General features: G+C 40.9%; 1 protein-coding gene across 10 annotated transcripts; it reads right to left on the minus strand.

Moving 5' to 3' along the window:
• Positions 1-10,509: 10,509 nt before the first annotated feature.
• Positions 10,510-44,926, minus strand: LOC148021551 (poly(A)-specific ribonuclease PARN-like). Of its 10 annotated transcripts, none has more exons than XM_087696969.1 (9): positions 44,166-44,926; positions 16,305-16,435; positions 15,213-15,586; positions 14,093-14,212; positions 12,374-12,497; positions 11,993-12,278; positions 11,811-11,849; positions 11,635-11,679; positions 10,510-11,404 (listed from the first exon to the last, which is right to left on the minus strand). In XM_087696969.1, exons 1-8 carry the CDS (start codon positions 44,552-44,554, stop codon positions 11,637-11,639), a joined length of 1,506 nt encoding a protein of 501 aa, XP_087553095.1. In that variant the 5' UTR covers positions 44,555-44,926; the 3' UTR covers positions 10,510-11,404; positions 11,635-11,636. The 10 variants fall into 10 exon arrangements, 6 of the variants coding, with proteins under 6 accessions (XP_087553095.1, XP_087553094.1, XP_087553092.1 ...); XM_087696968.1 differs by having other exon boundaries at positions 10,510-11,498; XR_015694340.1 differs by having other exon boundaries at positions 11,360-11,404; positions 11,811-11,899.
• Positions 44,927-72,089: the final 27,163 nt, after the last annotated feature.

Genomic DNA, 72,089 nt, shown 5'->3' on the forward strand with positions numbered 1-72,089 from the left:
AAAGTTTCTTTTTTGAGCCTATCCATCAATGGAGCCAGCACATGAGCATAATTCTTGATGAACCTTCTATAGAAGGATGACAACCCAATGAATCCTCTAAAAGAGGTTGCATTTGTAGGAGTAGACCATTCTTTGACACATTTTACCTTATTGGGGTCCACTCTAATCCCTTGTTCTCCCACAACATGACCTAAGTATTTAACTTCATCTCCCATGAAAGAACACTTCGTCATCTTGGCAAAGAGTGTGTGTCTTCATAAAGTGTCAAAGACCTCTCTCATATGCTTCAAATGCTCATCCTTGGATTTACTACAGATTAGGATTCATCAAAGAAAACAATAACTCTTTTGAACAAGAAGGGCTGTAATATTTTATTCATAAGGACTTGGAAAGTAGCAGATGCATTGGAAAGTCCAAATGGCATAACCAAGAAGTGATATAACCCTCTTTCAATTCTAAAGGCTATTTTGAACTCGTCTCCTTCCTTCATTCAGATTTGATGATAACCCGATCGAAGATCTATTTTGGTGAAGATATTTGCATCGTTAAGCTCATCCAGAAGATCATCAATTCGGGGAATAGGATACCTTTTCTTGACCATTGACTCGTTCAAATCCCAATTATCAATACACATACGAAATGATCCATCCTTCTTTTTGACTAAGAGTACAAGAGAGGCAAACGGTGATTGACTTTGTTGAATTAAACCCATTTGCAGCAATTCCTTGACTTGATGCTCTACTTCTTCCCTTTCAAACTTGGACAAACGATAGGGAGGTTTGTTGATGGGTTTTGTATTGGGCAACAAGTCAATAGGATGGTCAACCTCTCGCTTTGAAGGTAAGGATGATAGTGGCTGAAATAAATCCTTGTATTCTTCCAATAGCTCTTCTAATCTTGGATCCCTTTCCCTTGAAGGAGAAGATGGCTGATTTGTTGATTGATCTTCATCTACTTTCGCAAGCAAAAGAGTGAAGATGCATGATTTTGCATTGATTTATTTTCGCAACTTCTTCATGGAAATGAGTTCTATTTGTTTGTAGCCTATGCATTTCAACTCTATGTGATGTCCTTGCCAATTAAATTCCATTAGCATTTGTTCCAAGTCCAAGGTAAATTTGCCAAGTGTTTTCAGTCAATTACAACCAATGACAATGTCAATATGCCCCATATCCAAAGTGATCAAATCCACTTTTATTGTGCAAGAGGTCGATAACTCAATTGAGGTACATGGACACACTTCTTTACTAGACTCATATGCACCGTTGGCAACTTGTATCCACAAGGAAGAATCCATATCAATGGGTAGCAACTTCAGCCCATTCAAACCTTTGGTGTTGATGAAGCTATGAGTGTTGCCCGTATCCACTAGAATATGTGCAACCTTGCCATTAATGAAACCTTTAAGTCTAAGTGTATTTTCCCCTTTGCAACTGGTCCATGCATCATGTGAGATGGTACACAAGGAAACATGAGAATCATGATTACCACCTGGATCAAAAGGAAATCCATCCATGGAATCATAGAATGCTTTGTTGGTGGCATGCTCCTCTTCATGAATCTCTTCAACCATTGGATATGCATCAACATGCTATAAATTTCCCTCTTGAGCTTCTTCTTCTTCAACTTCCACTTCCTGAGTGATCACCATGTTGATTTTTGAGTTCTTAGCTTTGCACTTCAGCTTATGATCTTGTGACCACTTCTCCCCCACTTGAAGCATAATCCTTTTGCATGCATTTCCCAAAGCTTTTCGTGAGGAAGGAAGTTGTTGTTAGAACTTCTTTGGGGCACTTTAGGAGCATTTTCAGTTCTTGAAAAAGTACTTCTTGGCTCAGCCACATTTCTGAAAGTTTGCCCCTGTTTTGGTACAAATTTTCCACTCTAGTTAGAGGCATAAACAGTGGGAAATGTTGGCACTTTGCTGTTATAACTAGTTGGACTATTATAACCTCTGTTTTCTTATCTAAAAGAGTCTCTTGATTGGCTGAAAACTTGCCCTTACTTTGTAGGTTGATTGGAAACATTATTACCCATACTTCTTTGCTGAAAATTTCATGCATCCCTTTTGTACTTCAAAGAGTATCTTTCAGCCAATTTTATGGCCTCATGTAATGTTTTTGGTTGTTGAGCTCCTACCTCCGATGATAGGGCAGGGTCAGGACCAAAAATGTATTTATTCAGCTTAGCAAAATCTCAAATACCTTCAACATACATGGAAAGATTCAAGTAGGCATTGGAATAGTCTCTAACGGACATTCCCCTTTGAGCGCATGCATACCATCTTCTTTGAGGTCTTTCTTTTTCCAAAGGAGACACAAAGACATCAATCATTGCTTGCTTGAACTCCTCCCAAGAGTCAAAACTTTGCCCAATCTTTTGCATGTAATGCCACCAAGTATGGGCATAACCTTCAAGATGAAGAGCCACGAAATAAATTTTGGCCTCTTCACTTCTAGGGTAAAGGGTGAAGTACAATTCAAGCTTATTGATCCACTCCTCCCATTCTGAAGGTGATGCATTATCTCCTTTGAAATTAGTAATATTGATCTTCTCTTTATATTCTTTTTCATTGTAAGATGGCTGCCCATGAGATTGTTGTCTCCATGAATCTTTATTCCATGAATTTTGTCTAAAAGTAGGTGGCCCAAAACCATGAGATGATGGTTATCCATTTGAAACACGCTCTTGGTTTGGTATGTCATGGGCTGATCTTCGCTCATCATGCCTTCCACCTTCATGAACTTAATTGTTGACTGCATTTCCTTTTTGTGTATTTGAGGATTGATAATAAAAATTATTGTAGAAGGGGTCACATCCATGATAATCACTGTCTCATCGAGTGTTGTCATATTCCCCTTCATGTCTATGATTATCCTTTGGACTACTAAACTGAGGCCTCGGGGTATGAATACCATGAATTTGTGAAGGATGATGGTTGCCCTTGACTCTAGATGGCTCTCCCTTTTCAAAGGTGTGCATTACTGGCTAAGACTTTTCTTTGTTTGGATGTGAAGGATTACCAACAAAGGGAATCTCATGGAAGTCTTCAATATTTTGAGGATCTCTTTGTGGTTTGCTTCCGATTTCCTTTATGGTTGAGATGAGCTCTTGAAATAAGAATTTATTGCTTTGCTGCAATTTAGAAGTTCCTTGGTGTACCTGAGTCATCCCTTGCAAAAAACCTTGATTCATATGGGTTAAACCTTCATTCAAAACCTTCAAATCCTTAGAAAGGCCTTTATTGACATGTCCCAGCTCTTTTGACAGTATGAGATAATCATTCCATGCATGCTCTTCATGTATGTCCTGTTGTCCTTGATGTGTGCTATGAGAAATCCCAATACTAGTTCTTCATCTACTTGATCAACATTATGGGCTTCAGTTGTGTAATTTTGATCCTCTTGGAAGTCTCTGACACCATCATTCAATGCCTCAGTAAAAAGGTCTTTCTTCTTATTCCTGGCCATTAGGAAGAAGTGTTGTAATAGTAGACAGTTTATCACTAAACCTCTTGTTTCTCTCTGAATATGGCACCAATACCAATACTTAATAGCTCTATGGAAAGCTTATTATATGGGGATATACTAGATTTAATAATATCTCAACTTGCAAGAGTGTATATAGGTCGATTGAACTCAAACAGTATATTCCAGACACCCGGTTTAAATCCCTTGTCAGTAAATTGACCATAACTTTTGCTCCCCATGTCGGATCAACAAAATTTTTTATTCAAACCGGAGCTTAGGATCCCCTATTAAAATGGAGCTATCAAGTTCTTAGTTTGGATCACGATAAAATTTTTTGTAATAAGAACTCTATATATGTCCAGAGAATTCTTGCAGCCTATTAACACCCTGTGGGTACCCTGTTTGACCCTGAAATGAATCCTGTAGTACTTGTAGAACCTCAAAGCAATTACGAGACTTTTGATAGGTTGTAAGGCATCTATAAGTATCAGTAAACCCCTGCAACTGATAGTTACCTGTGTGAAAAGAGCTGTAAATCTGTCCAAGGATGTCACAAACTGCCCTGTTCGGTACCCCAAGTCTTCAAATCTTCATCCACTCTTTCCCAAGTGGTCTTCCATGGTCCACCACCTGTGGTGAGAGATAAAACAGTAGGACGGGCACCTACATGGGCTCTGAAACTTCGAAAGGTGTGCAAAGTTTCTTCCAAGCCAGGTTGTGCACCCCTACGGAGTCTTAACTAGCAAGGGAGGGTCACTTTTCTTTTGTCTTGCTATCTCGTCCGGCTTCAACCTTTTTCCTCAGTCGAAATATACATGGCAGAGCTAGTCTTCTAACAATCAAGGAATGCAATGCATGGCTAAATCACGATTTTGTCATTTCATGGTATGCAAGAATTTAAAGGTAAAATGTATAAAGACTAAGGATGAGAAAGGCTTACCGATAGTAATCAATGACTCACTGATTTACTATGCTCACCTTTTACAATTTATTGGATATTCTCAATGGATTGAATCACAAAAACCCCAAAGTTAGAGGTTAAGAATTCTTAAGCATCAATGAAAGGAAAGTGCATGAATTTGTAATATGGATTGATCAAGCAACAAAGCAAGGAGTAATGAATCAATCTATGCAATCATTTGGGCATCAATTTATGAATGGGCAAAGCCGAAAATCAGTAAACAACATCAATCAATCCCTAGGTAAGGTACTATATAATCATGACATCAATGATTTACTCTTAATTTCATCCCTTTTAGCAATTGGAAAGCTTGAACAAGTGGATTAATAGGGAAATTAAGAGTAGCAAACAAGAATTACCTCTTGATTGATGTTGAAGAATGGTAGATGAATCACAATCGGTCAATACTCTATAAAATCCACCATCAAATTAATCCAAGTTGAAGGGTGTAAGCTCAACTTCAAGAGAAGATTAACCCCATAATGCTTGCTCCAAATCAAAGAAATCAAGAAGCTCCAATTGATCATAGGAATGCCATCATTGATTAAATGTCTTCAAGAAAGGGCTGTAGATAATCCAAGAATCTTGAAGAAGCCTCAATTCTTGATTAGAATCAAGAATTTATGAGAATTCATGACCTTCTTGCCTTCATGAAGAGAACATGCCTTCAATTCTTGAAAGATTGCTCCAATGTTGGCCCTCCTTTGATGTAATAGATTCAATGAGACTTTCTTGAAGTTGAAGAATACAAAAGCCCCATGATTTGAGCCTTGTAAGACCAAAAATTTTGAAGAATTGAGTGGCTGCCCTGTTTTTCCCCAAATTTGAGAAGAAGAGTTGCTCTAATCTTGACAAAATCCTTCAATGTCAGGTCCTTGAAGTGTAGGGAAGCTTCAAGAAGCAAGAAATATCAAAAGCCCCATGAATCAAGCTTCATTTGACCAAAAATTTCATGAGATACATGGCTGCCCTATTTTCCCCTTCATAAAGAGAAGAAGAATGCTTCAGATCTCTTCAAAATGCTTCAATGTCGGTTGTAGATGCTTGCCTTTGACCTTTGGAAGCTAAAAGGCATCAACAAGAAACCAATTCTTTAAGAAATTGAAAGTCTTCATGTTGTCCAAGATCCTCCATAGCTAGGGTTTCATGTAAGCTTCAAGAACTCAAAGGGAGATGAAAGAAAGCTTGTATGGGCCTGATGTAGAGTGCTTTTAAGGTAGGATAAGCATCACATAAGCTGTAGAAGAGCTACAACCTCAAAATCTTCACAATTTCATAAGGGAGTGTGCTGGAAATTGGCGCAAATTGCTAAGAAACACACTCCTATACTACCTGACCAAAATGGTTGTGAAGTGTACCATATAGGTACTCTCTGCACAAAGCTTATGATCCATAGAAAATGCCTACCATACCATTTGATGGATGGAGTCCTTGGGAGGAAGATATGAGCAAAGATCTCCATGGCGGTTTGTAGGAAAGCTTGAGAGAAAGAGGAAAGAGAAGAAGAAACCCTTGCTTAACAAAAAGTAACCATGTTTAGTCTTCCATAATCCCTGTTTAACTCCAGTTAGTCCAATCTCCCTCCAAAATGACCTATGAATTGGCCACCAGCTGCTATTTTCACCATAGAACCTCCAAAATAGTGATGACTTGATGCAGATAGCCATGGCTAGTCACGATTTGAACTGTAACTAGTCCTGTGACCAACTCTGTCCTCCCAGTTACCTGTACCAATCCTGTGACTAAATCCACCATGAAAATGACCCTTCCCATGGATCAAAGTCCATGCTCTGATACCAATATAATAAAGCTAAATTCCGCATCAAGCTTTAAAACTGAAAATGCAAGAAATAGACATAAAATGCCAAGAAGCCATAGCCAAGGTAGCTTGGCATTAAATGGTATTACCATTATTGGTTGAGAATCAAATGATGAGAGGTTGCAACAACGTATGCACCCCAAGCTATGGTGGCCAAGAGTATTCACCCTCTTAGATGGTGGGAGGTTGAGACCTCAAACAATATATGTTTGTAAAATGGCAAAAAGATACTACACATGTTACACCTCCACCTTTTATACTTACCCTAGACTAAGGCATTTATGCTTTATTACATAGCCCCTCTATTCTAGCTAGTTAATTGCACTTGGCAAATTGTTTGACTAAATTTTGGGCATTGTCTTTTGAAATATCCAAGTTCATTACAATGGTAGCACCATTGAGTATCATTGTTTCTCACTAAGGGAACAAAACTATCTATTGCACTTGCCTCGACCCTTTTCCTTAGGTTGATGACCCAAAGTTCTCTTAATGAAGACATGTGGTCCTTTTTTTCAGAACCTTGTCCCCAATATCTTCCAACCTTTGTTCTGGTATAGAGATTTGGATAAAGCAACACATCTTGAAGGTATGTAGGTTGTATTGCTTCAAGTCAGATTCAACCCATGATAAAGCCTGGCCACTTGCTGTGAGCATTGTCCATGGATGGCGCATATTTTTAAAGTATAATAAATTTTAAGTAATAAGAGTCTAAGCTCAATCCATGCTAACACAAGGTAAAGAACTCATTCATCTTCATGGTACAGTATGCTGGCAAAAGTTATCTCCCATGAACTACTTCTCTTAGTTATTCCTAAGTGGTAGCTAGATCAGATATCTCTTTATCCTTGCACTACTATTTCCACCACAATTGAGCTTCACCTAGTAGCTTGGCAATCATGGATTGGTTTATAGGATTAGTCTTCACAACTATGAGGAAATAGTCTTCCATTGTTACTATCCAAACTTCTACGTCTATTTCCACATCTCTCCCTTTTCCATCAAACTCAGGGGGTTTGACTTGCTTGAGAAGAAACTTCTCCTAAACTTCAAGAGGATCTAGAGCATATGTGATGCTCTAGGTTTGGAAATACACAAAGCTACTTTTCCATAACTTATTTACGTCTCCATTAGTACAATCATGGTGAAAGACACAAAGAAATAATATCAAGAAACTTGGATTCTTGCATAATTTGATGCGCAATTTTGGAAATAAAATCTGACACATTTATTATTCATCATATGCCATAGAAAAAATGGAAGTACATCAAGGTAGAGATTATTTTGATCAAACTAGGAATTTTGGTTACAATGGTTTTAACCATGGAATTTCAATATATTAATAACTTTGTGGGTTGGAAGCTCAACATAGATGTTTAAGATTTTGTGTTTAAGGGAAAATTTCAGAAGCCATCTTTACAATGATTATGAATAATGTGGAGCATCTAGTTGTAGATATAGCAATTCTGATGAATATGCTCTCTGCCTATGTTGAGAATAGGATTTAGGCATGATTCTTCAAAGATGAATAACTTGACAACTTTAAGGTCCTCCATCCACTTGATCCTACTAAGATTATTTTGTAAATAAGCAAGTCAATCAACATTAATGAAACAGTAAACTTTGCTTCGCATTTATCATTGCTCTCGATAAAGCCGAGAAGGATTATACATACACTTTAAGTCTCATGAAGCAATCCCACCAATCAAAGTCAAGACAATGCATTGTAGAGGTAAACATTACTGTGAGTATAAGGAATTTCTGCCAATCTTTGTCAGATTCCACTCAAATCATTTTTACACTCAATTTTTCCTTAGACAAGGTTACAAACAAACCTTCATATGTGTTAATTTAATTTTGCTCTGATACCACGTGTAATATGCCTATCAATTTGTTCCCTTGATAGCACAATTTCAATAGTCTATCAAGAGATCATTCTAGATAACACCATCCAAAACTCCCTTAGAATGTCACAAACTTTGCTACCTAGGATCACTTGGATCTACCTTACAAGGGAAGATTTACATGATTCCCACCAAGATTGATCTAAATTTAAGATCTTCTTTGTTGAGTTGCGTCAACAATCACCCATGACCAACACTAGGTAAAAAGTTAGGTAAACATAATACCACTTTAGGAACCTTAAATCCACGTCAATCCTCATAGAAATTGGGCAAACCTTCCCTTGTGAGGTAGACTCCAATGATCCTAGGTAGCAAAGTCCACAACATTTTGAGGGAGTTCTAGACTGTGTTGTTTAGAACAATCTCTTCATGGACTACTAAAATTGTGCCATCAAAGGGAACAAATTGATAGGCTCCTTACACAGTGTTTTAGGAGGATGGACAAGCATCACATGAGTAGTATCTATAGCTTGTTCCATGTGATGTGTGGCTTGGAGAGCCAACTAATATTGAGCTAAGATTACCATTAGCAGGTGGACAACCTCATGTTTTACAAGATAGACATGTGGGACAACCATAGCTCTTGTACAACCAATTTTACAATTATCTACAAGGGTTTCTAGACTATCAAAAAAATACACTCTCTAGGCTATGTCCTAGTTAATATCGTGAGATGAGCCTTTTTGTTATGATAATGCTATGAATAGGGATGAGAATCATAAGTAGAAGGAGGCTACACTATTAGATATGTATTCTTGGGTAAAATATGCTACATGAATATCAGTTCCTCTGCCTAAGGACAAACATCAAGTCCTACATGCATTTCTACCATACAACATCTAAACTTGTGAATATCAACATCAAGGTAGCAAGAAGACTCAATACTCGTAGAACAATAAGGCGATACCATTAATAGTCATTTAAATATCAAAAGTGTGTCCTTACAACCACCAACATTGGAAGACCTTCATTTAAACCAATTGAAAATGAACTCTATGCACAATATACTAAAGATAACAATCAAGACTTCATGCAAGATAAGACCAACAGTATGTTAGAAACAACAAGATTAGACTAGACATATTGAGAAGAATCTATCAAGGCAAAAAGACTAGATTACTCTATCCTAAGTACAAATACTATGTGCACTACGATATGCATCAAAATTATGACCCAAACTTGACATAATATTGTGATCATTGCTTTAACTAATACATAACTGCTTTCTAGATACAGCATCATCAACAAAAGTTATACCAAACTAGCCAACAAATATATCACCTAGTTGTAATAAATCAAGATTAGTCCCAAGCATCATCCCAAGGATCACTCCCACATCTTACTAATGTTTCCGAAAATTCCCAGGGATCTACGTTGGAACATTACCTACAAGGCCACAATGTAGTTTACTGATGGTGATACTTTATTGTACAGCTACTAATAGCTTGTTTTGTGAGAGACTTGCTGAAGTAAAAGAAGAAACAATTATACTATCTATAATTTGTCAATAATATTTTAAGCAGATGTAGTCTTATTTTGTGGTATGCTACAGCTACACAATCCTGCCTACACTGGCCACAATGGCTTTGTAATTAATAAGCATCATGTGCAAATTGTACTCATAAAATTTTCCATTCTATTCATTAAACTTACGATTGCAGTTCTCAGGTTTAGTTAACATTGCAAATATCACCAACAGTTTTGTTTTAACAATCAAGCCTGAAAGTAATGGATAACTGTATGTTGAATCAAAACACAGTTTTTTGCTATCTGAAAAAATCATTCCACATATACCACATAAGAAACCAAAGAATACAATATGGATTAATATTAGGAAATAAGTAAATCCATCACCACTATGAATCATAGAAAGTTCAGGATTTTATGCTCTTGTATTAGCCACGATCAGTGATGTAAAGAAGAAAAGAACATGCATTAAGTTAATCGTGTATCATGTGCTTAGGCACAATTCCCAAGGTAATTAGGATAATATATGATGCCAACAATTAAATATCTAGTTCTTATGGGCATCATGCATCAGGCAAATCACCCAAGCACTTTCACCCCCCTAGAAAATTCTAAACTTACACCCAAAATTGAAGAAAAGACTTCAAGAAAATAAGAGACAACACTAGCCCAAGTCAGAAATGATATGCAACGTCATTCTAAGCCTTGGAAGCACTGCAACGTCATTCTAAGCCTTGGAAGCACTGCTTCCTAGGTTTCATATATAAGATACATAGAGTATAAGACAACCTAAAGTTCCTCTGGTCTTCTACATATTAGAAAGGTAGGTCACACTTGTTTTTTACCTACTTGCATAGAGCTCGTGAACATGTCTTCTCTGTGAAATGATCATGTTGAAACTTGCATAAATATACCAACATGGAAACCCTGACATTCATAAGTTTGCAGCTAACTCTAGCTACATATAAGGCTTTCATGAACTTACCATCTGAAGTGTGTCAAGTGGTCCTCCATACAAAGATGAGGTCCATATAAAAACCACGTCGTTGTTCTCATCATGCAGGAATTATGTGGTCACACATCATCTTGGTTGTTCATGCTGCATTGCATTAAATTGAATGTTCCCATTACTGGAAAAACTAGTAATCGAAGCCTATCTTAGAATTTTTGGCTTCTGCCATGCTTGAGCCAACCCTTGCTTCCATTAAAAAATAGGCATTGCTGAGCAACAGACCTCATCATCAATATCCTCCACGCCAGGACCAAAGTGTATCTCCATTATGCCCTCTTTGCTGTAAGCCTCTTCTGTTTCTGTGGAGCCCTCTGAAATGTGGCCTTTTCCATAACTCAGTCCTCCCATGTCAAAGAAATCGATTCTAGTTGAATGCCGCTTCTGCATTGTAGTAAAGCTGCTTGCATGCCCAATTTTCTGTAAAAGCTACAAGCTCTCTTTACAAAAGAGGCTAAATCTGAGGTCGGTCACCATGCAACTGACAATGCTCTTTCTATATCAACACAGCAGCCATTAAATCTGCCGGTGCAGAAGCAGCTAAAGCATCCATATAAACATGGCAGTGAGCTCAAATCTGCAGAGGCAACATAAGCTAAAGCATCCAGAGAACACCAAAACCATGCGTACAATTGACTGACATTTCTGCACCACATAACGGCTTCCTTACAAAACTTGTAACATGTATAGAGCTGCAGATAGGACTTGCTGCTTTGTTTGTGGTCTCCTGTCACCCACAGAAAGTTGTTGGGATGGCCTTCGTCAGCGAAGCAGTTCCTGCATAGAAAGCTTCACCCACATCATTCTTAGCCCACAGCACACTTATGTTCCTCCACACTTGATATCTCAGAGCCAGCTCTATTCAGAGAACCTGCCAACATTAATGTTTGATTTCTCAAAGTGTATCTATTTAAAGAGTAGAGTCTGAGCTTCACACCTATTCATTGGTCTAAAAATACTGTAAATTTTAAGTAGCCGCGAAAAACAGTCCATTGCATTCTCCTTACCACTATTCAACTGATCCCCTGTTCTGATGTTTAAGGTTATGCTTCCTGCACTTATACAGTTGATGTGATCAGTTATTGCAGATTTTCCCAGGGGAGAATTTTGAAATTGCTTCAAGTCAACTTGCAGCATAAGGCAGATTTGAGCAAATACAGATCCAGTCATAAATGCATCATACCCAGCCTCGTGAACTAATCTAAAATCAGCTTCTTGATATCTGTAACAGTACATCAGAGAATTCTTCAAGGGAGTCCTCTGTAACACAGTCTGGTAAAGTCAATGAATCAAACCTAACTTGGAAAACACAGCCAGAACTTGAACAAAAACCATGTATCAGAAATTTATAAGGAAAAAACAAACCTCTTGAATCCAGGCATGATGTCAACCTGCACTATTTGAGAGAGCTCATTGACCTTTTTACCATATCTTACATATCCAATGTTGTGATCTGGTTTTTGGCACAAGTCAGAGTACAGTGCACTCAATGACTTGTGTTTTCGGGCCCAATAAGGCTGGAGACTGCCCTCAGACTTTGCAAGGAACTTCGTGTCTATGATGGATGGAAAATGGGAATGAAGAGAAGCTGAAAAACTTGCAAATGAAGTTGGCAGTGGTGAAATGAATTTGCTGTGTATGTGAGAAAAATCTGTAAGTTGAAAAAGAACACATTTTAATGCAACCAACATAAATAGAACTTACTCCAAATGAAATGAAGAACAAAAAATTTGGAAGAATACTTACCAAGTGCACAGTTATGCCCAACCACAAGCTTTTTAGATGAGATGATTGCATCAATAATATGACGAAAACCGATTGCCTCATTGATCAGTATATCCCTAGAATACTGGCTCCTCTGCTCTTCTCTCTATCAAGGAAACAGGAAAATGCTGTGAAACAAGTTTCCTTAGCATCCTAACAAGTCTCAAACATTAGAAGAATCAAGATTGAAACTCCAAGTCTCTGTTGTAATCCAAACTCTCTTTCAAAAGCTGATTTATGGCTACGGATATGATCACATGAATAAAGCAAGCAGTCAATAGGAATGCACTTTTAGGTCCGAACCACACACCACCACATGCTCCATCACACTGACTTACCACTTAGGTCCACCTCCAAAACCATCAGCAACATACACTTTGTATAAGCGTATGGCCTATCCATTCATAAATAAAGCAATGCATTCTCGTTTCTTTTGATGGTGTCTACACTCGTCTCACTCATGACTAGTCTTCAATGAGATCTTGCTTAGTAGTCATTTTGTTGCTAATCTCATACTGTCTCAACATGATATTAGCGCCCTGGTTCAAACCTTATAAAAATCAGAAGAAAGATTTTTTCAAGGCACATCCAGCCATCATCTCACTTGGTAGCTATCTTCCACACAGCGCACAGCATTCTTGCTGCAAACAGCAGGACATAGTTTTGGCAACAACTGATTGCAGATGCTCTCTGTGACAGCTCATGGCACAATCTTGGAAATTATCTTGGGGCTTTTGAAGCTTATAATGTCAGCTTCCTTTGGCTATAAGGGCTCATCAAAATCGAATCCCTATAATGCAGACTAGCTCATTTTCCAGACCTATATGTTGCAGTCTACTATCATCCACAGCTCAAGCTTATCTAACCTTCATAAATTCAGCTCAATGATTCATTTTTACTTCATCTATACTTTGTAAGCTTTCTCAGGGTCTTCGTCCGTAAGAATAGAATCTCTCTATATGCTTTAATGCACATTGACCAGGGGTAGCCAAGCATCATGACAAAGTCCATGACTACTAAAGCATCTAGCACACATTTCAGTTGTTTGGAAAAAGGAATATGGATCCTTCATTTGACCTTTAGTTTTTGTTTCTAAGCTTCTTGGAAGTGATATCCACACACAGCTCACCTCTATTCTTTACAATGGCTTCATATGATGCATCCATGTTAGGTTAAGATTCAGCTGCATGCACACACACACACATGCACATACTCATAGTGAACAAGTGAACAGCAAGATAGTAGAGAGTTAGTAGGTGGTCACATCCAATATGTGAGAATAATAATGAAAGTACAATCCCTAAGGTACTAAAGTACTGTGTCACACTGAGTGAGTGTTAGGATACACTTAGCAAGGTTATGAGACACAAGTCAAATTAGGGGCTACAGACAAGAGCACATGAACAGAGCAAGCAGTCAATAGGAATGCACTCTTAGATTCCACCCACACACCATTTACTCCAGTTAATACCTACTTACCAATCCACCCAGTAAAACCATCAGCAAAATACCACTTTGTATGAGCTTTATATAAGGCCTATCCATTCATCAAAAAGGAAGTGCGTTCTTGTTTCTTTCAATGGTGTCTACTCTTGTCTCAATCGGGGCTAGTATTCAATTAGATATTGCTTAATAGTCATTTGTTGTTAAATCTCAGATTATATCAACAGTTCCACCATTCACCAGAAGACTTATACTGACCTGTAATGAGTCAAATCCCACACTCAACTCATAGAAAATGATCAAAAGCTCATGCCCATCTTGTGACATGCAATTACTCCTCAATACAGGAGCAAGATCTTCAAAATGTAAGTCTAGAACCTGCAGATAATCAACAACCCACTTCAAATCTTCTCGTCGCAATGCTTGTTTACCCCTCTTAGAACAGTTCACAAGCTTAGCATACATCCACCCTTCCATTTTAGTCACTTGATTGACAAACTTAAGAAATCTTCCTTGCTTGAATCTCACACATCCAAACCCAGATACAATGCCTATGACATTATTCAAGCATTATGAGTTTCGCAGACTACCTTTAATGTTTATCAAATATATCAGGAACCCCAATGACATTTTAAACAGCCCAAACTAGAAGTTTTGATACACATCCTGTACTTCTCTGTAAGAACAGGGGACTTTTCAGCTAGGCATGTACACAGAAGGTCTTGAATATCAGTTTGATCTGCTGCAGTTAAAAACATAGAGGCAATGGAATCAAATTGGCAGTCAATTCAAGCCTTGAGGACTCCTTCAAAATAAGCTACCAATAACACTGTATCTGGAGGTAGCCTGGAAGCATCTATATTGTTCATATATTCAAAGGGAAACTAATATCGGAAATCAATGTTGATTCTCATTACGTCCGAGGTTGGCTCTCGATTTCCGTACCCCAACTTAGGCATTTATACCTGACTTGAGAGACATTTAGAAGTATCAGCACAATTGACAGCAACATTGGCACATTCTTCCCAATGAAACACCAAGAAATTTAGAAGCATCATCACAATTGACAGTGACGTTGGCATATTCTTCCAAATGAAACGCTAATGGACAACTTGAGGGGACAACCATGTTAAGGGTCAACATGTAAGTTCACACACTTCAGCATTGAAGCCTAAGGCTGACATTCAATGTTCATAACAAACAAATGTGCAGTTCAATAGCATTGAGGCTAGATAATTTGACATTCACAAAGCACTAATCATATTCAACTTTCATCCTTTTTTAAAAAGACAACAATGTGTCTGTGCTGGCAAGGTCTATGCTTTAAGTGGCATCTCTGAGTCTTTTAAGTTTAAAACTCAAGTGGATGGAAAAGCACCCGCCGTGCAAGACAAACTTGATGATGACTTTCTAGCTGAAGAATGATGTGTGGATGTCCAATCAAGTTTTGATTGCAAGAGACATCTGAGGCCTTTAACTCAAAACCATTCAATGCTGTGAAGATCCATGTATCGCCTTTGAGATAGCCTTGATTGTTACGTTCAATCCAACTTCCTTTTGAATCTTTGTACACACTGCACTCTTTCTTGCTTTTGAGCCATTTATCCAACTCAACTCGCAGTCTTTCACAAAATATGATATCAGAAGTGCTCCTTATGTTTGCCACACACTCACAATGCTGCACTTTGTAAGAATCGCCTGCCAGCTTTAGCCTTGCATCTGCCTCCTGTGCCTTTGATAGATAAGACACTCCTGCAAAGGAGGGTCACTGAGTAATGCACCGCTATAATCAGGCAATAATAGGTTCTTGTGTCAAACATTGCAAATCAACCTCAGAAAAAGATTTAGTTATCATTTAAAACTCTTCCAAAACAAAAAACTACTTCGACAGACTACCTTCTTGTTGAACAGCTCTCCCTCAGATTTCCTTCAAATAATGCAGACATAGTAAAAATATTATATTGTCTCTCTGTTTGTAATACCTCACATTATGGATATAAAATAACTGTTTTTCTTTGTTCGAGAGTGTGTGAGACTTAACCTATGTAAAGGTTGAGTATTTAAGAAGTTTTTCTTGCAAGGCTTTCCTCTATAAATCATGGTCATGATGTGCGGTAGACCACCTTATCAAACAACCAATCAAAATGTCTTCTCTAATCACCTGAAGAGTAATAACCAGATGGAACACGTGTACCAGATAACCTGAGGATATGCTCAGGGTTTTTATATCAAAGCAAAGCACTTACTAGTATGGACATGTCCCATGACACTATTATATTAGATAGTCAATTTAGCACATCAAAGCATTCTAACTCCTGTCAGTAAAGGTCTTTAGCCTTAACCTCTGTGTCAAAAGCAGTAAATGGCAAACAAAAACCTTACTAAGATTTCAGCCATATTAATTTATATCAAAACCAGAGAAACCTCTAAAAGTATGAGAGCTATTACAAATTTACAAGCTCAAGTTTACCATGTTTAACACACAAATTGAAGTCGAAGCCATGGGATGCCAGAAATTCTAATGAAGCAACCTCACAAGCAAATGTTGGAGCAGGTAAATCAGGTGTAAGCTCATTTCGAGGATACAAGTAGAAGTTGTACCTTTAAACATAAACAAGTACACTGTTAAAGTGAAGGTAATTTTTAGAAACACCAAGTTTAGAATATCACAATCCATGGGCATTGAAGAAACTCAAACAGAAATATAAGTTTCAAACCACAAAGAGAAAGACAGAGACAAAGACAGAGAAGCCAACAGAAAAGCATAAAACAAACCAAAATTTTTTATTGGTTCCACACTAGTTTTGGCATGCATACGTGCACACTCTCTCTCTCTCTCTCTCTCTCTCTCTCTCTCTCTCTCTCTCGGTGCACCAGAAGAGGAATGTACAAATGACAATTTATGTACTAGATTTGTCCTTTAGGTCAGTTTTGGCCTCCACAAGACAGTAATATAAATTTCTCTCTCTCCCCCCCCCCCCCCAAAAAAAAAACAAAACAAAAGCACAATGCAAGACATTGAAGGGACAGGTGTATTCCTAGATGATGACTCACACTAGCTATTGGCTCATGTGAGGGAGTGCCCAAGCATGAAGGTAGCCAGGGAAGAGGGTAAACTGGCTCTTCATAGAGGAAGGATAGATGTTATTATGGAGAAGCATGCCAAGTGGCGATGTGAGACCTATGGGCCAGTATTAGAGTAGCAGTTTGGAGTTGCAATGGAGCATTGAGACTTGATGTTGGTACACTTGAGCAGAGAGTCTGAGCCAGAGACATTGTATTTTATTTAATGACAACACATTAAGGCCCACATACCACAATTCCACAAGTAACATGATACAAATGGAAGTCAGTATACAAGATGGTGTTAGAGATTTAGTCACCCCTTGGAAGGGCATTGGCAGTGTACTGTTGTATAGTTAGCACTCTCAGGCATAGTTACATATTTCTAGGATATAGGTCGGACAGTTTCGTGCAGTCCTCAGTTGTTTTCCAGCATATAGGTCGGACGGTTTCATGCAGTCCTCAGGTGTTTTCCAGCATTCCCAGGTAGTCAGGCAGGCCACACATTCTGTGCAGGATGCCATGTGGCCCAACCATTTATTGCGCGCCATTTTCTTTATTATTTTATTGCTGTGATTGCTGTTTGCAGCAATCGGCCAGTTTTTAACTGGCCAACCTGATCCTTTTTTTTTGCCTATTTATAGGGTGGCCAGCCTCTGGTCGCACTCACTTGTTTTTCATGTGGAGAGAGATTGTCCAGCAAAGATACACTCAACAGCCCTTGTACATATCTGGGTTCTTCATTTCAGCATCCATTTGTTGCAGATTTCTGCGTTCTACTGTCTCTTTCTCCCTCCCTCTTGTCTCCATGCTCATTTTCGTTCAGTCCAGTCCTACACTTCCACATTTGCTGCACTATGACATGGTATCAAAGCAGCATTGAAGGGCTGATTGTGATCGTGGGCAGACCTGAAAGGGAGAATTCAGCGCAACAAAGTTTGCATTTTCAGCATTTGAGGGTGAGCTAGAGGACTGCACATTGACACAAAGCTGAGATGAACAGGTGAAGCACAGGAAAGGAGCAAAGTTGCTGTTTTTTGCAGGTTTTTGCTGTTCGTGAAGGAGAAAAATCTGTGCTTTCATCCTTTTGGTGCAGAATTTGAGTTTTCACCACCTCCAGCAGTTGAAACAAATTCAACACAAGCGAAGGAAGCCATAGTAGGCTATGTTTTCAGGCTTAGAGGGAGCTGCCCTTGTTTTTGTGCAAGTTATTCGGGTGACAATGTCTTCATTTTTCGACGTGGAGTTTCATGCCATTATGGACCATAAGGTCCCCGTATTACTAGATCTTCCTTCACATCAAAAGCTTGATGAGGAGAATTACCGCCTCTGGCAAGTAATGATGCTTGCCATCTTGGAGTCCTATGATTTGGCGGAGCTCATGATCAAGGCCATCGCCCTCCTACAGGCTACAGCCCATGATGTCTCCAAGCTTTTTGCTAATGAGAAAACTGAGTTGGTGAAGATTTAAGCACATTGAAACAAACTAAATGCCTGTATTTGATCATTCTTGTTACTCTCTGACACTCCCGCCATGATTGCTCACATCGGGCATTTGATTATTGCTCAAGAGATATGGCTAGAGCTAGATCGATTGTACAATTGAATGACTGTGATGAAGTAGATGTCTCTAGAGGTACACATGCGAACATTGAACACATCCAAGTCCGTTTCCATACATAAGCATGTCAATTAAGCTTCGGCAATTGCAAATGTAGGTCTAGAACGCAAGTAAGGCAATTACCTCAAAGGACATGGTGATCACTCTTCTTTCGCAGTTACTGTCCCGAATTAGGGTAATGCATCCCTGATAATGTCATGTTCATGAAGTATCCAAATGTTCTACTCCGTCTTCATTGTTTCAAGGCAAAGAGATACCCTTAAGTGGGAGGTGTTGGTTCTAATGGCCTTGGATCAAGGGGAACAACTCAAAGGTCAAAACACTCCCAAGTCGAAGGCATTGACATGACACGCTTCCCAATAGAAGGGAAAGAACAACAACAAGAAAAAGGATAAGAAGCCCAAGTAAGATAAAGCTAAGGAGTCTACTTGTCACATTTATCGCAAGACAGGTCATTGGAAGAATGATTGCCATAACAAGGACAAGCACGACACCAAGGAGGAGAAGAAGCCCAAGTAAGATAAAGCCAAGGAGTCTGCTTGTCACATTTATTGCGAGATAGGTCATTGGAAGAATGATTGCCATAACAAGGACAAGCAGGACGCCAAGGAGGAGAAAACTAAGGACAACTAAAAAGCAATGGCTGCTCCATCAATACTTTCCTCCATTTGAAGGTGATTGAGGATGCTTCTCCGATGACCCCTGATGTAGTGATGATGGGCCCCCAACCTTGTGAGAGGATTATGGACAATGGCGCTTCTCATTGTTGAGCTAAAACGTGCTTTATAGCTGATTAGCATCAAACAGCCCCAAAACACGCTTAATTAATGAAAAACCCTGAAAAGGGATGCGGTTGAAGAGAGTTTCAATGGTCCCCAAAACTCTAGCTCTTTGGGGCACCCTTCAATACCTATAAATAGACAAGCTACCCACCATTCGACCTCCTTCCTTTTGTGCAGATTTCAACCAACAGCCTTCATTCACATAGTGGTCCTACCTTTGCGACTGCTGCCACTCCTTCCACAACTCCTCCAATGCCTGCCACCTTCTTCCACAATTGTCACCCGCTGTCGGCACCCTCCCTCCAGTTGAGTTTAGCATCCCTATCATTGCCAGCTCCTCCTGTTGCTTTGGACTCCACAATCCCTAGTGTCAAGTGGCAGCCCTTCCCCAACATCAAGCAACCTCTGTTATTGTTGCCTACATTTGGCCCTTCTCTCCTCCAAGCAACAACTGGTGTTCATCCTCCCCTTCCTAGTAGCTCTCTTACTGCTGCCTTTCCAATCACCAAGTGTCACCACCCTCCTCATGCATCATCCTTGCAATTGCCTCAATTTCTTGACTCTCTGGTTATTAGCATTTGATATTTCCTTACCTTTCATCACTCACAACATTTGGGATCCATCTCCGGTGGACGTCACTCTCCGACACTCCATTGCTCTGCCCTTGGGCATTCTGTACTCTTACATTCATTTACGACATTCATTCACGTCACTGTTTCTTCTCTCTATGTTTGTCTCTATGTTTAAGTTTTGAGTTTTGCATTTGCATTTTATGTTTCAAGTTTGAGTTTTCCTTGTCACTATCTCAGTCTTTGTGTTTCAATCATGGTCGTACATGTGTTTCCTTAGTGCAAACCCTAGCATATCTTCACATGGTATTAGAGCTGGTGCTCTTCTAAAGAGTGTTGTACAATGATTGTGGAGGCTAGTCTTTGTGCAAGACTCACACACAACTCAATTCTTACTCAATGTCTCAACCACCTTCTCCTAGGGATCCTATGACGCTCTATTAGGCTTCTCCATCATTGGAGGCTCTAAGAAGGTATTATGGTCTCAAGGAGGAGGTAGACACACCTTCACCTTTACTATCTTCTTCTCCACATTTCAGTCACCTTACATACGAGAAGTTTTAAGAGTACTTGTGCACCACGTACAATTCGATTTACACCCCTCCAATGAGTGCTACTACTCTGTATGGAGTGATTGGTGAGACTAGCCCCCTCTCTGATCTTGGAGGGACCGTGACATTCAGTGCATCTAGCAATCCATCTCCTTCATTACAGTCGAGCCTTAAGTCAAGTTCATATAACCCTTTTGAGTCATATGAGCCAAAACGCTCTTCTGTTTCTCCATTTACTCTACAAGACCTAGACAATTTTTAGTATGTTAACTTTAACAGAGGAGGCTCTCGAAGCAAATACCCTTCATTAGATATATCTCTACCATCTGTTTCACTTGAGCAAGTAAACCACACTTCTCAACTCTCACCCATCCCACCACTATCTTCTCCACATTCCAGTCTACTCTCATCTTCATTCCAAAATCTTGGATTACAATCCACTTCCCCTCAAATCACACTAGGGTTTGGATCTTCCATCTCCACTCCTAGCACTTTCTCTTTCTCTATACCACAACCTACCTATCCTCAATTCACTACATCTCGTGGTGCATCATTAGAGGGCATGCCACCCTTTAACATTGTACCTTCCATATACCCCCACTTTACCACATCCATATACTTTGGGACGACTGTGATGGGCATCCCCCTTACTACCCCCGGACACTCACCAACCCCTCAAATGACCTTTTAAACGCACGGATATCCATCCTCTGCTTATGGACTCTCGTCACACATCCCTTGGGTCACTCCTATGTAGGGATTTGCATCCTCTGCTCCCCGTGTCCCTATCCCTCCACCCTAGGCTCCTCATGTAGTTACCATATCCATATCCAATCAGCCCACACCCACATTTGGATCCACTACGCACACTTCTCGTATGCATGGTGGGCACACTTCTCGTATGCATGGTGGGCACTTTGGGATTACTTTCCCAATGTACTCCACTCACCCACCCTATCCCCCCTATTCCCCTATCCCCATTACACACCTCTATCTCCTAGCAAGCTTACCCTAATCACATTCGTCAATGGAGAGCCCGCAATGCTATGACCAATGTTGAGTTAATGCAAGGGTTGCTTCCTGAATTCCACTCTCTGTTATAGTATTTTCCCCTCCCATCTAAGCATTGGAGTCATCTAATTGACTACTATGTACCACAAGATCGCACTTGACAAATCAATCTCGATTTTGAGCTTCATGACTTTTCTATTGATAAGGGGATGATCTGAAAGTCACGTTGGTAGAATATCAACGGTTACTCCTCGAGTTTGCCACTGTTGGACCCCCAAAGTCAAACAACGATTAGGTCACGTTCTTCTTGAACAAGTTGCGCGACAAATACTTCCATCATATCCAACACATTATCTCACTACCTAGATTGCCGGCCTTCTACAAGTTTAAGTGCCAATTTTTGCATTATGCAAGACTGCACAAACAAGTCCAATACAAGTCCTCTACACACATCCATTCAGAGGGGTAAGGGTTGGTTGCCTCTCTGAGAGAGAGAAAACCAACAACGGCAAGAACTCACAAGATGTGAAGGCAAGCCAAAAAACCAAGGAAACACGATCCCTTTGGCACCAAATTCCTTAGAAAAACAAGTTTTGCACACACTACCAGAGATCGGGCCATGTGGACGAGGAGTGTCGTACCAAGGCCCAAGGTCTTCCACTTAGAAAACCTCAACAGACGGTTGCCATTGCCTCCACTCCGACTCGCCAATCCAATGGAGCTATGCCTTCTACTACTGCACCATACGCTCCATCTGCCCCAGTGCCTATTGAACATGTGGCACACGGACAGCCTTAGCAACCTATATCCTTCACTAATCCGGAAGGCTAAGCTAATTGGTCTGCTAGTGGCTCACCTATTGCACTTTATGCAACAATTCCTAGGGCATCCATTGTGCCTTCTAGAACCACTTCCCCACCTCAATGTACATGATAGTGGCCACGCATTTAGCCTTTCCCTTTTTAGACTCTACCGCATACTTACATACTCATTGCATTGCTCTTATCTTTGCTTTCCTTTATTTTCATTTTTGCTTTTTGGAGCATCTCACTCCTCACCTTTGTGCTTGCAAATTTTGTTCGCTTTTGCAAGGTTTTGTATTTCAGTGTGGGGATAACATGCAAGTTTGCACCAATCCTTCCTAAGTTGGGAATAGAATCTATACACCGTTCCTTTCATGGTTCCATCTACTTGGGGTTTTGCTCTTCTACCAGCATGGAGGCTTCCCCTCTTGCAGTGGATCGTGGAGCATCTCTGTTGATACTATCATGGCGGTGCCTTCTATCCTTGCTCTTCCACCAGTAGGAGGCTTTGCTCTTATCTTTGCTTTCCTTTATTTTCATTTTTGCTTTTTGGAGCATCTCACTCCTCACCTTTGAGCTTGTAGATTTAGTTCGCTTTTGCAAGGTTTTGTATTTCAGTGTGGGGCTAACATGCAAGTTTGCACCAATCCTTCCTAAGTTGGAAACAGGATCTATGCACCGTTCCTTTCATGGTTCCATCTACTTGGAGTTTTGCTCTTCTACCAGCATGGAGGCTTCCCCTCCTGCAATGGATCGTGCAAAATCTCTCTTGATACTATCATGGCAGTGCCTTCTATCCTTGCTCTTCCACCAATAGGGATGCTTCATCATCTTCATCCACCTGGTTTTCAGCATCACACAAAGACTGACACCCTCATGCTCCTCTTCCTTCTTCAACATCGACATCCATGTTGAGAGGGGGTTCCACTCCTTGGTATTCTACAAGCTTTGGCACTTGTCTTCGATATCAGCCTTATACCTTCCCTTGTGTATTGCATGATTTCATCATCTTTATACTAGGGCACTTGGACAAGTGAACAATTTCCCCACAGTATATTGTCCAAGTGGCACCTACTGCATGAGCATTCTTTAGCATATAGGATACTATGTATCCCATTATGCAAAGCACCACTAGATACATCCTAAGTTGTTTCCACTAATGGATTACACAACCCTCCTTCACATGATCCTTCATCACCTTTCCCTCATCATCGACATCCTTAAGTGTTGGGTGTACCATCCCCACTCCCATCTTCTAGGTCATTGTTCCTTAATTGGCCACCACCCCTAAAATGAACTTTCGACCCACCCAAAAAAAAAAAAAACACACACACACACATGCATAAAATAAAAGTTCAATGTGATTCAATCCGTCTTTGTAGGGCTTTGTAGGCCACTAGGCAACCGACAAGCACCCTTTGTCCGATGCCCTGTCCTCTCCGAGGTGACTACTTGAACTCCCTTGGTAAGATAACCATTGCCTCTGTAGTCTTGGTAAGCCACTAGGTAGCCACCATGCACCCTTTATTCGATGCCTCGACTGCTTTAGGGTGGAACACCTTGGGATAAACATTATTTGCCTTTTTTTTTTTGACTCAATTTTGAGCCTAAGAGGGGGTGTTGAGCTAAAACATGCTTTATAGCATATTGGCAGCCTTAAACATCCCAAAACATGCTTAATTGATGAAAAACCCTAAAAAAGGGACACTGTTCAAGAGAGTTTCAATGGTCCCCCAAAACCCTAGTTCTTTGGGGCACCCTTCAATATCTATAAATAGACAGGCTCAACCTCATTCCTTTTGTGCAAATTTCAACCAACAGCCTTTATCCATGTGGTGGTCCTACCTTTGCAAATTGTTGTCACTCCTTCCACAACTCCTCTAGTGCCTGACGATGTCTCCCACAATTGTCGCTCACTACCTAGCATCCTCCCTCCAACTGTGTTTAGCATCCCTATCATCACGAACTTCTCTTGCTACTTGCGTTTGGACTCCATAGTCCCTGGAGTCAAATGATAGCCCTTCCCCAACATCAACCGACATGTTGCTGGCTACGTTTAGCCCTTCTCTCCTTCAAGCCGCAGTCGGTGTTCATCCTTCTCTTCCTAACGCCTCTCCTATTGCTGCCTTTGCAATCATCTGGCATCACCACCCAACTCACACATCATCCTTGCAATTGCCTTAGTTTCTTGACTCTCTGGTAATCAATGTTTGATGTTTCCTTACCTTCCATCACTCCGACTGGTAGCCACAGCACTTGGGAACCGTCTTCAGTGGACGGTGCTCTCTGATACTCCAATGCTCTAGCTTTGGGCATTCTGTACACTCTTACATTCACTTACAACATTCATTCACTTCAGAGTTTCTTCTCTCTGTATTTGTCTCTATGCTTGAGTTTTGAGTTTTGAGTTTTGTGTTTTGCATTTAGGGTTTGAGTTTTACTTATCATTGTCTGAGTTTTTGTGTTTAAGTCATGGTTACACATGCTATGTCTCCTCAGTGCAAACCCTAGCATATCTTCACACCTGCCACACAATTCCTTCTACATATCGTATTGCCTATATGCGTCTAATATATGGGCAAATTCTCATTGGTGATAGCTCTTCGATCCCTATCAAAAGCAAAGATGATATGTAGCTGATTCTGAATGGGCAAGGTGATACTCAAACATCAGATGTTCTCTGTATGCCGGGTTTAGGTTATCATCTTCTTTCAATGAGCAAGATTTGTGCTCTTAGCCTTATTGTCAAGTTTGATAAGGATACTTTCCGCGTTCTTGCTAAAGATTCTCAACAAGTTCTTTGTGCAAGTCATGAGGAGAATAGAGTCTACAAGATGTGGACTTCATTAGCCTTTACTTCTCTTCTTCTCTCTTCACAGACCCAAACCAAGCTATGGCATGCTTGGTTTAGCCACCTCAACTACAAGTATCTTAGGAAGGCAACTTGTGGTCAACTTGTACATGAATTGCCAAAGATTGGGATGAGTCACACACCATGTGTGTCTTGCATTTGTGGCAAGCAACATAGAGATGTGATTCCTAGCGAGGCTTTACATAGGGCTAATGAGCCCTTAAAGCTGGTTTCGACACACTTATATGGACCAATGCATACAAAATCCCTTAAGGGAAATTTATATGGTGGTTTACGTACGGTAAAGGTTCGATGTTCAACAATAGCAATTGCACAAAGAGAGAGAGAGAGAGAGAGAGAGAGAGAGAGTGTGTGTGTATGTGTGTGTGTGTGTGTGTGAGTGAGTGAGTCAATGAGAGAGTGAGTAGCAATAGAGAGAGCATGTGTGAGTGAGTGAGTGAGTGAGATGCACAACGTGTGGATACAAAGAGTTGCTTAGGTTTTTGTGATAGTTATATATAATGTACTAAAGTACAAGTGCTAAGGGTGTGTTTACACCCAAGAATGTATAAAAGGCACTGTGGCGCTTTATTCCCAAACCTCCCACCTAAAGAGTGTGTGAGTGAGTGAGATGCACGACGTGTGGGTACAAAGAATTATATCACTCTTAGGTTTTTGTGATAGTTATATATAATGTACTAAAGTACAAGTGCTAAGGGTGTGTTTACACCCAAGCATGTATAAAAGACACCATGGCGCTTTATTCCCAAACAACCTCCCACCGAAAGGTAGCGTGCTTGAAGGTTGAGAAAAGAATCAGCTAAGTCTAAGAATATACAAAGCTGAAATACATATGCTATCCAACTTCCATCATCTATCAGCAACGAGCAAACCGCTCTGCTAAAAGACCCTTCGTGAGCTTTTATTGAGTTTATATACCATCTTTTCTTGCCTCTTAGCCACAGAACCTTCTCGCTATTGCATATATATGTCCTCATACAAATCACCATATAAGAAAGCAGTCTTTACATCCATCTGTATGAGTTCCATATCCTCACATGCAACCAAGCCCAATATGGTTCGCAAAGTAGTCTTTTCACTACATGAGAAAATATTTCATCAAAGTCAATCCCATGTTTCTGCTCAGTGCTAACCCTTTGGCAACAAGCCTACTTTGTACTTTAGCGAGGAACCACAAGTGACCTTCATCTTGTAAACCCATGTGCATGCTAAGATTTTCTACCCTTAGGCAAATGCACCAAATCCCATGTGCCATTTTTCTTTAAAGATTCCATCTTTGCTAACGTAGCTTTATGCCATTTCTTGCTGTCCTCTCTGTCCATTGCTTCCTTGAAGCACAAAAATTCACCACAATCTGTCAACATGACATAATCACTAACATAATTCGCACCAAGAACAAACCTATCTAGTTACTTGGTATTTTTGGTCGACCTACGAACCCAATGATCAGTGTTTGCTAGCTGTTCAACCTACAAATCTGCATTAACAACTTGCTATTCAAAAGGTTCAGCATGTTGTCCTGCCTGTTCCGACTATTCCAACGGCATATTTTCTTACTGAAATTGTGACATATCTTCCATTTGCTATCCCCAAAAGTGGTATGATAGCCTTCATCATCTAGCTAATCTCTGCTTATCAAGCTCTTCTTGAGCTAAGGTATATGCTTCACATTATGCAAAGTGAACATTGAACCATGCTAAAATGCTTGTTGCACACTGTCAATCCCTCAAATGTCACATCCATAATTGTCCCCCAAGTGGACAACACCATGTCTACCACCATTGTAGTTAGAAAGCCACTCACGGTGTGGTGTTACATGAAATGAAGCACCTAAATCAAGGATCCAAGTGTGCATGTCATCATCAAAATCTGCAATCAATGACTATGCACTAAGAGAAGAAGCAAAGAGTACATCACTCCCACTCTCACTCTCGTGACTAACTACATTGACTTCCTCTATCTTCACATTGCTCTTCTTTGCATGTTGGTTGTTCTTCTTCTCATCTTTGTTATCATCAATGCTTTTACCCTTGCCCTTCTCTTTCTTCCACTTAAAGCAATCCCATTTGAAATGCCCTTTCTTGCAACAATGATGGCACTCTACATTTTTTCCACAAGACTTCCTGCGTGCTTTGTTGTCAAAGTTATCCTTCTGCTAGGATCCGCCTCTAGTATGCAGTGCATTGGAAGACTTGTTTGCTAAAATATTTTGCCTATTCAGCTCCTCCATGAGTAAAAAGCTCTCCACATCTAAATATAACAGCAGAGCATTAGAATTACTCATTGCCGTCCTAAAATCGTTCCAACTTTCAAACAAAGTGCATAGCAAAAAGATTGCCTTGAACTTCTCATCAATGTGAAATTCCAAGGCAATCAGTTGGCTGAAAATAGAGTTAAACTCATTCAACTATACAAATATGGCTATACCTTCCTTCATACCAAGGTCTATCAATTTTTTCAACCAATAAACCTTGTTGACTGCACTTTTCAAAGCATATAACTTGAAACCAACCTTCCTTCTATGAATGGGTGGTAATTCCCTAATTACAACTTAGTTACAGCAGTAATATTTATTACAAAACTGAGAAATGCAAACTAACTCACAACCTTGGACAATAGACACCCTGTTGGCCCCAAAACTAGCACCCTTTTCAGTATTTCTTTAATTGAATTCAATAAGAAGTTGATGTACAATGGGATTTCCCAATCCCTTTCGGTATTCCAACTCCCCTTGTTGTCCAAAATGACCAGCAAGTGTTTAATCTAATTTGCCTGATTCGGGCAGTCAATTGCCCTTCACCCACTCTAATGGAGATGGAAAATACTCCAAATTCATTGATTTGTTGGTCCCTCCACTTGAATTTGATGTAAAACAGCTTCAACCCTATTGAATTGGAGTCTTGGAGCTTCCAATTTCTAGCACACTTCCCTAGGCTACTACTAAAACCTAATTTCTACTACAAATTTGGGTTTAAAGCAGAGAAATCTGAAATTTCGCACTCTGGTGATCTCAATGCTATAATCTTCGAAGCAAGGCTATAGAAAGGTTGGGAGATGAGAGAGAATGCTGAGGAGAGAGAAAATTCAAACTTTGTTCACAAAGAATTAAAGAAAATCATTTATTTAATGTTGCTGCCCTATCATGTTGAGCTAAAATATGCATTACTTGCTGATTAGCCTCTTAAACAGCCCCAAAATACACTTAAAAATGCTCTTTTAGAATAAAAACCCTAAAACGGGGAGCAGTTCAAAAGAGTTCAGTGGAAACCCTAATTTTTGGGACGCCCTTCCACATCTATAAATAGACAGGCTTCCCCCATTCAGCCTCATTCCGTCTGTGCAAGTTCTCACACCACGTGCAGATTTCAACCATCAGCCTCCTCCCACGTGGTTGTCCAGCCCTTGAGACTACTGCCACTCCATCCGTGTTTGCTCCTGCTGCTGGCACCTTTATCCATGATGACGTCAGCTACTGGCAACATCATCATCTCCTGCGATCTAATCATCTAGTCATCGCCAGCCACATCAGACACTGTTTCAGCCTGTTGTTTACAGCAAACTATGCACAGTATCCAGCCTTCGATCGGTGGTACACTGCTGCGTTTACCAGTTTCCACCCTCCAAACTGCTGTGTTTTGGTGACCAACCTGCTGCCATTCACTATTCAGTACTCCTACACTCCGACTGGTGGTCACAGACTTAGGATCCATCTCCGCTGGACGTCACACTCCGACATTGCTCTGCCCTTGAGCACACTGTACACTCTTACATTCATTTACAGCATTCATTAACTTCAGAGTTGTGTTCTCTCTCTCCCTTCTTCTGTTTGTTTTTGAGTTTTGAGTTTTGCGTTTAGGGTTTGAGTTCTGCCCTCTGTGTTTGGGTCTGTCTCTTTGTGTTTCTGTCGTGGTCGTACAATCTGTGTGTTCTCAATGCAAACCCTAGCAATTTTCTTCACATGGTATCAAAGCCGGTGCTCTTGTAAAGAGCATCCTGCGGATATTGTGGAGAGCTAGACTTTGTGCAAGGCACACAATACGACTCATAACCAAATCACAATGTCCCAAACACCTTCTTCTCCAGTTCCTATGATATCTTATCAAGCTTCTCCATTATTGGAGAGCTAGACTTTGTGCGAAGCACACAATACGACTCGTAACCGAATCACAATGTCCCAAACACCTTCTTCTCCAGTTCCTATAATGTCTTATCAAGCTTCTCCATCATTGGAGGCCCTGAGACGTCATTATGGATTCGGTGAGGAGGACGACACTCCACCTTCACCAGATTTCACTAACATAATAGAGGAGGACTTTGAGGAGTACTATCGCAACAAGTACGGTGATGTTTACACCCCTCCTACCAGTTTTGCTACCACATTTGGATCGTTTGGTGAGGTTAGCCACCTCTCTGATCATGGAGGACATATGGAATTCGGAACGTCTGGCGATCCATCTTCAACATCTCAGCCAGGTCCAATGTCAGGTTTGTACAATTCTTTTGTGTTGCATGAATCAAAACCCTCGCCTATTTTTTCTATTGAGAGACAGGATCCGAATGGCTTTGCGTATGTGAACTTCAATAGAGGGGCTCACGAAGCAAACGAAATTCAGATACATCTACAGCTTCTGTTTCATTTGAGCATGTCACACACACTTCTCACTTCCCTCCCATTCCACCCTCTTCTATATCACACCTTGATCGCCTCTCATCATCTTTCCAAAACCTTGGATTACACTCCACATCTGCATCACACATCCTAGGGGTTGGATCTTCCATCTCCGCTTCTAGCACCTTTTCCTTCTCCACGTGGCCCTTTCTCTACCTCTTTGCACCATGATACTTTGTTAGGGGGAATGCCACCCTTTCACACAATGCCTCTCACCTTTCAACAAATGAGCACACCTATAACTCCTGGGTCGACTGTGATGGGCACCCCCCTCACTATCCCCAGCTTCACATCTCCCATGACCACTTATACGCAGGGGTTTCCATCCTCAGCTTATGGCTACCATGCCCATGCCTAGTCAACCTATCCCTACCTATGGATCCACCATGCACACTATCCGCATGCCTGGTAGGCTCCCCGTGTTCCCATCCCACCTCTTTGGGTTCCTCATGTAGCTACCATGCCCATGCCTAGTCAACCTATCCCTACCTATGGATCCACCTTGCATACTACCCGCATGCCTGGTGGGCACTCTAGGGCCCATTTCCAAGTGTACTCCACTTCCCCATCCTACCCCCACTACACTTTTTCACACTATCCATCTCGGAGCACTACCACTCCTGTTGCAACGGCCAAAAATGCTTCACAGATAGACACATTTTAACAAGTCAAATTTCACTACTTTGTCTAATTTCATGCAACAAGTGCTTGAGTCTCAGGGTCTTTGGAACCTCGTCATTGGTCTAGAGCCTATACAAGACCCTCGACTAGCTCACCCTGATTACATCCGTCAATGGAGAGTCCGTAATGCCACAGTCAATGTTGAGCTGATGTAGAGATTGTTTCCTGAGTTTCACTCTCGATTGCAGCACTTCCCGCTCGCGTTAGAGCGTTGGAGTCACCTTCTCGACCGCTATGCGGCTCATGATCGTACTCGGCGCATCAATCTCAACTTTGAGCTTCAAGAGTTCTCTATTAAGGAAGGGGATGATCTGAAAGTCAAGCTGGCTGAATATAGGAGGTTACTTGCCGAGTTTGCCACTACTAGATCTCCAAAGTCAAATGACAATCAGATTACATTCTTCTTGAATAAGTTGCTCGAAAAATACTTCAATTTCATTCAACACATCATCTCCCAATTTCGATTGCCAACCTTCTACGAGTTTGAGTGTCAGTTCTTGTGTTACGCAAGGCTGCATGATCAAGTCCACAAGAAATCCTCATCACAGCCTTATTCAGAGCAGAGGGGGTTGGTTGTCTCTTCTTCGAGAGGGAAAACCACCAGTGGCAAGAACTCGCAAGATGCGAAGGCAAGCCAATCAAAGGGTAACTCCTCTTCCTCAAATGGAACCAAAGAATCTAGATCTATCTGGCAGCAACTCCCTAAGAAATACCGATTTTGCACACACTACCAGAGAGCAGGCCATGTGGACGAGGAGTGTCGCTCCAAGGCCCAAGATCTTCCACCTTAAAAGCCTCTGCAAACCACTGCAACTGCACAATCCAATGGGGCTACGCCTTCCGCTCCTGCTTCATCTGCTCCTTTAGCACCCGCCGTTGCTACTGGACATGTGGCTCGAGTACACAGCCTCAACAGCCCATCTCTTTCACCACCCCTGAGGGACTGGGTGATTGGTATACAGGTTCCAATCCCGTTACACTTCATGCATCTATCTCACCTTCCTCCCCACCTCATCAAGCATTCCCTTGGCAGAGCCCTGCTACTAAACGTACGCAATGGTGGCCACCTTCTTAAACTAGCATGTCTCTAGGTCCTTTCAAATACCCTAGGTCAATCTAGCATTCATTTTTCGCACTCTTAGAGTCAGGTCCATAGGATTCATTATCCTTAGCTTTTTCATTCTTTTGACTTCCGCTGCATTTACTCATACATACACATTCATTGCATTTATTTTGAGTTAGATTTTCTTTCTGTTCTGTTTTGCTTTGGAGCATCTCACCACTAACCTCTGTGTTTGCAAATTCTCATCTCTTTTGCAAGGTTTTGTCTTTCAGTGTAGGGCTAACTTGCAGATTGCTTTGGTCCTACCTGGGCTAGAGACATGGGAATGTACACCGTTCCTTTCATGGTTTCATCATCCTAGGAGTGCTTATTACTCTTCTTCCAGCATGGCGGTTTCCCTTCCCGAGGTGGATCATGTAGTATCTCTCTCGATGCTATCATGGCGGTGACTTCTACCTTGCTCTTTTAGCAGGGTGCATCTACTTCATCCACTTCCTCTTCTTTCATTCCTTATGGTTCTCGGCACCATCCAAAGACCCACATCAGGCTCCTCTTTCTTCTCCAGCATCTACATTCAAGTTGAGAAGGGGTTCCTACCCTTCTTGGTATTCTACAAGCTTCAGCACTTTGTCTTCGACATCGACTTTTCCGCCTATTGTACCTTACCCTTTACATTGCATGATTTCATCATCTTTATACTAGGGCGCTTGGACAAGTGAACAATTTTCCCATGAGGGACATTGTCCAAGTGACACCTGTTGCATGAGCATTCTTTAGCATGTAGCATACTTTGCATCTCATTGTGCAGAGTACCACTTAAGCAGATCCTAAGCTGTTTCCACCAGCAGCTTTTGTTACCACACCACCATCCTCCATCACATGGATACCTCATCACCTATTTTTCCTCATCATCGACACCCTAAGTGGATGGATTAGCTTGTTCTGTTTTGTGATGTGTTGGGTATACCCTCCCTACTCTTGTCTTTTGGGTCACTATTACTCAATCAGTCGCATCCCATAAAATTTACCTCATTTATTCAAAAAAAAAAAAAGTTCCATGCGGTTCCATCCACCTTTGTAGGGCTTGGTAGACCATTGGGCAGCCGATGTGCACCCTTTGTCCGATGCCCTGTCCTCTCTAGGGTGACTACTTGGACTCCCTTGGTAAGATAACCATCGCCTCCATAGTCTTGGTAGGCCACTGGGCAGCCACCGTGCACCCTTTGTCTGATGCCCTGGCTGCTTTGGGATGGGACACCTTAGGGTCAATAAACATGACAATGGTTGGCCCAACCTTTCTGCTTAGTTTTGGGCCTGAGAGAGGGTGTTGAGATAAAATATGCATTACTTGTTGATTAGCCTCTTAAACAGTCCCAAAACATACTAAAAAATGCTTTTTTAGCGTAAAAACCCTAAAACAAGGAGTGGTTCGAGAAAGTTCAGTAAAACCCTAATTTTTGGGACGCCCTTCCACATCTATAAATAGACAGGCTTCCCCCATTCAGCCTCATTCCATTTGTGTAGGTTTCTCACTCCACGTGCAGATTTCAACCATCAGCCTCCTCCCACATGGCTGTCCAACCCTTGAGACTACTACCACTCCATCCGTGTTTACTCCTGCTACCGGCACCTTCATCCATGATGACGTGAGCTACTGGCGACATCATCATCTCCTGCAATCTGATCATCCAGTCATCGCCAACCACATCAGACACTGTTTCAGCCTGCTGTTTACAGCATACTATGCACAGTTTCCAGCCTCCGATCAGTGGTACACTACTACATTTACAAGTTTCCAGTGTCCGATCTGCTCTGTTTTGGTGACCAGCCTGCTGCCATTCACTATTCAACACTCCAACTGGTGGTCACAGACTTGGAATCCGTCTCCGATGGACGTCACACTCCGACATTGCTCTGTCCTTGAGAACACTGTACACTCTTACATTCATTTACAGCATTCATTTACTTTAGAGTTGTGTTCTTTCTCTCTCTTCTTCTGTTTGTGTTTAAGTTTCTATGTTTGAGTTTTGAGTTTTGAATTTAGGGTTTGAGTTTTGAGTTTTGCGTTTAGGGTTTGAGTTTTTCCCTCTGTGTCTGTGTCTGTCTCTTTGTGTTTCTATCGTGGTCATACACTTCGTGTGTCCTCAATGCAAACCCTAGTAGTTTTCTTCACATGTCAAACAGTCATGGAAGTTGTCACCTACAGCTTAGGACCACTACGCAAACTACTACCCCATCCTATATGCTATCATCAGCACCAGAAGGACCTTGGGCCGCTATCACCTGCTCTTGGAAAACTCCAAACTACTGTCATATGCTATAGGACTGATCCCTAGTGACTGCAAACCTCTCCTTACCCTCTAATAGTCTCTTCTCTCACAATGGTTGAAATAGACTCCATTAGCCCCTAAAAACGTTTTTCCCACTTGCATGGGCAAGTTTTGCCAAGTGGCAGCCTTCTAATACCATTTTCAGCATTATCCAACCTATTAAATATTAATTTTCAATCTTTAAATATTGAAAGTTAATCTAATGATTATTCCGATGCCCAAAAAAATAATCTAACTAGTCAATCCTTGCAATCGTCCTCGATTGCATTGCCAGATACATCAAAAGCAAAATAGTGGACTAGAATTTCCCCAAGGCATCATAGTTAACACAACATTGCATACTACTACTCAACCATTCCATATACCCAACACATGTTGAAAATTACCAGCCAACTTAGCATAACATAAGACTCACAAAGAATCTCAAAAACATTGCCAAATTATCATGTGGCATGTCTATTTCTCATTAGCTCAACTCATCTGGCAAAAGTAAACCATAGCATAGCATAAACCATGACTAAAACATAAATGGCATCATAACATATACTTTTATCCATAAAACCAGTTGAATACCACTAAATATTAATGATCATACAATAAAAACCAGCATTCATTAATCAATCCTCGATGATCATTAATGAATGCAAATGTACAATTTCAAAGCTACAATGAAAACCATACCCATCTACATACCAAACATAGTGACTAGTATACTAAATAATGATCTCTTGGCAAACATACTGTCAACTACAGTACCTTGAATGTATGCTGAATACATCCAAGATCCATTACATCTAGAGTTGTCCATCATTGAGGAGCGGAGGTGCTAGCTCCCTCACGAGCATCAAGTAAAACTTTGGACCCCCGCTCTGCTGAACCTGATTGAGCCCAAACTAAAGTCCGATCTAACTGAAAAGCATCAAGGTAAAGCTGCAACAACTGAGGATGGTCTACCATGTCATCCTTCTCCATCCATTTGGCATCCATTGGTGAATAATTGTGAAACTTCACCAAGTATCTTCTAGAAACCTTACCCCTGATCTTGCGCTCTTTGTGTACCAAAATTTGCTCTGGTACCAATATTTCATCGAGCTCTTCAAGCTTGGGCTGAATTTCAACATATGCATCCTCTAGCACATCACTATGAAAAGGTCTAAGTAAGCTCACATGAAAGGCATTGTGTATCCGAAGTGTGGAAGTGATTTCAGCCTATAGCATGCATTAGTGATGCTCTCCGATACTTGAAATGGTCCATAGTATCTCATAGACAGCTTTGGATACAATCGCTCTTTGCCCTTCATCTTTTTTAGCTGTGCCTTTTCAAAATGCAGCAATACATAATCGCCCTTTGCAAAGTGCAAAGCACGCCTATGAAAATCAACTGCACTCATTCAACTTTATTTTCAAATTTACCCTTTTTCTTAGCCTTGGCCTCAGTGACATGTGGCTTGGCATCACTATCTTGGAATCTTGCATCCTTTCCACACAGCAATGTGTCGACTATAGTAGCAGTTTCTATAAGCTGAGACATGCTGGAAACAGAGGACTTAATACAAAAATCCTGAACACCCTTTGGCAAACCACAAATATACTTCTCCACCTGCTCATGGAGGGGTACTCTCTGCTAGCAAGTAACTGGCAACAATGCATCCCAAAACTTCTTATTATACTAATCTAAGTTCTTGCAATCTTTGGAATTCAACCAATTTCAAGCTGTCATAATGTCTACTTCAAAGGTACTTGTCAACCAATTTGAAGCAAACATTTGCTTAAACTAGACCCAAGTGGTAGGTGACTTCCCTTGAATAAGAAGTGTAGACCACCACTGCAATGCATTTCCCTTCAATAATGTGGCTGCCTTTCATATCTTAGATGCCTCTGTAAAGTTGCCTCTAGAGTAGGTTGCATCAAACTACTGAATAAAAACTAGTGCTTTCAGCCTATCTTGTGCACTACTGAAAGGCTCAAACTTCACACTTTTACTACCTTCAGCAGACCTGTGGGAGTCAAGTTATCATAAATAGGCTGCAGCAGAAAGGGTACATTTGCTATCTTTACATGATAACCGACCCTAATAGATGCTGACCAGCACCAAATCCTGTGCTTCAACAGTCCCTCGAGATGCAAATACATATCCATATGCCCTGCTTTGTGCCCCAGGCATCATGCCTATGCTGCCATACATGGGATTAGGCATTCCACTTGTATTACCTGAATACATTGGGTGTTGTGAGCCATGCATTGGCTGCTGCATACCATAGGGATTTGAGCTATACATTCTAGTATGCAGTGCATGTCCAACCATAGCATGAAAAATGGTACCACCACCAAAGTATCCTTGCTGTCCCATGCTTACATGTGCATAATTACCTTGCTGCCCATGTTCCCATGGATTGGCACTACCAAGTTGGCCATGCATTTGCACTTGCTGACCCATGGGTACAAACTGTTTGTGCTCATCAAGTATTTTGGGCTCTTTCAAAGAAGACTTAGGCATTTCCTTAGATTCTTGTGGCTATCCCGACGTCATAGAAGGTATCTTCTCTCTTTGCCTTTGTTGTCCTTTCTTGGGCATTCACGAATCGAGAAAAATGAAAATCCTTTGCCAGTTCAGCAAAAAGATTTGCTCTGTGCACATTCGATCCTTAAAGCTATCATCGAATTCTTTAGCCCCTTGCTGGTCATCAACCTCTTTATGCATTGAAGTGCCAACATTTGGGTCATTTCCCACATTTTCAGCTTGTTGTCCATGCTGAGAACCATGCCCAACATCAGTCATTGCATTTCCCCCTTCACCATGTGACTAACCGAGAAGTGATGCCGAGTAAAATCTTCACACATACGCCAAAATCCCCAAATTCCGGAAGTAGATGTGTACTAAATCTCTGAGATTTGTCAAGATGTGCTTATGCAAGCGTAACAACCTGCAGAGCACCAAGGAAAGAAGGAAAAAAAGGAAAAAAAATGTTTCTTTTTTTTAAACTTGTTGGCAAGTAGGACAGCATATGATCTATGCCTAAGAGCTGCCGCCAAACTGCCTGCAACAGAATGTCAGCACGCAACCTACACCTCTTGCATGTCGCCTCCTACGAACATGGCCTATTAATCACTGCTTGCGCCCATCGAACTATTTGTGTCGCGTGTCCCCTATGCTGACATGGACTAGCTACCTGGAACTGCGTGGCCTGTCTATCGCTTGATTGCATGGAACTTGAGAGGCGAGCAACCTTCAACTTTGATACCAGTTTGTGGTGGTCTACGCACGGTAAAGGTTCAATGTTCAATAATGGCAATGGTGGGGAGAGAGAGAGAGAGAGAGAGAGAGAGAGAGAGCAGCAATAGAGAGTGCGAGGGAGAGTGTGTGTGTGAGATGCACGATGTGTAGGTACAAAGAGTTGTACCACTCTTAGGTTTTTGTTATAGTTATACGTCAAGTACTAAAGTACAAGTGCTAAGGGTGTATTCACATCCAAGCGTGTATAAAAGGCACGGTGGGAATTTATTCCCAACAATTTATACTTTATGCTAATTGTGCATTGCTTTGCCCTTGGGGCATTTCATACACTCTTACATTCATTTACAACATTCATTCACTTCAAAGTTTCTTCTCTCTATGCTTGTCTCTATGTTTGAGTTTTGAGTGTTTTGAATTTTTCATTTTGTGTTTAGGGTCTGATGTTATGAGGACATGTATTTTTTAAACCTCACTTAACATGTGGATTAATTTTTAATCACATGATTAAGTAAATGTTGCACATGTGAGGTGCAACTAGGGCTAGAGTAAATTTACGAGCCCGAGACCTAAGAAAATCACGAAATGTCAAAGCAAAAATTGCTATAAGTTATGCCGCACAGGTACTTGGTGGAATCTGGTGCCAGTTATTGGCCCAGGTCACTCATTTGGCCATAAGTGTCAGTTTTTGTGACACTAGAGAAGTGGCGTGTAATGGTACCTAATGCCAATCTAATGGTCAAAGATGGTACAAAGACACTCAAGAATGGAAGTGCCTAGTCAATTTAATTATTGGCCAGTCAGATTATTCTTCAAGACACTGAAATAATTATTAGATTAATTTTCAATATTTAAAGACAAAATTAATATTTAATTATGGCTAATACTGGAAAAACCATTTGGGAAGGCTGCCACTTGTCAAAAATGTCCATGCAAGATTGAAAAACATCTTTAGAGGCTCGAGAGGCATTTTTGGTATATTCAGTCTGCAAGAGAGAGGGAGAAGATGCTGTTGGTCTGATTTGCAGCCATTGGAGGACCTTTTGAGGCAACCAGGGACAAGAGAAGACCAATCAACAGTAGGTGACAGCATCTATAGACTGGAGAGAGGCATTTTTGGTGTATTCAGTCTGCAAGAGAGAGAGGGAGGAGATGCTGCTAGTCTGATTTGCAGCCATTGGAGGACCTTCTAAGACAGCCAGGGATAAGAGAAAACCAATCAACAGTAGGTAGCAGCATCTATAAAAGTCCCAATGGCTTAACCAAACGAAGGTCGTCTTCCTAGCTAGAGATGTCCTGGAAATGTTAATGATCCTCTTGCCAATGTAGTGCCATTGATTATTTTTAAGAAAGATTATAATAAAGACCTCGATATTCATATAGCATAGTTCATGATAGTGTGTGTGGCTAATAATGCTAGAATCCTAGATCATTGACTCACAATATTCCCCACAACTTTCAAGGAAGCAGCGTTTCTCTAGTATGAAAGATAGGCAACAAGAACTTTTGGCTTATGAGATGACCTAAAGTGAGCTTTTACTCACTATCTTTAGGCATGATTTGAGACAGGGCTGCAACAGTAAATGACTAAATTTCTTCAATTCTTTGCACTATAAGCTGTTGTGGTAGGGCAGCAACTGCATTTGACTGATTTTTAGTCATTCTTTGCGACAAAACTCCGAATTTTCTCTCTCTACAGTTTTCTCTCTCATCTCCCAACCATTTTACAGCCTTGCTCTGAAGATCTCAGCATTTGAACCTTTAGAGGCTGAGAAGTTGCAAATTTCTCTGCTGTAAACCCTAATTTACAGCAAAAATTAGGGTTTAGCAGCAGCCTCAGGAAGCGCACCAAAAATTGAAAGCTCCAAGAGTTGGATTTTTCAAGGCTGAAGGTGAATTTCAGCTAAATTCAGGTGGAGGACTAGCCAGCCATTGAATTTGGGGCATTTCCATCGTCTATGAAGTGAGTGAAGGCCAATTAAGTACCCGAATCAAGGGGCAAATCAGATTGAAGACTTGCTTGTCACTTTGGACAGCAAGGGGAGTTTGGATTGCGAAGGGGTTCCGGAGAATCCCATTGTAAATCAACTTTTTCTTCGATAAAGCTAAAGAAATACCGAAAGGGACGCCAATTTTGGGACCAATCGGGTGTGCATTGTCCAAGATATGTAGGTAAATTTGTATTTTCAAATTTGCATTTATTGTTTGTTGCTGTAATTAAGTTGTGATCAGGGATTTACCACCCATCCATGGAAGTAAGGCTGGTTACATCTGAGATTTTCTCATCTCTGTTTGAGTCTTTGTGTGTTTTAGTCTTGGTCATACATACTCTTTTTCCTCGATGCAAACCGTCGCATATCTTCACAAGCACCTTTGGAGTTCTTCGACATCTTTGGCACCCTAGATACCTTCTTCGGTACGACCGACGGCACTTTCTTCGTCATCCAATAATTGAGAGTCTGTGATCCATGAGTTTTTAGATTCCCTATCTCTTGTAGAGGGGGATTCAAAGGCTCGTGTTCGTTTTTTGCCTCTACATGGGTTCCTCCTCCTTCGGATTCAGAGAACCCCTTTGTCTCAAGGGAGAGACGTACTCTATCATGAAGTTCTTCACCCACCATTTACTCTTTGGGGGATGGCTATCTTCGAGCAATCATTTCTCCTCTTGATACCCAGGATCTTCACATGCCACTTAGATCAGGGCCTTGGAGATTCAACTGCAACTTGATGACGAGGCCTTCGAATTCCTTCCAGCATGGAGTTACAAAGCTAGTAGCCTCTCTCCCAAGGCAAAGATAGATTCTCCAATTCAACCTATCTACTAATGTTCCTTACTATAGGTTACCTTTCAAATGGAAATCTTGGATCTCAAGGATCCTCTCCATCTTCTCCTTACCTCTCTTCACTCCTCTTTCTTCATCCCTTTTGGGACTAAGAGAGGGTGTTGAGAAACCACTTTTTTCATGTATCTACCTCAACTAGGGTTTTGCACTAACAGCCCCAAAAAGGCTAGTGCCCTCATTCTAGGCACTTTATCAGTGGGCACCCAACCCACTCAGTGGTGCACCATCTTAAACACCAAAGGTCTATAAAGGTCACCCCTCCATTCATTCAACACATCCCTTTTCATTCATTCAACACTATTCTTCTGTCATCAGGCATTCTTCTCTCCTCTCTCCAACCCTTCCACTTTCCTCATACCCCTTTTGGCGAACATTGTGGTTTGTGGTTCGTGGTTGTCTTCCACCATCTTCTCCTTCCACTTCAGGCACCCTATTCCCATAGCATCAAGCCTTACCTATGGAGTATCTTCCACCTAGCATCATCATCCCTCTGCTTGGGTTTGGCAACCTTCTCCTTTAACCTCCACCTTCACCTACGTTTTTCAATTTGGAGGCTTCCCCACGATCTGGCGTCATCTCCTCTTGCTTGGACTCAACATCTCCTACCTAGCATCAAGATTCACAACTTCGCGTCATCCATCTTGTGTTTGATCGTCTAGAGAGCTTCCCCTTGCCTGGCATCATCATCCCCAACTTAGCGTCAACATTCTCCACCTTGGCATCAGCCTTCAAGCACCTGGTGTCAAGTTTGTAAACCCTGCTACTTGCATTTTGCAATCAAGAGGCTCCTCCACCTTTCATTTGCAGCACCCATGCTCCTAGCGTCATCTTCCATCTAGTGTTTTGCTGCCTAGCCCACCTCCTAGCACCCAAGGATTATGTGTCATTCCCTCGACAATCGGTAATCTTCTTCTTTATCTCAAACGCCATCAGAGGATTGTGTTCCACTCCCCAACAACTATCCTTCATCGTTGGCATACATCTTCCATAGTCCACTACCCAAAGGACTGCGTTTTGCTCCCTTAATTGCATAGATTTCCACAAGTGCTGCAGCCTGACTCAAACAGGATAGTGCAGTCGTCTTCTGCGCTTCGGCTCCGCTGTATCAACTTTTCTTTACATGGCATGATTTAGTGCTTCATCATCTTGTTCGCTTATGTTGATGAGTTTCTCTTTTCTCTCAGTGTTTTCCGTACACACTTTGTGTTTCTCCCTGCAAACCCTACTCTCTCTCTCTCTACATTGTCACATATTTTTTACAACCTTGACCAAAGGACACGATTTGCTTGTGCTTTATGGATAATCTCATTTTGACAAGTGATCATGCCCAAAAGCTGCTTGAGATTACCAATATGGGCCTTCTTCACTTCTTTCAAGTTTATGAGATTCCGCAGACTCCAAGGGGGATTTTCATCTCCCAACAACGGTATGTCACATGTGCAATAGCTTTTGACTACGTTTGAGATGGAGGGATATAAGGCTATTACAACTTCCATGGATATGAACTTGGAAGGGCACGTCTCATGTTTACCAGCGGAAAATGCTACCTACTTACAATAGGCAGTTAATCGGGTCATTGATATGGCTTTTAAACACTCGAATTGATTTGTATTTTCCCCTGTAGGTTTGCTTGCAAGTGTTATGAGTGAACCCAAGCTACTTCATTGGAAGGCTACAATGAGGATTTTGTAGTTTCTAAGGGGGAACCCTAACCTAAATATTTATTATCCAACAAGTATTGGAGATTTAACCTTCATTCTACATGGCTAGACAGATTTAGATTGGGCTGGAGATGTTGACCACAGGAGATCAACAACGGGAGATTGATTCACTTTGGGTGTAGGTACTAGCTGTTGAAGTAGTAAGAAGCAACCCACAATTGCCCCATCAACTACAAAGGTGGAATATAGAGTGGCATCTTCTACCACATGTGAGACAATGTGGCTTCAAAGGTTGTTAAGAGAGCTTGGTTGTCCTCAGATAGGTCTTACTACACTACATTGCAACAACGAAAGTTGCATCGCTTTGGCACAAAATCTTGTATTCCATGCTAGGTCAAAGCACATTGAGATCCAGTACCATTTCATTCGAAAGAAAATCTTGGATGAGACCACTAATGCGGTATATTATAAGACAAGGATAACTTGGCAGATTTGTTTACGAATGCTCTTCCTCAGGTTGTTCTTCGATATCGCTCCAGATCCCTGAGCCTTATGCCATGTCTAAGATCTAAGAAGGGATGTTGAAGACTACCACATGCTTGTGCCACATGGCATCCTACACAACATTTGCAGGTTGTTTGACTATCTAGGAATGCTGGAAAATACCTTATAACTGCATGAAACTATCCAACCTATATCCTAGAAATGCATAACTGTGCTTGGTAGTGTATTTTCCAACATTCCTAGGTAGTCAAACAAGCCCCACATATTGTGTAGGATGCCACATGGCACAAGCCTTTATTGCGCAACATCTTCTTTTCTCTTTTTTTTTAAACCAACAATTGCCGTTTGCAACAACTGACCTGATCATTTTATTGATGATTTTTTTGCCTATTTATAGGCTAGACAATCTCCAATCACACTCAAATGTTTTTTAGGTGGAGAGAGAGATCATCCAGTAGAGATACACTCAGCAACCCTCATACATATCTTCCTTCTTCATTTTAATTGCAGATTTCTACATTCTGCTCTCTTTTTCTCTCCCTCTTCTCTTTGTGTTTATTTTCTTTCAATCCGGTCCTACGCTTTCATATTCGCTGCACTTGGACAAATGGAGACATGTACTGAGAATGAGTAGCCATGCATGAGGTGTTGTGGCAGTTTTATTTATGAAGTAGTTATACCCGATTGTTCTAGTAGTTTGTGCAAATGTGAGTAGGCCATGTATATGTGAGTGAGACTACAAGGTAAGGAGCATACTTTATACATTGCTACATGTTATTTTCCTCCTATGAAGCCTCTTTATACCCCACCCAAAAGACAATCACCATATACAATTGTAGATGAGGACATTTGAGGGAGATATCGTTTTACTCTGGGACTTTAATGCTAGAACAACTTGTCATGAGGTGTCTTTCTTTCATGCATCAAAGAAGAGGCTGCTCTAAAGAAAACTGCTAGGTTTATACTGAGAAAACACAGTGTACAACCGCCACAAAAACACAAAGAGACAAACACAGACATAGAAATCAAAACTCAAACCCTAAACGCAAAACTCAAACACAAGCACAAGAAGGGAGAGAAAAACACAACTCTGAAGTAAATGAATACTATAAATGAATGTAAAAGTGTACAGATACTCAAGGGCAGAGCAAAGTGTTGGAGAGTGACGTCCACCGAAGACAGATCCCAAGTCTGTGACCACCAGTCAGAGTGTAGGATGGAGAGGATGCAGCAAACGCAGGTGTCAAGAGGACCTCGAGCAATAAACGCAAGCTAGTTGGACAGATGACCAAGAGGGCTGGCAGTTGTCGCCTGGTTCGGAGAATCTGTCACTTGATGGAGGAAGTTGTCGCCTGGGAAGATGACACCAAACACAAGCTATAGATGCAGTTGCCACAGGTGTTAAATAGGTCCAAACACAGCAACAGAAGGTTGCTTGATGATAGAGATGGGGTGCCAGCTGTCACCTACACATTGGAGGAGCAAACGCAGCAATAGAAGGTGTGGCAGCAGTCTCTGGGTCTGGACAGCCACATGTATGTGGACTGATGGTGACTGAAATCTCGCTCAAGGGTGCGAAACCTGCACAGACAGGAATGAGGCTGAATGGGGGCAGCCTGTCTATTTATAGATATTGAGGGTGCCCCAAAGAATTAGGGTTTTTGGGGGACCACATGATGGCTTGGTAGTAGAGTACTTGATACATGCTAGAGAGATGGTGACAAAACTTCTTGCGTATATGTCAAACACAAGTATGCATCAAGGCTTTCCAAAGAGCTCGAGTATTAATGCTATTGTCCTCTATACTCAATTCAAGTGGCCCCATCTTAACTACTAGCCCTATCGTACTATGATGATTGGTCACATCTTGGCAAAGCTCCCCAGAGCTGGTCTTCTAATTTGCACAAAGAAGCTCCTATTACCTATGAGCGGTATTTTGCATTTAGTACATTTACTACACTGCTCAGTCCGTGTAACTCCATGTTCGATTTTAAGTAACATGATCGGACACTTTTTATATATTAGAGATGCGAGATCACTTGAATTTTCCCTTGACATAAGGGTAAAGAACAGTACGGATGGGCAATCAAACTGTATGGATTGTTGTTCTGCTGCTGGAAGAGGGCGACACCCGCCTGCACAACGGCAAACTTCTCAGCTAAGTGCTTGAGCCGCCAATAGCACCGCTCGACATCGTACGACAGGACGTCTGAGGGCTGGCGGTGCGGAGGTGGGATGCTGTGGATTCCACTGAGCTCGAGGTCGATGGCCACAAAGTCTGCGGATTGGAGGTGGACCTTGAAAGCCTCAAGGGCCTGCCAGAAGTTCTTCCTGGTGATGTCTCCCAGGCTATGGTGGGCCTCATGTGCCGCCGTGGTCGAGAACGCTAGCCCTTTGAGGGGCCTGCACCACCAGAAGCTCAGAGCAGCTCTCCCCTTCGAGACACGCCCGCGGAGAGCACCCATGGCGAGATAAAGTCTTTTCGAGAGCCTGGTGCTCAACAAAGGAGCGGTAAATAAGAATGGGCGGACGGTAATTTCCCGTTAACCAGCATTGCACGTGCAGCTGAATCCCTGTGCCATGTGGGTGCATGTGCCAGAAATTCTTCAAAGATATGTGAGATTAACCAAGAATATGAGAACACAACGCCTTTTGAGACCCAACACGCACAAAAACTTTGAGGCGCTGCTGCGAATGCGAGCGATACCAGGTGCAAAAGAATTACAAAAATTGCTTGTTCAAGGGGACGGCAGACCAAAAAATCGCAGTGCACTAGAAGAATTGAAGGTTTCGAATCAACGTGTTGGGATAACCGCTTTACTTTCATGGCTGCAACATTCCTGGCTCCCCTTCGAAACAATAAATAATTATATTGGGGATCGCCTTCTTATTGGCACAAGTACCCCCTTTTTGGCTTGCAATGTTGTGGGTTTCTGTTTTGGAATAAACTTTTACGTTTTATTAAATAGTAAAAAGTAAAAGTTTGTTACACCCACTTGATCTTCAAATAGAAACCCTAGCCATTGTGACCGAGTAAAAGAGAAGCTCGAGCACAATATCTAATTTCTTTTCTTTTCTTTTACTTACAAAATTTGTAGAGCAATTTTCTTGCGTGGCATTATTGAAGAAGATCTAGAGTTGTTTCTTAAGGGAGATGAGGATGAAGCCACTTCATATTCTTTTGTCTTCATAAGCACAAGGTTTCTTTCTTGAAGATGAATATTTTGAGGGTTGTATTGTAAATAATGGGAAGAATTAATATTTGGGAAAAATCAAATACCAAGTCGCATTGACAAGGTATAACATGTAACACACATATATTTTTTCATCATCAATCTCAATAATCAAAACATTCTCTTCATCTCTCTTTTTCTTGAAAGTTTCATGTCTTCTCTCTCATCCTAATCGCTCTCAAGCTTCAATGTGGTGAACAAAAGAGACGTGACCCTGACCACTATCAAAGAACTCTAGATGCATATATCTTTTCAAGAAGATTTTGCAACAAAGAATTTCTTTTGAAAATATCTAGATATTGTGTATCAAAGAGGCTTAGACTCCGGTCTTCATTTTAGCCAAAATTTTGATTTTTCCTAAACAAATTTGTGTCATTTGTAAATTTGAAAACAGATAATACTCTCACTTACCTATCATTCTAGCCATTGTAATAAGTCCAAATTTTGTTTATTAGATGGAATGTAAAGGACTAGAAAGAATTAATATTTGAAAAAAACAAAATACCAAGTCACACTATCTAGGTATAAGATGTAAGAGACTTGTTTTTTTTTCCACCATTCATCAATAATTAATAAACTAACAATGATGGGCGGTTACCACCTATAGTGTATAGACATGCAAGCACTAAATATGGAGTAAATCTTGGTGGATAGGCACATGTGGCTTTTAACCCCCAACAATCTCCCATTTAAAGATGAATGTATATGAGTGAGGAGAGGAAAAAAAAAAAGTGGCAATGTATAATGTGTACATATAAGTACAACAAGATAAGGAATAGACATTATCTCATCCTACACCCATCAACTTCCTAAGGAAAGCATAGCGTTCCACTAGGAGACTTTTACTAAGTAGATCTATAGGATTCTCATTTATAGAAATCTTGATAAGCTCTATTTGCTTGTCTGCATTCACCTCTCTGATGATGAAGTGATAAACCGATCTCAATGTACTTGGTCTTTGCATGAAAGACCAAACTACGTGCCAACTGGACAGTATACATAGAGTCCAAATGCAATGCAGGATTCATAGTCATACCAAGGTTGTAACCAGATGGTCTAACCATAAGGCCTCCTTGCAAGCCTCAATGGTTGCAATGTACTTAACCTTGCTAATACACAAAGCCATGCATGTATGCATCCTATACATCCAAGAAACAATACCTCCAATGAAAGTGAAGATATAGCTAGAGGTGGACTTCCTACTATCTACATATCCTATATAAATTGAGTCTGTGTAATCCATGACACTAGTACCTTAGCCATCATAACAAATGTATATTTCTACAATACCCTTAAGGTATCTTATGAGATCCTTCATGACGTCCCAATGTGGTCAGCACCATATAAAAAGCCACAACTCCCACTAAAAATGATATGTCAAGTTTAATGGTTATCATGGCATACATCAAGCTATCCAGTGTGAATGCATTTGGGATCTTTGCCATCTTGGTCTCATCATCTAAATAGGGATAATTTGCATAGCTAACCTTCATATGAGAAGGTAATGGGCAATCAATAAGCTTACTACCCTACATATGGAATCACTCAAGTGCTCTATAAATGTACTCCTTTTAGGATAAGTAGAGAAGTTCTTTAGAGAGTTTGCATGTAATGCACATACTCAGGATGTAAGAGGTATACCCCACGTTCTTTATCTCAAAACTCCTCTTGAGCTAAATCTTCAAAAAAGCACCTTCTTCTATAAAGACATGGATCCATAGCGTTGCATGAATAACCTTGGGAATGAATAAAAGCATCAAACTTGTGGTACCATTTCCTAGGTTCTTGCTTAAATCCATAGAGACTCATTCTCAATTTACACACTAGGTGTTCCTTGTACTTTTCCACAAATCCCTTAGACTACTACATATAAATATCTCCATGTAAGACAGTTGTTTTCACATCCATTTGCTAAAGCTCAAGATCTAATTGTGTAGCCAAGGCCAAAACCAAGTGCAAGGTAGTCATCTTGACCGCGGGGGAGAATTTCTCATTGAAGTCAACTCCCTTTTTATGTTTAAAACCCTTTGCAACCAAATAGGCCTTGTATGCTAGCTTAAGGTGACGAGGGGTGCTCTTCAACTTATACATCCACTTGCATACCAATGCATGTTTACTATCTAGCAAGGAAACCAAGTTGTGTGTATGAGTTTTCTACAACGAATAAAAACTCAAACTGCATGGCCCTCTCCCAAGAGTAAATATCACCTTTACATATAGCCTCCTCATAAGTAAAGGGCTCATCAAATCTATTATACCAATATATAATGCATAGAGAACTCTAAATAATTAGGAGAACATGAGGCTCTAGTAAAGCATCTCAAAACTGGCTATGGGGCATGGACAATCTATCCTCTATGTCTATCATCATGAGTCTATACAATAGACGGATCTTGTGTGAAGGCATATCGTTCCACCAGGAAACTTTTAGTGAGTAGATCTATAGGATTCATATCCATAGGTATCTTAACAAGCTCAATGGAATTGTCCTCTAACACCTCCCTCATGAAGTAATACTACTCCTCAATGTGCTTTGTCTTCACATAGAAGACTGGATTACAAGCAAATAGAATGCCACTCATTGAATCCGAATGCAATATAGGAGTCATAATTATACCAACATCTGCAACTAGATGACCTAACCATATGGCCTCAATAGTACCTACAATGTACTAACTTCAATAGTAGACAAGGCCATGCATTTCTATGTGCTGGACATCCAAGAGATAGCACCTCCAACAAAGACATACCCAAAGGTGGACTTTCTAGTATCTACATGTCCTACTTAATGTGAGTCGGTGTAGCCCATGACTCTTGTATCTTGGCTACCATAGCAAATGTGCCTTTCAGATATCTCATAATCCCTTTGCAATGTCCCAATGTCACTTGTAAAGTGCAAGCATATAACGTATTACAACTCCCATTGCAAATGCTATGTTAAGATCAGTGAGGCTATCATGGCATACATCAAATTGCCCACTGCAGATGCATCTGAAACCTTGGGCATCTCAAGCCTCTCATCATCTAGGTGTGGATAATGGCCTAACTAACCTTCACATGGGAAGGTAAAGGATAGCCAATAGGCTTACCATCCTACATATGGAATCACTCAAGTACTCTATGTATGCACTCCTTCTAGGATGAGAAGAGAATTTCCTTAGAGCGATTGTGTATAATGTGCATATAAAGTATGTGGGAGGCGTGTCCCATGTCCTCCATCTCAAAGCTCTTCTTGAGCTCAATCTTTAAAGCATCCAACTCAACATAAGCACTCCAGCTAAGCACATCATCAATATAAAGCACGAAAATAATAAGGCTACCATAATGAGTCTTCTTTATGTATAAACATAGATCCATATCATTGTAAGAATATCTCTATGAACACATGAAACTATAAAACTTATGATACCGCTCTTTAAGTGCTTGCTTAACCCCATAAAGACCCTTCTTCAAGTTTGCAAACTAAGTGTTCCTTGCCTTTCTTTGCAAAGCCCTTTGGTTACTACTTGTAGGTCTCACTATGCAAGTCCCCATATAAGAAAGTCGTCTTAACATCCATCTAATAAAGATCTAGATCCAACTAAGCAACCAAGGCCAAGGCCAATTGTAGGATATTCATCTTGACCATATGAGAAAAGACTTCATTGAAGTCAACACCATGCTCCTACTTAAAACCCTTTGCAACCAATCTAACCTTATATACTGGTTTAGGGTGACCAGGGATACTCTTCATCTTGTATACCCACTAACATAGCAATGCATGTTTCCCATTAGATGAGGAAAGTAAGTCCCACGTATGATTCTTCGACAAAACTTAAACTATATAGCCCTCTCCCAAGAATGAGAATCACCTTTATGCATAGCTTCCTCTCATAGGTAAGTGGATCGGTATAGTTAGTCACCATAATATAATCCATTGAGGGTAACTACAAGTAGGCTGTCTATCTGGGGCACGCTCTATGGTAATAGGAGGCTCCTCCTGAAAGACCGCCCTATGTACCTCAACTAATTACTCAGGTTGCTTATGTATATTTTCTTAATGAGAACGAGACTACATGACTAAGCATACTATGGACTCTTTCTTGAATAGTCATGTTTATGCTCTCTGCAACACCATTTTGGGGGTGGGGTGTATGGGGTGCTTAATACCTCATTCATCGCAAAAATGCTCGAATGCCTTGGAGATATATTCACTCCCATTGTCAAACCTTAGGCATTTTATTCTATACCCAGACCGATTCTCAACATGAGCAATAGAGCACTGAAATGTAGCCAAAACATTTGATTTCTGCTTAATAGGATAATCCCAAACCTTATGTGAATAATCATCAATAAATGTAACGTGCCCATCTTCGGCTACCTAAGCACGCTTTAGGTCCGTCGAGAAACGAATATAAGTGTCGTCGGCCAGTACTCCCATGGAATGTTCCAGGGTTTGTCGCTTAGGGTCTCCCGAGTCCGCCTCGCAATGGAACATTCATGGCCAGACCCATTAGGATCGAACTGAAATCTGGGTTACAAACAAACAATGAAGGCGAGTGCTCTCAAGACATCTACTAAGGTGGAGTCCTCATCTTTGATGCTAACGTCGCCTTTCTTGATCATTCCTGCCTTGGCGTCATTTTCCATCATTTCCCGGGGGATGGGAAATACCCTTTGCTCGACCTTACTACTATGTATTAGGGTAGAGTAATTTCACTATACTTTTAAATGATGGCTTCCCTAGGTTACTATCCTTTGATCCCCTTATCTTAAGATCTTGGTCTAGGGTTTTGTTGGGTCAATTGGTAATCATCTTTTCCTATCTTAGAACTCTATCGGGTTCTAGGTTCACCCTAGGGTCTCCTCGTCTTCAAGATAACGAATACTTATATTTACTCTTTTTGCAAGACAATGTAAACCAAGTCTACTTACCATTTCGAGATAGCTACGAGCATCGAATGTAGCTTGGAGAGTAGTCATTCTCCTTGTGGGTACTATATTCGAGCTTCCTTGTGTTAGTTTCGGGATGTTTCATATTCTGGAAATGATATACCTAAGCGTGTTTTGGGCTCATGGCGGTTGGCTATTAGGATAGAGACCAACGAGCTCGTTGACTTCAAGTCAAAATATGGTCGTAAGGACAAGCCAATTTATTTTGCGACTAAGGTTCTAGGTGGGTTGAGCTAAACCTTTGCTTCACTTATTGACCAGGACCTTATTTACCAAACTATTCCTTTCAAACAAGCTCAACAATTCACATGCGCATCCTAATCTACCTTTTTAGATGCATACCCCATTATGTGGTGCAATTGAAGCTATTCATGATGCCAAGCAAGTCCCAATGTAAGTCTCCCCTAAGTCGTCAATGCGATGAGAGGTCCCTATTCATAAAAATCCCTTCCAATACATTTATGCAACTCAAAAAACATGAATTAATTACTCAAATGCGAGTGTACATGCATTCATTGAAAATGCAAATTAATTCTCTATGATGGTCTATGGAGTACAATTGGCCTAGACGAAATATTTATGTACCTCAACAATCTATGATGCATTTGTGGAAGTTAGATATTATTTATTGACTTGTTTTCGCTATACACATAGATACTCAATCTATTTTTGACATCCCATGATTATTAAACCCCTTTTCGACTACCTTTCAAAATATGCAAACTAAATGATGCGAGGCATGACTTTATTTCTAATAATGCACATGCTTAAATATTCGATTTCAATTTTCTAACATGGTAGTGGTACCTGATTTTGGAGAGTCGAGTTAGCGTTTTCACTTGATAAACTGTTCGTGTTGATAGTGGCATCTTTTCCCGACCCTTCCTCTATAGTCGTGGCTTTTCCAGTCTCCTAGGAGAGCTTATGCTTTGGGGCCATTGTGGAGTTGGAGGCGGTCTTCATTTCCTTCGAAGGACTCCTTGGTGCCGGAGTTACCTACGCCTTGTCGTGCCTTTCGCGGTCTCCTTGTCAAATTGAGGCAATCGATGGAGAGGTTGCAAGGCTCATGATGGGGGAAAGACGGTACTCAAGCCTTTGCCCAAGGAAGGGGTTTGTTCTTGAGCCTCTTCTCCCTCTCTCTCTTACTCTCTCCCTCTCTCTCTCTTACTCTCCTTCACTACCTCTCCCTTTTTTCTCTTTCTCACAAGATGGCAACAAGGGAAGGGAAAGAGTAGTGTATCCGTGGTAGGGAAGGGGGATATTTACGAGGGAAGAAGGGTAATAGGTAGGGAGGAAAGGAAGAGAGGAAATTGTCGGCCCTCTAAGGGAGGGGGGTTTTATAAGGGTGAGGTGGGTAAAGATGGGGGGGTTCTTGTTTACATCATTCGGTGTGGTCTCATCGGTCTCCTTTGCTATGCCACATCACTTATTGTGATCTCCTCCTCTACCCCCGTCAAATGCCAGTCATCTCTACTCTCACCTTTGTTATTTCAAAGTTCGTCCCCTCCCTTTCATTATCATCAACATGGCCTCGTGCCTTGTCAACCTCAGATCGACTCCCCCCTTCATCTTGTAGTTTAACTCCCCCTCCCGCCACCCACTGATGGCGGTGATGGGGGGGGGGGGGGGGGGGGGAGAAAAGTTAGTAAAAAATATTTGTTTTTATTTAGTAAATAAATGGGGGGGAGAAATGACGGTGGGATCAAAAGCGGGGGCAATGTCATTATGGCGGTGGCAGTCCGTTACAATAAATGTCACAAAGTACTTTGTGCCACCCAATGATTGGTAGGGCATGAGACTATATACATCAAAATGCACAAGAGCCAGAGGCTCGCCCGTGTGCGTAGAGCCAAACTTCTATAATGAGCATTACGTGTTTGCTTGCTATAAAGCAATGATCACATGAATCAAAATGTGAGTAATCAAGAGACGGAATATATTACAAATGAGTAAGTACTTTCATTTCTTTCAAAGACATGCGCCTGAGTGATGATGCCATTAACATACATGTGGTAAATTGATCGCAACCAATACATGGTCAACAAACCTAGATACAAACAAAGGATAGAGGCTACCAACCTTTGCACCTCGAGTAAAAATAAGGTAATCTTCCATGCAAAATCATCCAAAGAGACATGATATTCTGCATCATCCAACTATTTGGTAGAGAGTAGGCTTTTGGTCAAAGCCAATTCATAATCATAATATACATTATGCAAAACAAAAGAGCTAGTTGAAGCATATTATATTCAAACATCTCCGATGCCAATGATATCTAATGCATTGTCATTTCCCAATCTTACAAAACCTATAACGATACGATAAGTATGAAAGCAATCCTGATGTGGGGTAACATGGCAAGAAGTCACCAAATCGAGTAGCCAATACTAAGAGTAAGTAGGCGAGGCATCGATAAACTAAGTAGCATCAAGAGACAAAGCAACTAAGATATAGTCATCACCAGACTCATGCTACACTACATTTATATATTCAATCTTCATGTTGGACCTACTAGGGACAATGCTATGATCATCAAACTTTGCATTATCCTACACTTTCCTCTCGCCTTTATCATTGCATATTTTAAGGCATTATAACATGATATGAACCCACTGCCCACAATAATGACATGGTAAAAGGGGACTTACATCCACGAGACTTACTGGATTGCCCAGAGAAGACTAAGACTTGTCCTTATTGATGGGCTATAAGTCTCCACCATAGTCATTATTGCCATTACCACCATTTCTACCTTTAACAGTCTATGCATGTGAAGTATAAACTATATCAACATTCTTCCTATTTACCTCTTCTATAAATAGAGCACTCTCTACATCATTATATTTGAAACCACCCTCATGGGAATGAGCACTCATAGTAGTATGAAAGGTGTCCCATGACCTTGGTAGTGTAACAAGCAAAAACAAAGACTTGATATTATCTTCAGACTGAATACCATGTGATACAAGCTGGCTAAAAGTGAAATGAAACTCATTCAAATGAGTAGACATAGCTATATTTGTCATTCATCCGAAGGTCCACAAGCTTCTTCAACTTGTATAATTAAGATGCATAACTTTGTTTATCATAAAGGTCAAAAATATTTTTCCATAATGCATAAACACCACCTTCAATGTCAATGACATTAAAATACACCTGCTTTGATAATAAAAGAATGGCAGTGGACTTGCATAGCTCATCAAGTTCCACCCAATCCTTTGAATCATAAAGCTCAAGCTTTATGCCCTCTAACTTTAATGGTTTATCCTGCCTCTTTTGCATGAAGACTTGCCATGTCTACACCTTTTACTTTTGGAAGTTATTACCATCAAGCTTTTCCATATTAAAATAGCACTATCGGTTGATGAACCTACCATAATGGTTGCAAATGTTTACAAATGACTAGAGTAGATACTACTATAAATTCAGAAAAATACCCCCAAAATCAATCCAAAAGGGAAAGCAATAGGACGAGAGCAAATGAGGATATAGTCATCCACAAATTGCAATCAGAAAGAGTGCCAAAACAAACTATTTGCTCTCTAAAAGAATGTTGAAAACAATAATTATAGTAGTGCTAAAACAAAGGCAAGAGTAGATGTCAATCCAACTATGCGCAAATAGCTAAGAAAGCAATCTCCCACTATTTAGATATCCAAGTAGCAATTGAGATACAAAGAATGCAACTAGTAGGACTGAGCATACACCACTTACCAAAGACTGTCATAAACTCAAATTGTTAGTAAACTATACATCCAATAAGCATATACTTCATACATGTAGAATCTCTCAAGAGCAACTACAAATATCTACCAAATGCAAAACAGACCGACAAAGAAAAGCGACGCTTAGTACATAACCAATATGCATAAGTGAGTCCCACTATCTCAAAGATTCAAGCTCTACTAAGTAAGTACAAAGAGAGCATATACATGTATAAAGAGTTCCATTATCTCAAAGAATCAAGCTCTACCAAGTAAGTACAAGTTTCTCCCACTTGAACCAAAATTGGTATGTAAAGTGAGCAAAAAAATCTCAAGACATATACATCAAAGCTTTTGGGAAGCCCAAGCGTAGCACAATTACATCTGAGAGCATAAGTATCCAATGAAGCTTCAATAGCCAATAAGCGAGTAATCATGGAAGCTTTAAAAAATTAAATGAAGCCCAAGTACATCAAATGAAACTCAAATCCAAGTGTCAAAGCATGGCATAACTATACTCGAGCTCATATATCAATGTTACACATCATTGTAGACATGCAGCATACCCAAAATACCATGTAGACACAATAGGTATAAAACCTTCTTAGTAAAAGCTTACTATCCACACTGTTATAATAGTTAATACCCCATCAAAATTGAGCTAATGCAAGCTCAAATGTATCCCAAAAGCACCTCGAGCCATTTTTGACAAATGAGCCAACATCGATACATGAGCATATAACGGCATCAGTAGAAGCATAAATGAGCTCCAAACCCTAAAGTAAAACTATCCCAAACATGTATGCAATAGTTCTATTGTCTATCACAACAATGACAGAGGTTGGAGAGCTCTCACATGATACCCAAGAGCAAGCACCAATGTCGATGAAGTTGCCAAAGTATTTGTCAAGTGTTGGAGAGGAATAGAAAGTAATTAACATGTGCTATTGATCAAAGAAACAAGCCTGAAAAATCAGGCACAATTCACATTGCCTATGATGAGGTGTTTGTTGGTCATACTAACTTTACGTGGGAACTCCAATAGTTATGTAATTGAGTGACAATGATAGGTGTTTGCCACCTATAATGCATAGATGTGTGAGTCTATATACAATACATGTAGGCAACTAGGCATAGGTGGCATTTAACCCCCAATAGGCCTTCCCTCTAGATCTTTTAAGTTCCAACAAGCAGTGATTGAGCTCCAATAGAAGAAGCAACACCTCAAGGATAACTAATGTGATTTGCATGTATTGTCCAGGAGGCTGCTCCTCCTAAGTCTCTAGCTCCACTTTAGCTCAACGCATTGTTCAAGCTTGGCAAACCTTGGCATTTGATCCTAGGTGCTTGTGGCTTGTTCTTGAGCACCTTTTGGATAGATTAAAGTCAACCATCACTCTATCGTTCAAGATAAACTTGATATTCATTGTTTGGGCAACAAGTATTTGTTTAGCTAATGCTCTAGTGATGCTTATGGGGCAAATTTGTAATGCCCATGTGTATTAATGCTTGGGCAAGGCTTTGGGATTTGTTAGAGTTTAAATAGCTCCATCATTGAAGGGTTCTTTACTATACTATCCTATGGGCAACAAGCATACAGTGAATGCTTATGTATTGAATGCATGTAGATGTTTAGGGATGCTACATGGATATATTAATGCTTGATATTGATTATAATGCTCGAATATGCTTATGTGTTGAGCTTTAAGTTTGGACTTAAGCTCCATTGAATACGTGCTTGCAATGGCTATTTGCTTTAGCAATTTTCCATTTATAGGTTTGAAGGCTTATTGTGGGTATATGCTTGTAGTTGTATTGCTTCATATCTTTCGGCACTCGGATGTTATGAGACACATGTATTTTTAGTTTGCTCTTGGACATTTTGAACTTGCTTCTTTGGGAGCACTTTGATATTTTTCATTGTAGAGCTTGGTTTATTTGAGACATGGGAGTCTCATACTTATATATATATATATATATATATATATATATATATATATATATATATATATATATATATATATATATATATGCTCAGTTGGTTTTGATATACACTATCCTTACTGACATTGATGATTGTGGGCTGATTTAGGTTTGGTTTGTACATGAAGTACTTTCTCTTGTCAAGCAAGTTTGTCAACTTTGGATGCATGCTTGTTATGTACTCGATCTTCACTATTTATATGCAATGAGTTAGTTTTGTAGATCGGTGAATCTCTATTGCTTTTGGAGATCTCTTATGCATAGTTGGTTTCTATACATGCTACTCTTTTGCTTGGGATTGCATCTAAATACATGTCATCTTTGGGTCTTTGACATCATTTGGTACCTTCATGGTTTATACCAATTGCATTTTATATCCCGCTTGCTACCTGTCGAATATACTTGGCAATGGAAGCTTTATATTTTGACATTTTTCCTACAATTATATGTCCATTTACTACAATTTTGAGGATAGACATGTTGAAATTCAGCTTTTAGTAGTTTTTTAAAGAGTAAACACTTGTATTGCGCACTCTAGTGCTTCTCCTTATTGTGAACAATAGTATATTGCCGCAATCTTCCTCCTTTTGTACGCTTTTTGAGTCAATTTTGGGTTTGATTTACTATTATTACAATACTCCATATTGTCTTGGCAGATACAATGGCAACTATTTCAAAAGCTTCCAATCATAATGTTATATTTAACACACAAAAGCTAGATGGCAATAACTTTTAGTATTAGAAGACTCAGATTTGGCAAGTATTGGTGCAAAAGAAACAAGTAAGCCATTGAAAACCAAGGAAATAAAGCCAAAAGATTGGGATATATACGATTGGGAAAAGCTTGATGAGCTATGTAAGTCCACCATTATCTTATCTTTGTCTAAGCATGTTTATTTCAATGTTATTGCGACTGAAGGTGATGCTTACCATTTATGGAAAAAGAGATCTGATTTTTATAACAAGAACATCCTACTTCACAACTATATTGGGAGAAGAAGGTTGTGGATCTTCATATGAAGAGGACACTTCTATGTCCAATCATTTGAATGAGTTCCAATCCAATTTCAGGTAGCTCATCTCACATGGCATTCAGTTTGAGGATATCATTAAGTCTTTATTATTGTTGCTTGTCACATACCCTATTCTTGGGATACATTTTGTATTGATATGAGTGTTAATCCCTTTAAAGATGGATTTAAATGCTTTGATGTAGAGAGCATCTTGCTTACAGGAGATGTGAATTGGAAAAAATTTGATGGAACCCATACTTCTCATGCACTTACAATATGAGGCATACATGATGGTAAAGGGAATAATGATTACTATGGTAGAGGCTCATAGCCTAATAGGAGCAAGTCTAAGTCTCATGGACAATCACACAATAAATCTTGTTGTCATAAGTCCTCTCTTACTTGTCATTATTGTAGGCAATAGGATCACATAAAGCCATAGTGCTATAAACTGCATAATGATAGTTGTGTAAAAGGCAAAGGGAAAGTACAAGATAATGCCAAGTCCTCTAACGATCATAGTGTTTCCAAGTCCACTATTAAGACTGAGGAGATAAATGCATTGGAGTATAGTTTAATTGATGATTACATATTTATTGCTTTGTCACATGATGCTACTCAGTTGACTAATGTTCAATCCAGTTACTCTCAGTATTGACTTCTTAACTAAGGGCCTTCCTTTCATGTTACTTTGCATCATCATTGGTTATATACCTATTGCACTATTAGAGGTTCAATTAGACTAGGTGATGACCATTTATGTGATATTGTTGGCATAGGTGATGTGAGACTAAAGTTTGATACTAGTTTTTCATTTGTGCTATATAATTTACGTTATTTCCTGGCTTTGACTAAAAGCATTATCTCAATTGGAGAGTTGGATGATAATAGATATCATGTATCTTTTGGTGATTCTACATGGAAGATTACACATGGTAGCCTCATTTTTACTAGACGTGCCAAGGTTGGTAGCGTGTATCCCTTGCATGTATCTAGATTTGTTGATCATGTTTTAGTTTATCTTTCCCATGTATCTCTTTGGCATTGTTATCTTGGGCACATGTCCCTTAAAGGAATGGAAGTCTTGACTTGTTTATTTACTACCTCGACTACTCATGTTTTGATTTATATGATCATGGTTTATATGGCAAGTAAACTCATAGCTCGCATAAAAAGTTTGATTCTACATGCATGGGTGAGTCATTGGCTCTTTGCACTCACATATTTGTGGTCCAATGCCTTATTAGTCATTAGGTGATGCAAACTATTTTGTTACATGTATTGATGATTATTTGTATAAGGTCTAGGCCTATCCCACAAAGCAGAAATCAAAAGTTTTGCCTATGTTTCAGTGCTTTCTTGCTATATTGAGAACCAATCTAGGCATAGGATGAAATGTCTATGATCTAACAATAGCGGTGAATTTTTCTCTAAGTTGTTTGAGCAATTTTGTGATGAGATGTGTATTTAGCATCGGTTGATTGCCTCTTTTACCCCACCCCATAATGGTATTATAAAGTGCATGAACATGACCATTCAAGAGGGGGTCCATAGTATGCTCAGCCATATAGGCTTACCTCATACATTTTGAGCTAAGGTAGTTACTAGAGTAGTTCCCTTGATTAATAGATTCCCATGCACTGCTCTTGATAGTAAAGTTAAAGAGCAGGTATGGTCTAGTAAGCCTCCTTCATATGCACACTTGAGAGTCTCTGGATGTAAGCCATTTTGCCATGTTTCCAAAGACAAGTACAATAAGTTGGATTGGAAGTATGTCAAATACATCTTTCTTGGATATGGTCATGCATGTGACATGATTTTCTTACCTAATGAAAAATATGCATTGCCATGAAAGTGGATGTATCAATTGAAGAGTACCCCCCCTAGTCACCCTAAGTTAGTATATAAGGCCTAACAGGTTACAAATGATTTTAAACAAGAAAAGGGAGTTGAATTTGATGAGATCTTCTCTCTTATCGTCAAAATGACTACCCTTCTCTTGGTGTAGTAGGAGCTCACACTCAACCGCCAAGACCCACGAATCACTTATTGCTTCAAGCGAGGACAAATGGCTATCTCTCACCTAGCTGACGCTTCTTCGATCCTACGAGGGTGTAGTGATCTTACCTTGATGCCAAAATGAGTAGCCTTCTCCCTCAAGCAAGTCGATTACTCCATGATTCGAGATACAAGCTCAAACAACCTCAAGCCTTCTCTTTTGAGCTCCATGCTCCATAGCCACGCATGAGACAAGAGAATAGAAGAGAAGAAGAAGAAGGAGAGAGGAGATGATGGAGAGCTTCTTCCCCAAGATCCCTCATCCTCACACACTCACTCTCCCTCTCTCAAGTACACACAAGCAAGCAAGAAGGAGAGAAGAAGAGAAGAAGAAGAGACCACTTTTGCTACACACCAAAGAATGAGCTCCTCATTCACTTTTTAGATTTATATACAAGCTTTAAATCCTTTGGGCACTCATCTCCTTTTTGACATGACCGGGCAACTTGCCAAGGTCCTCTTTTCCTATTCCCTTCTAGTTGGCTTGTCCCTTCACCTATGTTCGTTTAGACTTTACAACTTACATAGGAGGGAGCCTGGCACTCTTATAAAATGAATTACATTGTGCCCCGCACTCTCCTTGCGAGAGCCCTCAGAGGTTCTCCTTGATCCCTAAGAGAGCATCCTTCATACTTGAGAGAGCCTCCTTGATCCTTGAGAGAACCTCCATCATCCTTGAGAGGACCTCCTTCATATTTGAGAGGGACTTACTAGAATATTCAGTGCTCTCCCACGTTTTTACTGAGCTTGCCTTCTCCTCCACTTTTCCCAACTGGGCAGAATGAGCTTCTTTATTCACTTTTTGACTTAGGCTTCCTTGGTCTTCCTCTCCTCCTTCTTGGATGCATAGTCCGTGTCCGTCGCATGTCTTGTAACATTATCCCCCTCCTAGATGAGTTCCAATCCCATGGCACTTGCGAGTTTGAGCTAATGAAGATCCGGTGATTTGATAGGCGGTTGTGTGAGTCGATGATGATGGGGCCTCCGAAGTTGGTGGTTTGCATTGTTTGGAGTTACGTGTAAAAAAAAGAAGGTGCAATGCTTGGGGGTGTGTCTACCTTACCGTGTGGTGCAAAAGCTTGTGCTAGCAGAACTAGGAGTTGGGTCGAACAAACCACAGGTAGGTCTCTATGTTGTCCCACACTTGAGGAACGAGTTCTTGCCTAAAGGGGTGCAGTGAGTGTGGCTTAGGGAGACAGTCTAACCATAGGCAAGGGTGACCTCCCTAGGTATGTCCTACCCTTGATGTGCCCTCATAAGCATGATGCGGGGAATCGAAATGGGCTAAAGGGTTAGGGATGTAGTCGGCCAATCAAAGCTATCAGATGTTTCTAACTAGAGGACCCCTAGGTACAGTGACTGTGGCCTAGATGTAACGAGATCATTTGGTTGCTTTCCCTGAAGAGTAGCGATAGGTAGTATTCTTGTGGAGTAGGGTCTTGCCTTAATAACATTCTAATAAGGAGCCTCGTCTTGCTGTCCCCTTTCAAAACTTGGCCCTATGTTTTTAGTTGACCTTTGCCTCTCTTCTCCCCTGTGCTCTTGTGGCTTTGCTTCCTTGGGCCCTATAGCTTGTGGTTGGACGTGCAGCCCATGTCTTAGAGCCTTGTGGTCGATCTCTAGCTTTCTCCTCAATGATTCAATGGCCTCCTCCTCTTCAGATTGCGTGGCATCTAAGAGACTGTTGAGGAAGGTGCGTTATTGGGTTCCCAGACTTATTTGTGCAGCCTCTGCCCGGCTTGAGCTAGATTAGAAATGAGTGAAGTATATGTGGGATGGATAGCTCAATGTCTCAAGGCAAAGAGGGTAAGATTGGTTTGAGAAAAGATAGAAAATATGTGTGGCTAGGAAAAAGATTCTTTGAGGATAAGTTTGGGTGAGAATTAAATGAATTGTGTGTGGGAGATCACTTTAATGGGTAATGGATGGGTGGGCCACGAATGAGGGTGAAAGAGAAGGGGTTTAGACCTTAATATGGCAAAGGACCTAAGGGGTAGATAGGTGGAGAGAGGAGATAAGATGAGATATGGATGACAATAATGATAAAGAGGATAAATATCTTTCTCTCTCTTAAGGAGAGGTGATAATGAAGAAGATAAGAGTAGGTGAAGACGATATGAATGAACAAGAAGAAGGTGGATAGGATAAAATGAGATCAAGATAATGAAGATAAGGTGCTTGTGGATAATGTTAGTTTACCTTGACATGGATTTAAATCTTGCTAGTCTACACACAAAGCAATTGATTTGGATTGCATGCAAGAAATAAATCTAAGGATTAATTGAGTAGAAAAAAGCTAGAAGCTAATAACCTAGGCTCTCAAGAGCTTGGTGTGCTCTGATACCATGTAGTGAAAGTGATGGGAAAGAAAGATGGAGAGAGAGACAATGAGACAATCAGATGGAGAATGAACCACACACTTGCATTGCACACTTGCTTACACACTCCTATATTGGAATAGGTGAGAGTACACACATATATATAATGAAGGTATGGATATGGTAGGTTCTCTTAGTGAAGTATCGTCCACGTGTTCTAGATCCATCTTATCTAGTTCTCCTAAATATCTAGATATTGTCTTCCTAGATATTCTCTGAGTACATTCTAGTATTCTAACAAAGTCCGGTTCTTTGTGGACTTCATAGTCATGAAAGGAGTGGACTATGACATCCTGTTAGGCCAACCTTGGATATGCAATGCATGAGTCGTACAAGACTGGGTATATAGTCTAATCTTCCTAGGCAATCATGCAGAAGTGGTAACAGTGGAGATGGATACCTAAAAGACTACACTAGTCGACCTAGACACCATCTCAGCTATGCTTAAGGGTGATGCTCAGATCATGAAATCTTACATGCCACTGACTAAGTATATCCCTTGCCTCGAGGATGAGCGAGATTGGATACATGTGCTAGCCACAATTGATCTACCATTCTCGGATAATGAAGAATACAAGCAAGCCGCTAAGGTAGTTAGTAAGCCCAAAGACATGCCCTCAGTGCCAATCTACATGATGGCTAGGAGCTTGCATGGGCGACCCACCTCTGTCACCTTTCATGTCCTGAATAACAAACAAGATCTCCACGAGATCTTAGAGCACTTAACAAAAAAATTAGCTAGTAACCCAATCGCAAATTTTAAACCCCTCACAAGGAACTCTTGGATGAACCCAAGTGGCAATGGACCAAAGTGCACAATCTAAACTTGATGTACAATTGGGCCTTAGCCATTGCTGACAAGGAACCGCACTTAGGAGATGACAAATACTTGGATGAGGACAATTCCAATGATGAGTACGAAGACTGTTGTTTCTCCAATGATGAGAGCAAAGAAGAGATCGACGCGGAGGGGCATGATATTGAACAAATAAGGGAAAACTACAAACCGCAGAAAAAGAGCATCTTCAGAATCGAGAAAGGAGTCACATGACTGGACTGCGATCGCACTTGGTTGGAGCACATAGGAGTGATTGATTATGATGAAGCAAGTCTTGCCCAACCAAATGTCGCACCAGTACTCAAGATGGAATCACCATCAAAGCTATGACCTCCAGGAGAGACTTCCTCTTCTAGCGAAGACGGAGAGTTCGATTCTGAGTCGGAAGAAAAGTGAGAGGGTAGTGGTCTTGTTAAGAGCCAAAAGGCAAGGGCCAGTGAGCGAGGCTATAGAAGGACCCACCAAAGTCAAGGAGGTCTATCTAGGTGAGGAAGGGGAGATGCCCTGACCTATTTTTATGGCTGATGACTTGAGCAAGGAAGAGGAGGCGAATCTTGTTGCTCTCTTACAAGAATACATAGATGTATTTGCTTGGTCCCTTGATGAGCCAAAGGGGGTAGATCCGAGTGCAGTGACTCATAACATCCCGATGACATCCAACGCAATGTTGGTCAAGCAACAATCGTATCCAATAAATTCTAAACACACTCACACTGTTAAGGAGGAAATCAATAAGCTACTAAGAGCATGATTCATTTATGAAATTGAGCATATAGGTTGGGTGTCACCCATAGTAATCATGATGAAGAAGAATGGAAAAATTACAGTGTGCATCAATTACAAGAAAGTCAACACTGCGACGAAGAGAGACAATATCCACTGCCATACATCGAGCATATGCTTGAGAGGGTGGCTGGTAAAGAGACCCACAATTTCCTGGATGACTTCTCCAGATACAATCAAGTACAAGTACATCCGGATGATAGGCACAAGACCGCTTTCGCTACTGACGAGTGGGGAGTCTTTGCCTATATAGTTATGCCCTTCGGGTTGACGAATGCACCGGCCACATTTCAAAGGCTTGTGTGTGCCATTTTCAAAGACATGCTTAGGCAAGAGTTAGAGGTATTTTTTGATTATCTATATGTCCACTCCAATTGGAAAACACACCTAGGTAAGCTCCGAGCAATCTTTGAAATATGCAAACTATATTGTCTCTTGTTGAACCCCTTGAAATGCTAGTTCTGGGTGAAGGACAGATGCATCCTAGGGCACATGGTGTCAAAGAATGGCATTGCCACCAACTTCTCAAAAGTTAGGGCTATCATAGATCTTCAACCACTAACCGACTACAAGGGATTTCAGTGTTGCCTCAACCATACAGGGTACTATCGATGATTTGTGTTAAACTATGCATTAATTACTAGGTCTCTATACAAATTGTTTGTGATATTGAATGGACCGAGGAATGCTGACATGCATACGAAGAGTTGAAGAAGGCTCTGACCATAGCACCAATCTTACGAGCCCCAATTTGCACCATAACCTTCCACGTTCACATTGATGCCTCGAAGTCTACCATGGGGCTGTGTTGTGCTAGCTGGGTGAACACAATTTAGACTATCTAGTGAGCTTTGCTAGCAGAGAACTCATAGATACTAAGGTGAACTACTTTACCACACGAAGAGGGAGGGGTTAGCCATGGTATTTGTTGTAAAGAAATTTCAGCATTACCTTTTGGCCACACCTTTTGTCTTCTTTGTTGACCATCAAGCCTTGCTTTATCTTGTTAACAAACATTGCGCTATGGGACACATTGCTTGATGGTTACTTCTACTTCTAGAGTTCGACTTCTCTATGGTTATACACAAAGGGAAGTAGTTTACATGGTTGACCATATGTCTCGCATATCCATAGGAAAAGCCGTTGGACACGGCATCATAGATGACTTGCCGGATGCACATCTATTTAATCTATCCAACAAAAGGGACTTGTTTAGAGCTGACTTGATTCCATACTAAGTAGACGACATAGTCCAAGTGCTTGAGCATGGACTACTTGAAAGACCTATCGAGAAGGCTCGACTGAGGCGAATCATCCTTAAAATACAACCCTATCAGTTGATAGCAAGACAAATTTATAGGTTAGGGCACAACGGCTAATTGCGTAGATGCATATGCAAACATGAGATGCATGATGCACTTGCAGAAGCACACGATAGAATTGCGAGAGGACACTTCAACAGAGACACAACAGCCTGCAAGGTGCTGTAGTCTCAATTGTGGTGGCCTACTCTTTTTTGAGATGTAGCATGATTTGTAAAGGCACTGTGACGATTTACCAAAACGGACCAAGGTACCCGTTTGCATGGAAAAAATGGAGCTAAGTCCAATCATTGCAAGACAACCATTCGAGAAATGGGGGATTGACTTCATTGGACCAATTAGTCTTGTGGCACAATACTCACATGCCAGGTACATCATCATTGAGATATAGACTATCTCACCAAGTGGGTAGAAGCATGAACCACAAGGAAAAATGATGCTCATTTCTTTGGGAGCAGGTGATCTCATGCTTCATATGCCCCATTGAACTAGTTAGTGATCAAGGCACACATTTCATTAATGAAGTGATCGCTCACCTCCTGTCGACCTTTCTAATCATCCATCAAAAATCCTCATCTACTATCCTCAAGCAAATGGCCAGGCTGAGTCTACTAATAAGATCGTAGAGTGAATGTCCTGACCAAAGTGGTCTCTGCCTTCTTATGCAGTGACTAGGACAACAAATCAATGGCATCCTTATGGGCCTACCGAACAACCTATAAAACAATGGTAGGACAGACTCCCTTCAAGTTAACCTACGGGACTGAAGCCATTATACTTGTAGATTTCCTTGTCATGAGCTTGAGAATAGCCACCCAAGAGGGATGGGATGGAAAGGAGGCATGGAGACTGATCGCTTGATCAAGCTGATCAAGCTAGAACGCTTATCATAGACTCGACTTCTAGCCACCCATGCATGATTTGTGAAAAGGCATGTCGCAAGAGTTGGTTTGACAAGCACGTCAAGCAACAAGAATTCAAACATGGTGACTTAGTGTTGTTATACTCAATAAGAGGCCACAAACAAAAGATAAAGCTTAGGGGATTAGGACCTTTTCGAGTCTGTACTATCAACTGAACTGGCAATATAGAGCTCGAGACCTTAGATGGAAAGGGCATAGACTTCTTCAACAGGAGCCGCATGAAGAAGTACTACCATCCCACACATCCATTGCACAAGCCTTCCATGCTCGGGCCCCCTGTGAAATTCCAAGTCACTACGATAACAGAAATTGAGGAGGAAGATGAGCAAGCCGTGGCACCTACTTACCTGCACATAATGGTCACTGACCAACAAACACGTATCTTTGATGCATTGATCAATGTGAGGGAGCTGATTTCAATATCTTAACTCATGATCATTGGATGCAAATTGCCCACCCACAACTAAAACCTACCAATGCCAAACCCAGCCCATTTGGGGGTCAATCATATGCCCTTCTAGGAGGGTGCAAAGTAGCAGCCTCTATCGAGTCTGAAAGCATACCCATAATCTTTTACATGTTTTCAAACACAAAAGATGTTGGTTATGAATCACTATTAGGACACTCATTTAAAAGGCAAGCAAATTGTAATATCGACTACGAGTCACAGCGTATTCACCTTGCTATCAGCAATGTATGAATAATCACGGCTTTCAGCAAGGGTAGTGCAACTCCACCAAGCTCGCGAGGCCACTAGTAGAGGAACCCACCACCAATTCGAAGGAGGGGGGTCGAGACTTGTCACAACTTGCCATGCTACATCATCATCACATTGCTGAGACCAAAGCTAAGGCCCCTAAACCACAGTTTAAGTGGATGCCTAAACATTAAGGACCGCCACCTAGGAGCACGCAATCACAACCTCACAAGTCTAGAAAGTCATACTCGAGACCTAGAAGGCAAAGAAGAAACTATAGACACCAACAAATGGTCAAGCCGCGATGTGTCCCCAAGACCTTATTACAAGCGCAAGGCTATTACGAGGACAATGCCTGGATATGGGCCTAAAGCTAAGTTGGCCAGCATCACTATTCCAATGCCACCCTCAAACCCAACTATACAGAGTTGCACGACAAATCAAGCACTAAGGCTGCAAAAAGCTCAAGTTGCGAAGCCCATAGAGCCCAACACTGTTGACTTGAAATCTCAATGAGTTTATCAACCAAAACTGCAGCTTGATGACTCCAACCCACTCAACCTAGCCATTTAGTGCTACTTAAGCCTTACAAACATCTGGCAGCACAAAGTCAAAATCTCAAACCAAGCCTAGCGCATGGGAGGCCAAACTGCACACTCTAGAGCAACCGCAACCGCAGATGTTAGCCGTTGAGTTGTCAAGTCCAGTCAAAACCCTAGCCCTTAGCAAGCCTTAAACCTTCTTACAAATGGCATTCAATTCTTACATTGGCTAGCACATTTAGCCCTAAATACAAGGGATGACTTATTGGTTGCCTTCGACGTTTGGATACCATGTTTACCACACCGATTAGACCTAGGTCTCTTAGACATGCCTTTAGCATTGGAGATATGCACGCTGCCTTACTCACGAGAAGAATTGGAATTTGTGTTCATCAAAGTTCCCTACGCATTTGAGAAACTCATGGACACTGAGATTTCCTGCAAACAAGCACTCAAGCAATGCCTCATTGCATCTTATGCCAAGGGCATAGTCTCTGCCACACCGACCAGGAAATTGCAAAGCCAAAATAACTAGCTACTAACAACTCCTCTTTCTTGTGTCAATGCTATGCTCTTAGACTCCAATGGGAGCAAGAAGGCTACCAAATCATGACCAACACTGAGCAGAGACGTGCAGTTATGACCTTGGAATACAATCCAACTTATGTAGCACCAATCTCCTATAGAGTGGTTACCACCATCCGCAACCGGTCCCTCGAAGAGCACATCATGACTACCCTCTACTTAGATCTCATGTTGACCGAGGAGGAGCTACACATTGCCAGCCAAATTGTCTCCGGTGATTTCCTCAGAGATGTCCTCACTTACCTCACCCACATAAGCATCTGACCTGTCGACATGGACCATTATGCCCAAGTGGAGTATAACCCAACAAACTTCTACGCTTGGCTCATGAGAAGGTGAAAAATAGTGAGCATGCGCTGAATGGTCTCCACCCTTCAAGCTCTAATCCTTGGAAGGATTCTTCTCATCTCCAAGGGGGGAGGGTGTGAATAATAAAAGGCGTGGAACATAAAAACAAACCCTAAAACCTCAATCAATGTTCAAACATGAAAAAGAATGTGTAAAAATCAACTCATGATCGAGTAAAAGTGTTAGAAATTTGTGTGAAATGCATGGACTGTTCAAAGAAAATTTCTCTTTCTATATTTAAGTATTTCAAATTTCATAAGCATTTCTTCCATCTCCTACGCATATTTCCAAAAAAATTATCTGAAGAATATTAATGGTGGGCTATGGCTTCATGACACGCACCTTCAATGGCAGGATAGGAGAAAACCAGCAAGCTACCATTCTCAGAGGAAGAGCAGGCAAAGTACGGCCTCTTAGTGGAGATAAGGGCCTACATCCAATTCAAATTCAGGCACATCCTGAATTTGGAAGACATAGTGATGGAGGAGCCAACCATCAAGCAAATCGTAAAGTAGTGTAAGCTACAGAAGTATGTGGAGAAGCTAGGCCAAGCCGTGGACTACAAGAAGTGCATGGAATGCCTCCAGACTTTGAACTAGAACCGCAACACCATCATGGTGCATGAAGAGAATGAAGCCCATGGGGTGGAAATTGAGTTGAGTCCCGAGTTGGTGCAGAGAGCATTGGGCTTGCCCAACAAAGTTGAAAGATGGCCAAAAAGGGACATGTTTAGCATGTTGGGAATGGACAAAGTGATGGTCCAAACCATGATGGCATCGGCCTAGCTGATATCCATGACCCCAAAGTGCAACTACGAGCAAAAATGGTGCATGGCTTGTTCTCCAACCAAAGGTACAACACATTGATGAGTAGAATCAATGTGCCAATGCCAAGTCCTTCGATGAGGTGAACCTAAATGGCTTTGTACGGAAGACGATAGAAACATCGGCGAAAGCATTGGCCACAGATGGAAGATTTGCGGGGGGGGAATCCTTGACCTCTAAAGCTAGGAAGTCGTCGTCATCGTCAAAGGCCTCTACCATTGGCTTCAGAGGGGTCTTGACTACCATCATCAAAGAGGCCTTGGGGGAAACGCAAGAAGATGAGGAAGTTAGCGAGATGCCAGACAAGTCCCCTTCATGCGCTAAGAATAGGAGCAATCCAACGAGAGGATGGTGAGTGATGAAGAAGGAGAGTTGCAAGCATAATCTAGTCGAGGAGGGGCCAAGAAGTCGAAGAAAAAGACTCCATAGAAGAAGGCCGAAGAAGAGAGCAGGAAGAAAGAAAAAGTAGACTTGCTAAGACCCCAAAGTGAGTCCAAAATTGGCAAAGAAAGAAGAAAGAGAAGAGAAAAGGAGGAGATGAAAAGAATAAAAGAGGAATCCAGGAAAGCCGAAGAGGAGAGGAGGAGGAAAGCTAAGCAAGAGGCCGAGGAGTTGAGGAAGGAAGAAGAAGACATAGCCTTGGACATCCTTCTCTCAGTGGAGCAGCCTTCAAGGGAAGAGGAGCTGGCAACCATGAGCCCTCACAAAGAAGAACTCCTAAGCACAAGCTCCCAAGCACCCAACAAATGACACCCCCAATGTCCAAGGGCAAGGGCAAGGATCTAATTAACCCCATCCCACCTGTCCTAGTGCCCACCACCCCAATCTCTGCACCCACCCAAGGCTCTTCTACCACAGTGGATGCCAGCAACCTTGTGGCTTGGGTGCATTTTGTGGCCAATAAAGAGACAACTCAAGGTGCAAGTGGAGGAACCATAGTGACTGGAGCAAAAGGATCGGCAATTGTAGATGCAGAGTCCAGACAGAACCCTAAAAGGTGAAAGATAGAAGCATCTACAACCACTACCCCCACCGCATTGCCATTGTCTACAAACTACAATGACTACATTCAGGAACTCCTGTCATAGTTGGAGTGAGTGAAAGAAGAAAAGAAAATACCCATTGTTGAGCTCGAGGCTGAAAAGGAGACAATTGTAGCCTCTCAATTAGAAAGAACCCATCAAGTGGCTATGTATCAAAGAGAGATAAAGGAGCTAAAGGAGGAGCTCAAGGCCAAGGGAGGAGAAGAAGAAATGTGGTAAGCAAAGCTCACAGTAAGCAGAGACACAAAGCCTCATGAGCCTACATTGCATTATGATGAGCTAGTAGTGTTGTATAAAGAGCTGTAAAAGGAGAATAAAAAGATCTAAGTAGCTGCAGAGCAACTAGCGACAACGAAAGAAGAGAGAAGCCGAAGGCACCAAAATCATATAGAGGATTTGGAAAAGAGGGTAGCCTCACAGCTAAAAGAGAAAAAATGCTTTGAAAGAGAAATTGAGGAACATGAGAGGAGGCTAAGGGAATTAGCCCAAATGCATAATGAGAGCCTAGAGGAAATGAAGAAAATAGTGGATGAATGGGTGGACAAGAGCAAACGAAGGGTGACAAACTTGGCGTGCCGGCTAGCCCTTTTTCTTCACTTTTATTGATCCTTATCCACAAATCTTATCTCTTATCTTATCCTTGTCAGATAACATCATGCAACACATATATTCCATGCTTGCATCATCATTAAGTCCATTGTTGACTCTTCATGTCAACTAGTGGAGTATATAGAAAATTCTCTGATGGACAACCCTAATTCTCTACCAAATGAAGGCCCCTCTTATCCATCTCTCTGTGACTCTTCCATTTTGTGCTCTCATGCTCTCAACTCATCCATCCTAGCATGTTCTAGGTCTCCTAGTCACTCTCAATACTACAATGTTTGTCTCATCCTTATCAGGCTCTCCTCTTACATCCTGAAATAGAGGACTCTACCTCAATTGCAGCAACAATTGATGAAGGGGACGCCCTTTGCACCTTACATCTTGAGGCCCAATAAGGCATTATCTATGGCCTCTCAGTTGAATTGTATTATTCAACACATTTGGATGGTACTTTAGTGACAAGAAGATTGCCAAACCTTGTCACTCTCTCAATTGACAACGTGGATACTTCTATTGTTCCTTATCAACTCTTATTGGATATTTCTACCAACCTTCAAGGTCATGCACTCATTAGGTGCATTGCTTCCGCTTCTCTTACATCTTTGTGTTCTATCCTATTTCCTTACATTTGTCACTCAACATCTAGTACTTATCTAAACTCCACTTCAATATCACATCCTGGTCTTTATCTTCTTACACTCTCTCTATGGGGTCAATATCCTCATCTTCTTATGGTCACATACACACTCCACTTCAATAATGTGCCACTATCTCTTGAACAAATGGAATTGCACACACTCTTGGCTTCCTCCTATACATTTCCTCCTACACATTCGGGATTCACAAAATGTTTCCAAGTGTACACAAAAATCCTATTTCCTTGAGTTTCTTATTTTCACATCACTATTTCTCAATGTGCAATCATGAATCCTTACACATGATGTTATCCTACCATCACATTCCATCTACACTATGTTTATTTAACTCCCAATCCACTAAATCATTATTTCTATGTATCCTACCCTATCCAACCATCCATGTAGTTACCTTCATCCTACAATTATATTGCTCTAATTGTATACTCAAATCTCAATCATTAGTCTACCTTACATGGCAACAACCTCATCAACAATCACAAGTACTATTTCTTCCAATTTTCTCTCAATATCATCATGAAATGGTCTACCTCATATCTTACCGAAATCATCATCTACAAATTGTATCTTTCTCAAATCGGCCAACAACCTTGGCCTTCCAAAGGAAGGAAAAAGAATGGACAAAGTACAGAGAGATGCATGAGCATATTGGTACGAACTACTTGTATAGATAAGGGAGCACACTGACATAGAGTATGCTATTATTGAAGATGTCATGCCTAACTCATGGATCTTCTCAAAGATAATATGCTTGAAATTGCTCATTAATCACTTGCTATTTTACACTTCCATATTCATCAACAACCTTCCCAAAGATCATGTCACAAGCACCTTATCAATCTCTATCTTACTATGGTATCTAGTGACATTAGGATCATATTTCCATCTATAAACATGTTCTCACCGTTATTTTACTCCACAACTATCAAGCTCCAATTGAAATACATCATCTATCTATATGATGAGCCCAAAGTCTATCACGAAGCAAACTATGGTGATCGAGTCTTCATCAAGGTATCCATCGACCAAAGCCCAAAGATCTTCATCATCAACTTACATCCCTTAAATCATTGCAAGCAAACATTGATGCATATATTCTGCAACAACAAGGACAAGGTCTCATGCTATAGTCATCATTGTAAACTTACTTCTCTTGTAGCCAAAATGATTGGCAGAAAGTCTTTGTACTGCAAAAGAAAATCCTATTTTCTTTTGAGAAGGGAGGAAGAATGTTAGAAGATATTGTTAACCTTTTCTAGAGAGGGGGAATGTTAGAATATTAGAATGTACTCATATGAACATGTACTTAGAGAATATATAGGAATACAATATTTAGATATTTAGGAGAACTAGATAAGATGGATCTAGAACATGTGGATGATACCTCACTAAGAGAACCTACCATATCCACACCTTCATTATATATGTGTGTGTGTGTACTCTCACCTATTCCAATGTAGGAGTGTATAATCAAGTGTGCAATACAAGTGTGTGGTCCATTCTCCATCTCATTGTCTCATTGTCTCATTGCC

The sequence above is a fragment of the Lygodium microphyllum genome, chromosome 17 (assembly GCF_053477565.2).
Source record: "Lygodium microphyllum isolate KBCC chromosome 17, Lygodium_microphyllum_v1.1.10, whole genome shotgun sequence".
Taxonomy (NCBI): domain Eukaryota; kingdom Viridiplantae; phylum Streptophyta; class Polypodiopsida; order Schizaeales; family Lygodiaceae; genus Lygodium; species Lygodium microphyllum.

Coding starts and splice junctions, on each gene's coding strand:
- LOC148021551 (XM_087696965.1), bottom strand. CDS start 44,554: ATGGGTGCTCTCCGCGGGCGTGTCTCGAAGGGGAGAGCTGCTCTGAGC. Junction 12,279..12,373: donor TGGGCATAACTGTGCACTTG/GTAAGTATTCTT, acceptor TTCAACTTACAG/ATTTTTCTCACATACACAGC. Junction 11,850..11,992: donor ATCATGCCTGGATTCAAGAG/GTTTGTTTTTTC, acceptor GTACTGTTACAG/ATATCAAGAAGCTGATTTTA.